Below are 63,922 nucleotides of genomic sequence, written 5' to 3' on the forward strand. Positions count from 1 at the left end.
GCTTAAAAGTAGGGTAGGGAAAGATTGGAATCCTGCTAATGTATATTTTAATAAAAGCAAAGGGAAGATATAACTTCCCTCAAACATTACACCCTCAAAACAGATAGTTGTCATGGTCTTCTTACAATATCACTTACAAAGAACAAAGACAGCAAACTTTGCATTTTACTTAAATATACCTCAGTCTGTAATTTCAACAAGCAGTGATGAGGTGAAAAAAGTATTCAGTTGAGGTCAAAGGAGGCCTTTTCTATTAGGTTCTTCAGGGATAAAAATCTTCAATAAACATGAATCTTCAATAAAAATGAAGTTCATCACGTAACTGGGTCTCTGTGAGTTTACTCTTGATTGCTCAGGGAAGCTATAAGACAAAGATCAAAATTTAAGCCATAATTTGCTCAAATTTTCACCCCAAGGATCTTTCTTCCCCACTCTTTTATTAGCTAACCTGTCTTAAAAATCATCTTTATTACAGGGCTGGTGGCCCACGCCTGTAATCCTTGTTCCTCAGGAGGCTGAGATCTGAGGATCACGGTTCAAAGCCAGTTTAGACAGGAAAGTCCATGAGACTCTTATCTCCAATTAACCACCAAAAAGCCAGAAGTGGAGGTGTGGCTAAAGTCATAGAGTGCCAATCTTGAGCACAAAAGTTCAGGAACAACACCTAGTCTCTGAGGTCATAACCCCACTACTGGCGCCAAAAAGAAAATCACACCACTCTCAAAATAGCAACTACTACTTCTTTTGTGCAGGTACTGGGACTTGAACTCAAGGCCTTACACTCTCACTTGGCTTTTCTCACCAGTGCTCTACCACTTGAGCTACAGCTCTAGTTGTGGCTTTTTGCTGGTATTTGGAAATAAGAAATCTCAAAGACTTTCCTGCCTGGGCTGGCTTTGAACTGTAATCCTCACATCTCAGCCTTGAGTAGCTAGAATAACAGATGTGAACCACAAGTGACCAGTGTGAAATAGACATCAATGCTAAGGGAAACAATGTAAAACTATTATAAGTAGACTGCTTGGTTCTAAAGCTTTTAACATGCATTCCTGTTAACACTGCAATTCCCACCCTCCTCACACAGGCTGGTTTCAAGTCAACTGGTCCAAGCACTCAGGTATACTCACCTGAGATTTTTGCTCAGCATAGTTAGATGGGGATGTAGGCAGAAAATGAGGTGTCCATTTTTGCTGGCAGAGCACAGCAGAGGTGGTGTGCTTCTGGAGCTGGCTGTTGTTTAGCACTTCCTCATCCAGCCAGCAGCTTCATTGTTGATTGCTGCAAAAGCAGTTCTTCTGGCAGCCAACTCTTGTAAAGGAGTTCCTGGAAGGTCAGCCTACATTGGTTTCTTCAGAAGAACTCTAAAACAAAATCTAGCAAAGATTCTTTGAGCTCTCAATATTCTTTATTCAATCTATTTTCTGCTTAAAGAAACAGAAGAGCCCTCTTAAAGAAGATCCCTCTACCTCCAATCAAGAATCTTGACCTACACAGAACTTGATAGCAAAGAGGAAGAACAGGGGCTGGGAAGGTGGCTCAGTGGTGGAGCGCTTGCCTTGTATGCATGAGGCCCTGGGGTCAATTCCTTAGCACCACATAAGTAGAAAAGGCTGGAAGTGGCACTGTGGATCCAGTGGTGAAGTGCTAGCCTTGAGCTGAAGTGCTGAGGGACAGCGCCCAGGCCCAGAGTTCAGGCCCCACGACCAACAACAACAAAAAAAAAAACAAAAGGAAGGACATTGGGAATGCACGTCAGTAGTAGACTGCATGCTTAGCAGGGGGGAAGTTCTGGGTTCAAATCCTAGTACCAGAAAAAGAAAAGTGGTAGGAGGAGAAATGAAGAAAGAGGGCTTTTGACAATGATATCTCCAACTAACTGAATATCAGAGAAAGTAGCGGTAGAACATCAGATTGCTAGCCTATGCTGGCTGTTCCTTGCCTTGTATAGTGAGTCATATAAAATAAATGTGACTTGGGCTGAGATTAACAAATCCACAGAGTTGCGAAAGAATACAACTGTGCTGTGTGGGAACTGCTGTCTGTCTACAGTAGCAATTGAGAAAGACCCAAACCTGAAGACCTGAAGAACTAAATGCACTCCAAACAAACCACTGCAAGTAAAGGCTCTAAGTAAAGGCTCTATAAGCAAAGGCTCTTCCTCAACTGAGGAAGCTTTTTTGATTTTCAAGAACCCTGCCTTAAGAATTTTCTGCTAATAGGAACCATAATAAGGGAAAAGATCAGATTTAGACCACTGCTGTCCTACCAAAGCTTACAGTCAAAAAGGCTGTCCAGTAGGTAAGACCCAAGGGAATAAAGAAGACAAAGACATCAGCAAGTACAAGATGAAATTCTTTCTTTAAAAGATGTTTTTTAGCTATATAAAAACCATCTTCAACTGTGATTGCACAAGGAAATGGGTAAAGAAGTTTTTAAAATCAGAAACTTAGTAAGATTTTAGAAACTCATTTGTTGTCCCCCACCAAAAATAACCCTAAACAATAACAACCTGAATCTAGCATGCAGCAGTTTGTAGCTGGCAGCTAGCTAAGACAATCTGTAATAATAGGAAGTAAACTCCTAAGATTGTTCCGCATCCAAGAACAGTATCCTCTCCAATGTTGATTCAATATGACCCTGAAAATTCATGGATAATAAAAACTCTTTTAGGATAAGGCCAAAGGCCCCTGAGTACATTCTATAAGGGAATGCCTCTCAAAATGGTGAATCAAGAGTTATGTGATGAGCAAACCAAACAATATTTTCATAGAGTGTATCAGAGAAACTATTTTTAGAAAGCAATACTTTCTATTTGGGAAGGATCAGCCATTGCTATGTTTCTAATTCTCTTTTCTAAAATGTCTATTTTATAGCTGTTTTCTTGAATCTACATATTATGCTCTTTGGGCAGAAAATTTGCCCTTTACTTTGTAGTGGTCAGACACAAGAAATCATGTCATAACCTGACAGAGGTCTTGGCGCTAATATGTAATAATACATTGGATTTCAGGCAGCTTCTCTGTCTTAGAAGTGGAATGTACACAGAGACTCAGGTAGCCAATAAGGTGATTAAGACTGAAAAGTGCCTACCAAATGCTCCTTCCTTCCTCTTTAGTAAACACATTCTAACTTTATGTTGGTCCCACTACATTATTTGTCAGGTGAATTTATCATTTCCACTGCAGCTAGTTGTTAGCCACAGGACTCAGATCTGGCCAAAGGAATGTAAATCCATGTGATGCCAGTTAGGGAAAATTAACTTGAGAAAGTTAACTTTGCCCTTTCCCTTCCTCCAGCAGCAAGGCTGAACCCTCCTGGCTAAAGTTCTTGAAGATCAAAATCCACCTACTCTAGACTTCTTTCCTGGAAGAAGGACACATTTCTATTTAGTTGGAACCACTATAATCTTTGGTTTTTCTGTGACATGTAGTAGAACCTAATCTTAAATGACAAAGCATCCAGTGAAAATATGAGTTAAAAATGGTCTGAATAATGAAGACTGTTCAGCTGAGGAATTTCTATAGGATAAGGTGCTAAAAATGGGCAAAAGTTACTAGGAAACATTGGGGAACACAACAACCTTTTCAGAATAACTGTGAATATCAAAGAGAGAAACACTGAAGAAGAAGATGGTAAGCACCCATAAAAGAGTATCTATCTTTACAAGTGAGAGCAATTTAATTTAAAACCCAAGGCAGGGCTTTCTCACTTAGTTAATGATAGTCTCATTAAATGAAGGCAGAAGGCCAGTTAAATGACTAAAGAAGAAAGAAGGGAGGTATGAGTGTGCTTGTTTTCTTCTTAGTCTAGTAGATTCCAATTCTCAAATATATGCATCCAAAAAATTGTGCTTTCATTTTAGAGGTATCTCTCTTTAGTCCAAATATGCTTTAAAATATTTATTGAGCAGAGAGAAGGGAAAAGGTAAAAAGACCAAACAGATGTTAACAATTTTCTTCCAAGTTCTTGTGGACTTCGAAATTTAAACATCTGTTAAAAAGAAATATGATATCATTTTAAACATATCATTCTTTATTCTAAATGTTCTTTTATTTACAGATATATGGAGTGTTTATTTGAAAAATATGATTAGCTAATCAGTACAATTAAAACCATGTTTGCTGATAAGATCAATAGAATTGATGAGAAAGAACTATGAATGATATTGAAATAAACTATGGCACCATAAATCTAATTATTAAATCATATAGCATTTGAAAAATGCTGATACAAAAAAATTGGAAGACTTTTCATTTTTCTATAATGAAAATTTCTTTATTTCTAAAAATGTATAGGAAAGAACAAATCCTAATGATCCAAAATTACACTAAATTTAAAATAAATATGGATATCAATATATAACTCTTTAATTTCCTAAACAAATAATACATACGTGGCTCGAACTTCAGTTCTCCATTTGGTCCTGATGGAGCAATTCCTTGTTGGAATTTTTTCTGTTCAAACTGCTGTACTGCCTGATGAATGAGAAAGGAAAACTTTAAATAGTATTTGATATCCTATGACATATGTCACCTTTGACAAAACACAATAAACTGAACATAACTTTCCAAATACTTAAGTGCTAAAATTTAGATTCATATTCTACAAACTGAGTACTGAGTACTGAGCCTGAGTACTGCCATAGCTGAAGTTTTACTCCTTCCTAACCTCTCTTAATTTTGAGGACAGGATGTCTGTAGATCACAAATTACTTCTTCAGTTGAGCTGCTAACTGAAACTGATTAGATCTAAGATATCTGCCAGATCATTATAACTTCACTATAATCTCATCTGCATGCTACATGACACACCCTCCAGCGCCAAGGTAGGTGACAGTTGCCAAGGCAAGAACTAGAAAGAACCTTACTAGGAAAGAGCTGGTAAATTCCTGGAATATCTCTGCCCATTCTCAGAAATACATGAATATTCACCATCCTTATTAGCCTATCCCACCTCTTCATTTCTTTTACTCTTGTTTCTACAGTGCTCCAAACACCCAAGGGTTGAGAAGTTCACATGAGTGTCTATCTCCCACTTCTAAAATTGGCCAAGTTGGTGCTAGGTCTGGTTATTGGTTCTACAACTCTGAGAGGGAAAAAGGACCCAGCCTGGGAGCAAATACTGTAACAACATTTTTAAAGTAATAAACTTTAAAATAAGATAGCTACTAAACACATTCAAACATTATATTATAAAACACAGGTTTCAACAGAGTACTGAACATCTGAGTTTTGCTCTTGTTTTTCTAATGTGTTAAAGAGGTCAAACACAGGGCCTCTCTGAGGTAAAGAATGTGCTGCTACAGAGCTACATTCCCAGCTCCTAACTTTTTTTTTTTGTTCTTGTAACTTTCTTTTTTCTTTCTTTTTTCTTCTGTGTGTGCATGGCCAGGTGGGAGAGGGGAGGGTGTGTATGCATGTATACACACCAGTAAGACTAGAATTCGGGGCCTAAACACTCTTAGTTTTTTCACTCAAGACTTATATTCTACCACTTCCAGCTTCTTGCTGACTAATTGGAGATAAGAGTCTAACAGACTTTTCTGCCTGGGCTGGCTTCAGACTGATCCTCAGATCTCAGCCTTCTGAGTAGCTAGGACTACAGACATGAGCCATAAGTGCTTGCCTGCCTTCTTTCTTTTTCTTCCTCTTCCTCTTCCTCTTCTTCCCTCCTCCTCCTCCTCTTTCTTCTCCCTCTTCTTTTTCTTCTTTCCTACCCCTTTTCTTCCTCTCCCCACTCCTCCTCCTACTTCAACCTGGTCTTGCTCCATTGTGCAAATTGGTCTCATGCTCCTGGTCACAAAGCAATCCTCTTACCTCAGCTTTCCTGGTATCTGGCAGTAAAAATACCCACCATCTCAGCAAACCCCTAACATTCGTTTTAATGCCACAATCTTTTTACAGTATACTACCTGGTGATATTCCTGCTTCTGAGCCTCAAGCTGGTCATGCTGACGTTGTAGCTCTTCTCTTTGTTTCTGAAGATCATCTGCCTTCTTCTTAAGTTCATTTTCTTGCAAAGCAATAATATTTTCATATTCTTTCAGTTCTTCTTCTGTGAAGAGCTGTTGCTGATCCAATGTCTAAAAGAAAATGAAAACGAAGAAAGAATAGTCTTAGGAATATGACAATAAGGTCTTACTCAACTTTAACATTCTGATTAAATTTTAAAATACTTGATTAGTCAAGTGCAAGAATGTATTTGTAATATACTTTTTTGGTAAGAAAGAGAGGAATAAGAAAACGAACATTTATATACTCACTTGAGCAAAAGGAGAAAATAAGATGGAAAACCCAGAAACTAATATAATTAGATACTAAAGACCAAGGCTGAGAACTGTGTGGAAAGGACAAAGTGTGGTTAGAGAAATAAGACTTCTTTTAAAAAATTTAAATATGTTAATGTTAACATACAAAAAAAAATCCTAGGGCTGAATGCATAGCTCAAGTGTTAAAAGGTTTGCCTAAACTCCTTTACCACATACAAAAAATTCATAACGACAGAGAAGTCTCCAAATTTGAATACAAAACCAAAAACAAATAAATAGTACTTTTATTTTAAATGAATAAGGTACTCCACGCAAGGGGTTGGAGACTAAAAAAAGAAAACTAATCCAAGAAACCTTTGATCACAGTATTTGGACTCTATGTCCTCAGGTTAAAAACATCAAAATCTAGGCTGGGAAGGTGGCTCAAGGTGCCTTGCATGTATGAGGCCCTGGGTTCAATTCCTCAGCACCACATACACAGGAAAACCCAGAGGTGGCACTGTGGCTCAAGTGGTAGAGCACTAGCCTTGAGCTGAAGAGCTGAGGTACAGCGCCCAGGCCCAGAGTTCAGGTGCCATGACCAACAAAAAGGAGATCTAAATCTAAACAAATATTGAATCATTTTGTAGAAGCATGGATCAGCAATTCTGAACCTTTTCAAAGATTGAGGAAACAAGTTTAATATATTTGTGGAAAAATGAGAGTTTGATTTCACATAAAATATAGAAAAAGCAAATGATAGAATGCAATGTCAAAGTTGAAGATATCAATATGAATTCATGAATTTTAACACATGCTTCATAGATCTACAAAACTGAACATAAAGTATATAAGTGGGTTTATGTAGACAAATCATATATACATGTATATAAGTAAGCCTGGTTATTTGCTCAATTATTCCATGCCATCTTGTTTTGTTTGCACTGGTACCAGAGCTTGAACTCAAGACCTTGTGCTCTAACTTAGCTTTTTTTTTTTTTTTTTTTGCTCAGTGCTGGTACTCAGCCACTTGAAAATACCTCTACTTCTAGCATTTTGCTGGTTAATTGGAAATTAGTTTTTTGGGTTTGTCTGTCCAAGCTGGTTTTGAATGGTGAACCTCAGATCTCAGCCTCATGAATAGCTAGGATCACAGGCATGAGCCAGCAGTGCTCAGTTTTCATGTAGGTTTGACCAAGTGTAGTTTTTAAAATATATGTTCTCAGCTGTGGTTTAAACTCTATGTATTCTGAGCACTTCTGGTTTCTCCCCAAGGGCAATATTCTTTTTTTTTTTTGGGGGGGGGTCCGGTTGTGGGGTCTGAACTCTGGGCCTGGGCGCTGTTCCTCAGCTCTTCAGCTCAAGGCTCGCGCTCTACTACTTGAGCCACAGTGCCACTTCCGGCTTTTTTCTTTTTGCTTATGTGGTGCTGAGGAATCGAACCCAGGGCCTCAGGCATGCAAAGCAAGCGCTCTACCACTGAGCCACCTTCCCAGCCCATGAGTACATTTCTTATCAAGCATTGTAGCCTCCTCCTTTGTTTCCCATTCCCATCCTTTCCCATCCTCCTCCCAAGTCCCACCCAATCCTCCCCGCTCCCCCCCCCCCAAAGTTGTAAAGTTCTTTTTCTACATAACGACTTGTACATCTCATTGTTGCAATGGGTCCACCTGTACCAAGGGCAATATTCTTGAAGCCATATACCTACAGATACCTAAGATCTACTGCATACATATATACTGTATGTGTGCGTGTATATGTGTGCATGCACTCATGCACGCACGCACTTAGGTTTTTATTTTTTAAACCAAATTATTGTCACCTCACAAGAACCTTGAAAGCAGTGAAGTAAGGAGCACATCATTGCCCCAATCTTTGTCTATATCAGTTCCCACCAAAAGGAAATGGGCTTCTCAGAAAAAATGATTTGTTTCAGGAGTCAGACAGGAAAAGGACAAGATGAGCCTACTAAGGACAAATTTGTAGGACAGAATTGTCCCACTGAAGGTTAAGTCTTAACAGATTTACCAGAATATGGCAGAAAAACATTAAGTTAAACTCTCTGTGGCCAAGCTTAGGACCATCTAAACATGGAAATAATCATAGGATTATAGCTAAATGAAATGAATAAGCCATGAATCTATATTGATATAAAGAGAGAGAAAGAGAGAATATGAGGGAAGGATAATTTTCTCTTATTGTAGAAAGCCAAGTAATGAATGTAGAAGCAATAACAGTAGAAAATCACAACTTGTCAACCATCATAGTAAAATCATCAGTGGACTCAGGGCTCGGCATTTGCTAGCCAAATGCTGTACCTCTTAAGCCACACCACTAGCCACCACTCCCCTTTTATTCATTAGGCTATTTTTCAGATATATTTCTCTTTGTGTCCACTGGCCTTACACAGAAATTTTCCTACATATTTCTTCCACATAGCTGATGCCACTGTGCCAGTTTATTTGTTGAGAGGAGGGTTTTGCTAACTTGTTTCCTAGGTTTGCCTCCAAGAGAGATCCTTCTAATCTCTGACTCCAGAGCAGCTTGGAATACAGGTATGAACCATTCTTTCCTGGCTACATGTATGAAAAGAGAATACTAGGGGAAGAAAAAAAGGAGGTAAAGAAGATTGAAGTATAATGTGTATATATTAATATATGAATTATACATTATATATATATATGAAGACAGCATAATAAAACCAACCAAACACTATTAGAAAAAGGCCAGTGGAGGAAGGGAAAGTTAAAAGACTAAAATAGAGGAGAGAGAACTTGTTCAAAGTACACTGAGTACATCTATGGAATTATCACAATAAAACTCCTTTATAGTATTATGTATTCTATTTTACATTATGTATATATATATATATGAAAAAAAGAGTCTGTGCTATATCTAAGCCTGTGGTCCCAGCTCCTGGGAGACAGAGACAGGATGGCTAAGTGCACATGTTTGAGCTTTGGTAACACACTATGACTCTGTCTTAAGAGCAAAACAAAAGAGTCTAGCCCAGAGTTCAAGCCCCATGACCGACCAAAAAAAAAAAAATCCTGAATTTTGCTGGGTGCTGCTGGCTCACACCTGTAACCCTAGGTATTCAGGAGTCTGAAATCTGAGGATCAGTTCAAAGCCAGCCCAGGCAGGAAAGCCTGTGAGATTCTTATTTCCAATTAACTACCAAAAACAAACAAACAAACAACTGGGGCTACATTGTGGCTCAAGGAGCTAGTCTTTAGCGAACAAAGCTCAGGACAGAGTCAAAGCCCCAGGACCAGCACCCCCAAAATATCCTAAATTTACATAAAAATGTACTTACAGGGTACAGAAAGGGATAGAGGAAAGAAGAACACACAAATGTAAACATGCTATTCAGTGTACATGTATCTGTGGGCAAGGTTGGGAGGGAAAATGGGGGGAGGGGCAGTTAAATAAAGGGGTGACTGTCAAAAAAATGTACTCATTACCTGACTTAAGAAATGGTAGTGTCTCTGTACAATTTTAATAACAACAATAAAATTATTTTTTAATACACTTATAGCTGGGTGCAGGTGGCTCATGTCAGTAATCCTAGCTACTCAGAAGGCTGAGATCTGAGGATCACGGTTCAAAGCCAACCCAGGCAGGAAAGTCTGTGAGACTCCTATCTAATTAACTACCAGAAAAACTGGAAGTGATGCTGTGGCTCAAGAGGTAGAGCACTAGCCTTGAGCTGAAGAGCTCAGGGACAGAGCCCAGGTCCAGAGTTCAAGCCCCATAACCAACAAAAAGAAAGAAAGAAAGATATAGCCAGTCACAGTATTTGTTTGAGGCTAGCTTAAACTTCATAGTAAGACCTTGGTCTCAAAAGAAAACAAAAAGTATCATGTCAGTGTTTCCTTTTACAAATAACAATAAAGAACTAGAAGTAATCAAAATGTCTAGCCCTGAGAAAATAACAACGTTCATAAAAATTATGAGAATATATTTTTGGTGCCATGTTGAGTGAATTTTAAAACAGCTATTCTTTTATTTGGGCAGTAGAGTAAATTAGAGGATGTTTTTAAAATTATAAAAGGTAAAATAAAGCCAGGCATGGTAGTACATGCCTATACCTAAGGAAGTAGAGGCAGGAAGATCATAACTTTTAGGTCAGTGAGACCCTAGATCAACAATGAAATAAATTAATATTTAAAATAATAATACAAAATAAAAACAAAAACTCTGTGAATATAGCTCAAATGGCATAGTGCTTGTCTAACAAGGCCCTAACAGGGGAAAGGGAAGCAAAATAATAACATTAAGCAAATGATCAAAGCTAGTATTGCCAATTAATGGGAATCATAAACAGCATTTATTTGGTTAGCTGGTTTTGGTACACTTTTGTGTTGTTGTTGGTTGTTGTTTTTGGTACACTTTTGTGTTGTTGTTGTTGCTGCTGCTGCTGCAGCTGTTTTGGTTTTAGCCATGGGGCTTGAACCTCGGGCTGGGGCACTGTCCTTTAGCTTTTCCACTCAAGGCTAGTACTTGAGCCACAGCTCTATTTCTGGCTTTTTGTTTTTGTTGTTGTTAGATAACTGGAGCTAAGAGTCTCACAGGCTTTCCTGCCCAGGCTGGCTTCAAATGGTGATCCTCAGATCTCACCCTCCCGAGCAGCTAGGATTACAGGTATGCGCCACCAATACCTGGTCATTTTGATGGTTTCAAGACAATGTCTCACAGTTCATCCCAAGTTGGCCCTCAAACTTATGATTCTCTTGCCTCAGCCTCCTGAATGCTGAGGTTACAGGTATACATGCACCACCACACACAGCTCTCTTTTGTTTTTTTTTGTTTTTTTGTTTTGTTTTGTTTTGTTTTGTTTTGGTCCAGTCATGGGGCCTGAACTCTGGGCTTGGGTGCTGTCCCTCAGCTCTTCAGCTCAAGGCTAGTGCTCTACCACTTGAGCCACAGCGCCACTTCCAGCTTTTTTTCTTTTTGTTTATGTGGTGCTGAGGAATCGAACCCAGGGCCTCAGGCATGTAAGGCAAACGCTCTACCACTGAGCCACCTTCCCAGCCCCTGGTTTTTTCTTAATATATATGTGTGTGTGTATATATATATACATATTTTTTTTGTAAAGATACTGTACAGAGGGGTTACAGTTACATGAGCAAGGTAATGAATCCATTTCCTATTGAGCATTGTTATACCTTCTTTGCTTTTCCCCTATCATCCCTTCCCTCCCCATCTTTTATTTGTTATAGATATATAGGAAAAGACAATCTTCTTCCTTGAATTTGCTTTAGTTGGGTGTTACCTCTCAATAAGTCTTTTGAAGCTGTGAATGCATTCATTTATACACAGTTGGCTGTGGTATAAACTGGTATACTTTTTCTGGAGCAATTTGGCTAGAAACTAAAAACAGTTCAAAAACTGAAAATATTCTATTGCTGGGAAGTCAAGGAAAATCATCACAGATTGCCTATGAATGTATGAATAAATGAATAACCATCACAGCATTACTTATTATATAGTAAAATACTAGAACTTAGTCAAAATATTTAAATCTGTAGAAATAGTTATGTAAGTCATGCTAAAACCAAACAACTGCATGTAATGTAGTCATTTCTTAAATCATGTTTTGAAAATTAGACTCTAAAGCCGGGCGCTGGTGGCTCATGCCTGTAATCCTAGCTACTCAGGAGGCTGAAATCTGAGGATCACGGTTCAAAGCCAGCCCGGGCAGGAGAGACGGTGAGACTCCTATCTCCAATAAACCACCAGAAAACCAGAAGTGGCACTGTAGCTCAAGTGGTAGAGCGCTCGCCTTGAGCTGAAGAGCTGAGGGACAGTGCCCAGGCCCAGAGTTCAAGCCCCACGACCGACAAAAAAAAAGAAAATTAGACTCTAAGGTATTTTAAAATATTATTTAAAAAAACAACAACAATAGCAATTCATGAATGTACAAAAGCATGTATACAGCTGGGTACCAGTGACTCACAATTTTAATTCTAGCAGGAAAGTCTTTAAGACTCTTATCTCCAATTAACCATCAAAAAATCAAAAGTGAAATTGTGGCTCAAGTGATAGTGCACCAATCTTGAGCAAAAATGGTAGGAGACAGAGCCAATGCACTGAGTTCAAGCCCTAATACTTGCACACAATCATTTATACAGTATAAATCCATTTTCTTTTTGGCTGTTCCAGGGGCTTGAACTCAGGGCCTGAATGCTGTCCCTAAGCTTCTTCTGCTCAAGGCTAGTGCTCTACCATTTGAGCCACAGTACCACTTCCAACCTTTCTGAGTACTTCATTGGGGATGAGAATCTCATAGATTTTCCTTCGTGGGCTGGCTTCAAACAGTGATCCTCAGATCTCAGTCTCCTGAGTAGCCACCAGCATAGGATTATGGGCATAAGCCACTGGCACCTGGCTTACAATCCATTTTTAAAATACAAAAATATGAATATATGTATCTACAAATTAATAGCAGGATAACATACTACATATATACTATATGCTACATAGGATTTACATTATATATAAGCAAGACACTATTTCAAATTGTCATAATATATAACTTACCTGTGTACATCTAAGGTGGTAGAATTACAAATGATTTCTGTTTTTTTTTTTGGGTGTATCTATATTTTTAATTTTTAATAATGAATATAAAACAATACCTTAAATATTTCTAACTGATTGTAATGGCTTAAAATGAGAAATTAATTGCTTAATCAACTCATCTTTCAATAAGGCTGGGCACTGGGGGCTCATACCTATAATCCTCACTACTTAAAAGGCTGAGATTTGAGGATCATAGTTCGAAGCCAGCCCTGGCAGGAAAGTCTATGAGACTCTTATCTCCAATTAATCACCAAAAAATGAAGTGTAGGTTTGGTCAAGTAGTAGAATACTAGCCTTGAGTAAAAAAGAGTTCAGGGCAGCCCTGAGTTCAAGCCCCAGGACCAGCACACACACAAAAAAATGTTAAAACAGAATGTTTATACATAAACATATTGGGGAATACAAACTAAAGGTGGAATAAGCTGATAGAATTTCTCAAACCATAGGCACCTTTTGAAGTAGTTTATTACCTCCCAGCTATCTGGCTCCAAGAATTCTTTTTTTTCTGTAGCTTTCAAAAATTCTTCCATAGTCACCAACCGGTCTTTGTTACTATCAACCTGTTGAAAAGAAAATAGAAGTACAATATAAAATAAATATTTTTTATTTTATTAAATACTACTGTTTTCTAGTAGATGCTACTTCATGAACATACAGCAATTAGCCCTAATGTCCATTGAAACCAGGGAGTGAAGGGACAGAAAATACTGTACATGATACAAGAATCAGAAAATCCATATTTTCTTCTATATAATTAAAAATTATAAATATGAGGTATCTATATACTTGATATCCAAAAACTTGACATAGGACAGTTGGCCAATCTAATTGGTTAGGTGACTCTTATTTACTTTCCTCACCTTAATAAAAACCAACTGCTTAGACAAGAAAAATCACCATTCCAGAATGGTTTTGGTGTTTACTACTGTTTTGGTCAACCATAGATGTGTTTAAATTAAAATATTCAACATTTTTTCTTAAAAAGAAACAACTAACTCAAAACTAAAGTTGACAAACTCTCAAATCCTCTTCAGGGGTTTGTGTAGTGTGTGGCAAATTCAGTTACAATGGTGAACTATACAGTGGCCAAGTGCTGCACGTCTTTTTGAAACATCCTGTGAGACAGAGATATCTTCTCCTCAATCAGGGCTTAACAGAGACATGCTTTAGTCAATAGAATGTAAGCAGATGTGAGTATTGCCACATCTGAACATAAATCTCACATACTATTGCATTGTTTGGTTGGGGTTTCTTAGGTCCTGATATAATCTAGATAGAGAATGTTTCTTGCAGCCTTGGAATAAGAGGCATACAGCAAGGGTCAAGCCTGGGCATGACAGCCTAACTGGAAAGCTGATATATGATGAACAGGAAATAAACATTTGTTGCTACAAGTATTAAAATACTAGGACTTGGAGGATTTCCTTGGTACAGGTTGAATATCCCTTATCAGAAATGTTTAGAAGCAGAGTGCTTTCAATGTTGGATTTTTCTGAAATTTAGATATTTGGATACCCATAGTGAGATTTTTTTTGAGAACAAGAGCCAAATCCAAACATGAAATTTCAAATATGTTTTACATATATACCTTACACACCTAGCCTGAAGGCAATTTTGTACTTTCTTGTAAATAATTTGGTGCATGTAACACAATTTGATGGTGTGGAATTTCCCACTTGGGCATTTTGTTGGTGCTCAAAAATTGTGGATTTTAGTGCATTTCAGATTTAGGATTAGAGATGGTCAATCTATAAAATCTGATGCAAGTTTTTAAAATATCAAATATTTGACTTCTACAATTAAAAATAGATTTTATTGCTGTTATGTAATAGCATCATTATCTTTAAAAATAATTTAAAGCAATTACAACACATTTTATTTACATAAAGGGAAGCTAGTAGTATGTTCATAGCATTGTTATCTTTGAAAATAAAGTAGTTACAACACATTTTATTTACATAAAGGGAAGCAAGTAGTCTGTTGATAGCATTGTTATCTTTGAAAATAATTTAAAGTAGTTACAACACATTTTATTTACATAAAGAGAAGCTAGTAGAATATTCGGAGTCAAAACTGCAAAGTTTTGAATATATGTTTATTTTTCCATCTCATGGTCAAATTCATTACAAGAATTTTGAATAATGAAAAGAAGGAACATATCATCTTAAGCTTTTTAAATAAACATGCAATACCTCATTCATTACATGTTCTCTCATTCTAAGTCTTTCTTCTTCCATTTCTACCATGTCATCCTCTTCATTTCTGGGATCATACACTTTCTCCAACTTAAAAAAAAGTTAAAACCAATGTGAAACTAAAAAAGAGATTGAAGGGGAAAATAAGAGATAAAACAAGAACACTGAATATTACCTCTTTGGTAAATAGGGCTTCTAATTCTTGTTCATCCAGAAATCCATCACCATTGACATCTAAAGTTAAAAAGTTACAAATGGAAGAATGGATTTTAATCCCTTAGAAAACGAGTAATTGAAATATAACTACTCACAAATGGTTTGCAAAAGTAGTACTGACATGGTGACAATACTGTAAAAAAAAAAAAAAAAGGATTTCTTCTTTTCCATGAAACTTCAGATTATCCCAAGTGATAGCAATTCTACAATTCTTTACAAAAGCATACATGTACTGCTGTTGAAAAGTAAGGTACAGCATATGATATAAGAGTAAAAGTAAATTTTAAATATTATAATATAGAGTCTGTTAGATATAAACTAAGCAGACACAGAATTGCCTTCAATTAACAGTCATATAAGGACTCAACAGTCAAAGCAGGTGAAAGTCACAGCTACTCATCTATAATATTTAATACTGCAGATCTGCAATAAAATCTACTAATATTACCCAAGAGAAATACTCCAAAAAATTTCTACATATAGGACTCAACAGCAAATCTTGGCAGAAATAATTTAAGAGTTAAACATAGACAGCTTTTTTCAAACAGTAGATAAATAGCAATATTTGTATCAAATCTGTTACCATGTAATTTGAAAAATGTCTTGGGGTCAAAGTCATTAGGATCCAATCCATCAGTCTCTTCCCATACCTCTTTTAGTTGATCTTTGCTTCCCTGTGAACCAATTTTAAGAAACTGCTCAAAACAAAATATAATCTATGTTTATAGATGCAATAATACATGTCTGAGGAGTTTTTCAGAATTAAGAATCCTGACTTAAGTACCAGTAACTTATTAAAATTGTACTATCTGATGCAGAGAATTATCTTCATCTAAATGTGGTTTCAGAAAGATCCAATTCTTACTGGATGATTCACTTTCGGATGGTCTTCATGCTTTTTCTTCATTTCTTCAAATTTAGATTCTTCTTCTTTTCTCTTTTCCTCATTCAGTGTTTTCAGATACTCTCTCCTTTCATGTTCTTTCATCATTTCATATTTTTTAAATTCCTCATGTCGAGTCTTGTCAAAGTGTTCCAGATCACTTGTTGCCTAGAATACGATAATTTATTAAAATGACATAGATGTGTTTGAGAGATATAAAATAAAGCTATTATTTAATATAGCATACTCTCTGCTAGGAGGAAATATGGAAAAGAAGAAAAAAACTGAGTACTTTTAAAATTTTTAACTTAATTTAATTTTTTAAATTTAATTTTTATTTTAGCTTTTATATGTGAATGTGTGCATGAATGTGTCCCCATACCTTCTAGAACTTTCTAAAAAGCATGACCACATGGGCCTGCTGATACCTTTATATTAGTCTCTGGCTTCTAGAACTGTCAGAAAGTACATTATTGTCATTTTAAGCCACCCAAGAAAAAAAAGAAATTTCCAAGTTTCAGACAGAAAATATAATGCTATGTGACATTCCTGCAGGGTCTATAATCAAACTGATTAGTTTTATTTTTTTAACAATAACTATAAATATACTATATAGGCTAAATAAAAACTACAAATAGTAATTGACTAGTTCTGGCCAGTTTTTACAGAATATGCCTATATATACATATATGTATTGCTATATTGATATTTTTTATATTTCGAGATATTTGAGATATAGGTACACATAGGCATATGTATATTTTATCTGTATATTAATATCTAAACTAACTATATCTGATAAAGGTTAACCTATCTCCCTTGGAAGATACATATTCTAAAGACTATATAAAAGTTCTTTATCTGGACAGGTACTCATGGCTCATCCCTGTAATCCTAGCTACTCGGGAGGATGAGATCTGAGGAATGCAGTTGAAAGCCAGCCTGGGAAGGAAAGTTTTTGTAAGCCACTTAGAAAAAGCCAGAAATGGTGTTGTGGCTCAAGTGGTAGAACCTTGAGCAAAAGAAGCTCAGGGACAGCATCCAGGCCCCAAGTCCAAGCCCTAAGACTAGGGAAAAAAAGTTCTATTTCTAGCTAATTGAGTTTAATTGTCACATTACAAAACCTCCCAGGCATAATAAAAGCAACACTTTCTAGAATTATTCTTACCGCTTTGATTAGCATATCTAAATCTGTGGATTCAAACTTGTCAGGATTCATGTGATTTAGATGATCAAATTGTTTTAGAAGAGCTTGGTGGTCAATACCTACATCTGAGAGAGAATAAGAAAGTTGTAAGTGATCAATTACTAGATGTTATAATCACTAATATAAATGACACATAAGAGACAGTATTTGGAAATGAAGATGTACAGAGTGGTACAGAGCCAGAACTGACTGAAACACCAAAGTACCAGGTTCTTAGTTCCAAGACTCAGTACTACCACAAAAAATAAACTAAAAAGCATTCATACTTATTCCTATAGGATTTTATAAGAAAATTCAAAGTTTTAGAATAAGACTTATAGTTATTTATAGAATATTACACATACTGTTGTTCAAGGCAAAGGTAGAATCTAGAATAATAGAATACATTTTAATATGTTTCATTTACTTATCTATTTAGACTGTACTGGAGTTTGAAGTCAAGGCCTTGCTTTTGCTAGACAGGCATTCTACCACTTTTGCTTTTACTTATTTTTCAGATACAGTCTCCAGTTTTTGTCTGGGGCAGGTCTCAGGTGATTATCCTACTTATGGCCTCCAGAGTAGCTGGTGGCAAAGACAAGCACCACCAAACCCAGACTATTGATTGAGATAGGTCTCCCTAACTTTTATCTGGGCCTGGTCATGAACCATGATTCTCCCTCCTAAGTAGCTGGGAATACAGGCCTGAGCCACCACACTGGACCTAATATGCATATTTTAATGTTTTATCTAGAAAGGTTAACTATCGGAGTTCTTAATAGCAAAAACTTGCTGCTTATTTCAACCAAATAGCCTGGCACCTGTGGCTCATCCCTGTAATCTTAGCTACTCAGGAGGCTAAGATCTGAGGATTACAGTTAGAAGCCAGCATAGACAGGAAAGTCCATGAGACTCTTATCTCCAATTAATCACTAGCAAACTGGAAGTGGTGCTGCGGCTCAAAGTAGTAGAGAGTTAGCCTTGATTAAAAAAAAAAAATCCAGGTCTGGGAATGTAGGTTAGTGGTAGAGTGCTTGCCTAGCATAGATTAAGTCCTGGGTTCAATTCTTCAGTACCACATAAACAGAAAAAGCTGGAAGTGGCACTATGGCTCAAATGGTAGCACTCTAGCTTTGAGCTAGAGCCCAGGCCCTAAGTTCAAGTCCCAGGACCACACACCCCCCCCAAAAAAAATCTCAGGAACAGTACTCAGGCCATGAATTCAAACCCCATCACTGACAAGGAAAACACACACACACACACACACACACACACACACACACACACACACACACACACACAAAACTACATAAACTCTAAAGAGTGACTTTACTTTTTAGAAGTTCTTTTTCTTTTCTTCCTTTCCTTCCTTCTTTCTGTTTCTTTTCCTTTCTTTCCTTTTTCTTTCTTTCTCTCTCTTTCCTTCCTTCCCTCCCTCCCTCTCTCTTTCCTTCTTTTCTTTCTTTCCTTCTTTTCTTTCTTTCTTTCTTTCTTTCTTTCTTTCTTTCTTTCTTTCTTTCTTTCTTTCTTTCTTTCTTTCTCTCTCTCTTTCTTGTCTGTGTGTGTCTATCTGAAGAGAGTACCAAGATGAAAATCACTCTAGTACCATGAGTAATATCTACTGGTAGTCTGGGGTCTATGGTATTATTTACCATTAAAAAGAACCAGTGCTACAAAAGGAAAGAAATGTAAATATTACCTGATGTGGAAGAAATAGTTGTATCGTGAAAGCTCATAAAATTTACAAACTTTATAGACCATGGTAATGACAATTTGCTTTGTGAAGGTTAAAATGTGTTTGTGACTAAGTATCATGATTCCACAATACTGTGAAATATGTGAAATTTATGTAATCACCTAATCTCAATTAAAAAAAGTTTAGAAAAGAAAAGAAAAAAAAAAAAAAAGAACCAAAGCTGCCAAGTGTCAGCAGCTCATGCCCATAATCCTAGCTACTTAGGAAGCTGAGATCTAGGATTATGATTCAAAGTCAGCCTAAGCAAGAAATCCAAGAGACTCTTACCTCCAATTAACTACCAACCCCCCCCCAAAAAAAGATAGAAGTGGATCTGTGGCTCAAGTGGTAAAGTCCTAGTCTTGAGTAAAAAAGACAGTGCCAGGCTTTTAGTTTAAGCTCTAGAACCAGCACTAAAACAAGAACAACAACAACACACACACAGACACACAGACACACACACACACACAACAGCCTACTCAGAGAAATGGTTGTTTCTAGGGTTAGGAGCAGGGTAGTTACTAGATAAGTTGAGAACACATTGTTGTATCAGAAATACAAAAAATGAGCCAGGCGCCAGTGACTCATGCCTATAATACTACCTACTTAGGAGATCTGAGATCTGAGATCTGGGATTGCAATTCAAAGGCAGGAAAGTCCATGTGACAATTATCTCCAATTAACTGCCCCCCCACACACACACAAAGCCAGAAATGATGCTGTACCTCAGTACCTCAACGTGCTAGAGCATTAGCCTTAAGCACAAAAATTCGAGACAGCATACCCAGGTCATGAGTGCCCTGAATCCAAGCCCAGGACTGGCAAAGGAAGGAAGGAAAGAAAGGAAGGAAGGAAAGAAAGGGAGGGAGGGAGGGAGGGAAAGAAGGAAGGAAGGAAGGAAGGAAGGAAGGAAGGAAGGAAGGAAGGAAGGAAGGAAGGAAGGAAGGAAGGAAGGATGTTAAATCTATATCATCCAAGCCTTTATTGAATTCTTATCATGGCATTAATGGTTTTACTTCTGAAGAAAAGATTTGTTAGGAGGCAACTGTAAAGAGTATAATTAAACAATGCAAAATATGAAAAGATGCTCAACTTCACTCAAAATAAGAGAAATATATGTTAAAAACAGCACTACTGCCAGGCGCTGGTGGCTCACGCCTGTAATCCTAGCTACTCAGGAGGCTGAGATCTGAGGATCGTGGTTCAAAGCCAGCCCGGGCAGGAGAGACCGTGAGACTCCTATCTCCAATAAACCACCAGAAAACTGGAAGTGGCGCTGTAGCTCAAGTGGTAGAGCGCTTGCCTTGAGCTGAAGAGCTGAGGGACAGCGCCCAGGCCCAGAGTTCAAGCCCCATGACCGACAAAAAAAAAAAAACAAAAAAAAAACAGCACTACTAGCCAGGTTTTTGGTGACTGATGCTTATTAATGCTAGTTACTAGGAAAGCAGATATTGGGAAGATCAAGGTTCAAGGTTAGATCAAGTAAAAAGTTTGTGAGACTCCCATTTCAAAAAAAGACAGCTCAGTGTGGTGGCATGTGCCTGTCAATCTCTACAGTGGGAAGCAAATATAGGAGGATCGAATTCTAGACCAGACTGAACAAAAAGCAAGATTCTATTTTTAAAATAACCAGAACAAAAAGTTCTAGATGTGTGGGTCAGTAGAGCACATGATTAACAAGCTTTAGGCCTTGAGTTTAAACCACAGTGTGTACACACACACACACACACACACACACACACACACACACACACACACACACACACACACACACACACACACACACACACACACACACACACACACACACACACACACACACACACACACACACACACACACACACACACACACACCCTGCACTATTGTACCATAGAACATAATTGTAAAACCTAGAATTATTGCTGGGGAGTATATGGATTGATATAATTTCTTTTTTTTGTTGTTGTTGTTGTTGGCCGTGGGCTTGAAATCTGGGCCTGGGCACTGTCCCTCAGCTCTTCAGCTCAAGGCAAGCGCTCTACCACTTGAGCTACAGTGCCACTTCCGGTTTTCTGGTGGTTTATTGGAGATAGGAGTCTCACGGTCTCTCCTGCCTGGGCTGGCTTTGAACCTCGATCCTCAGATCTCAGCCTCCTGAGTAGCTAGGATTACAGGCGTGAGCCACCAGCGCCCGGCCTGATATAATTTCTATGAAGGCAAAATTTGAAATCTGTGAAAATTAAAACTATAAATAACTTTTTTGTCCTTAAGTAGTTGTTCAAGGAGTTTCAATTCAACATATGAGTTCATGAGTATAATGCATCTGATCAATGGCACATATAACTTTTCATTTCACTGCTGGGAAATTATCTTCAGATAATCTTATGTGGATACATAATAATAGATGTACAAGAATGTTCAGCAGAAATAACCTAAATGTCCATTCACAGGTTCTGGATAAGCGGGGCTGGGAAGGTGGCTCAGTGGTAGAGCATTTGCCTTGCATGCCTGAGGCCCTGGGTTCGATTCCTCAGCACCCCATAAGCAAAAAGAAAAAAGATGGAAGTGGCACTGCGGCTCAAGTGGTAGACTGCTAGCCTTGAGCTGAAGAGCTCAAGGGACAGCTCTGGGACAGCGCACAGGCCCAGAGTTCAGGCCCCACGACCAGACTCAAGAAAAAAAACAAAAAAAAAAAAACAAAAAAACAGGTTCTGGATAAGCAAATTGTGGTATATCTGTACAACAAAGTTCCATCCAGCTTAAAAAAAAAAAGAAAAAGTAGTATGAGGTATGGCTCAAATAGTACAACACTTGACTAGCAAGTGTATAAGAACTTGAGTATAATTTCCCAATACCTTAAAAAGTGTGATGATTCTGTTTTCTTTATCTTATGTATGGTATTCATGTATATATCTTCAGGAGGGTAGGGGAAGATACAGAACTTGAGGGAAAAGTCAGCAGTAGAGTATGTTGGACATTGATAAAAGTGAACCATACAACTCATGGGTGGAGATGGGAGGGAAGGATTGGGAGAACAGAAGACACTGTACAAAAGGAAATTGTACTTTACTGTATCTGATTCCAGTATCCTGAATCTTGCATATACATTTTTATAATTTGGAGAGGGGAAGGGATATAACAAAATGCTTAAATAATGATATAGGTTGACCCATTGTAACAAAGAGATGTACAAGACACTATGTTGAAAATGAACTTTATGGTTTCAGGGAGCGGGGGGAGGAGTTGGGGAGCTGGGGAGGGAAGGGATGGTAGGGGAAAAACAAAGGAGGAGGTAACAATGCTCAGTAGGAAATGTACTCATTACCTTGCTCATGTAACTGTAACCCCTCTGTACAGTATTTTTACAATTAAAAAAATATGGGGGAAAGCCGGGCGCTGGTGGCTCACGCCTGTAATCCTAGCTACTCAGGAGGCTGAGATCTGAGGATCGCGGTTCAAAGCCAGCCCGGGCAGGAGAGACCGTGAGACTCCTATCTCCAATAAAACCACCAGAAAACCGGAAGTGGCGCTGTAGCTCAAGTGGTAGAGTGCTCGCCTTGAGCTGAAGAGCTAAGGGACAACGCCCAGGCCCAGAGTTCAAGCCCCACGACCGACAAAAAAAAAAAAAAAAAAATATGGGGGAAAAAAAGAAAATGTACTCATTACTTGACTCATGTGAACTTAACCACTCTGTATATCACTTCCATATTAACAATAAAGTAAATTTTTTAAAAAAGAAAAGTGTGAGTGATCTTCATGTACTGATAGGGAATCTTTGAAATACAGTATAAAAGGAAGAAAAACATGTGATGGGTAAAATTGATTGGAATATAGTATAAATATGTGGAGATGCAAAAATAAAATCCTTCCCTGTGTAGCCAATATAAGCCAATAAAAATATTATTTTAAAAAGGAAAAACATAATATACAGAATGTGTACTATATGCTCCCTTTTATGTAAGAAGCAATTTTGAATCTTTATATAAGAAAAAAGAAATTTACCAGCTTACACATGTAATCCTAGCTACTGAGGAGGTTGAGATCTGAGAATTATGGCTCAAAACCAGTCCAGGCAGGAAGGTACGTGAGATTTTCATTCCCAATTACCCATCAAAAAGCCAGACATGAAGTTGTGACTAAAGTGGTAGTATTCTAGACTTGAGCACTAAAGCTTAGAAACAGCAAGCAGCCAGTCCCTGAGTTCAAGCCTCAGGACTGGCACAAACATAAAAAAAACTAAACTTGAAGTGGATGGTGATAGACATTGGAGAAAACAGTACAAAAATATCAAGTAAATTTTTGCTCTGTACTTTCTTATAGTTTCTAGTTTTATATTATATTATATTTATATTTTATATTATATTATTTTATATTATATTATTTATATTATTTCTTAAGAAACTACACCAAAAAAATATAAAATCTGATAAGCTCTTCTTCAAATTATCAGAAATTTAACTCTGAATAAATGAGAAAATATGTTTCCTAAGGCATATCACATTGTTTTCCTTAGATAATGGAATACCTGTCCTGAAAGAAAAAAAATTTTAAACATATTAGGCCTGACTTGAAGAATGGTAGGAGGTCAGTTTATTTCTTTTTGAAACCCTTAATTTCAGGATTATAAATTTTGGTAATTGTTTTCTGTGACTATTTACCAGCAGGGTAAAATAAATAAATAAATAAAATAGATATATTAATAGAAATATATTATGTTATATTATACTTATTATTTATAAAGCATATGTAAATGATATAAAAATAAATAAATAAATAAACAAAATGCACTAAACAGAAGCACAGATTTAAAGTATAGATTACTTCTTCCCATAGCCAGAAACTCTGGAATTGAGATCCAGTAATATGAATTTTAAACAGATTTACAAAGTGATTCTTATATAATCTAAAAGTTAAGAACTAGTATTTCACCAAAGATGAATGTTTAGGTGTTTACTAATGACAGTCAACAACCCAACCAACACAAAGGGTTTCCCACTGACAAAATCCCACTGATTTTTACTCAAAATTGAAAAGGCCATTCCAAGATAATAAATTCACCTACATTGTCACCTACTGTTTTTTGTTTGTTTGTTTGTTTGTTTGTGGTGGGGCTTGAACTCTGGGCTTGGGCGCTGTCTTTGTGCTCTTCAGCTCAAGGCGAGTGCTCTACTGCTTGAGCCACAGCACCACTTCCAGTTTTCTAGGGGTGGCGGGGTTATTGGAGATAAGATTCTCACGAACTTTCCTGCCTGGGCTGGCTTTGAACCGCGATCCTCAGATCTCAGCCTCCTGAGTAGCTAGGATTACAGGCGTGAGCCACCAGCGCCCGGCTCACCTACTGGTTTTATGATTTCATTTTCCACAGTTAAGCCTCTGATTCTGACAAATGATAGGAGATATGAAGCCAGCCACATCTTTTTTCCAAGTGGTGAGCCAGTTGCTTCAACACAATCTAAAAATCTACCTTCCACTAATAGTGAGACATTGTAAGTCCACTTTGCATTCTTAAGATAAATCTACTTGCTGTAAAATTAAATTAGTTTGGGAAACATTAATTTAGGTTTTGGCATCAACACAGAACAATAATGAGGAAGCATTCCTTTTTTTCCTCTGCTTTGGAATTGCTTCAATAGCATTGGTAGTCTGTTCTTTAATGGCTTGATAAAATTCTCTTGTGAAACTGTTTGGGCCTGATGTTACAAGTTCTCCAGCAATTTTTCTAACACATTCTAACTCTCTCTGTATTTATTTTTTGTTTGTTTCCTTTGATGTTGTTTTTCCTCTTTTAAATCAGTGGCTTAGTGCTTACTTTTCACCTTTCCCTTCTATTGATTACAATTAATTAAGGCCACTCATTTTTTATATGGAATGATATAAATATATTACTCAAAATTTTAAATTTTAAGCATGAAGAAAAGCCAAACCAATGCATGAAGTTTTTTTGTTTTTTTTTTTTGTCGGTCGTGGGGCTTGAACTCTGGGCTTAGGCGCTGTCCCTCTGCTCTTCAGCTCAAGGCGAGCGCTCTACCACTTGAGCTACAGCGCCACTTCCGGTTTTCTGGTGGTTTATTGGAGATAGGAGTCTCACGGTCTCTCCTGCCCGGGCTGGCTTTGAACCGCGATCCTCAGATCTCAGCCTCCTGAGTAGCTAGGATTACAGGCGTGAGCCACCAGCGCCCGGCTGCATGAAGTTTTGAACTAAAAGAACCTGTCATGTTCATTTAGTGAAAACTGACCTCACCAACCAAATATTGAAATTTACCTTTTTTAGTGCTTACCTTGCAAGGAATCCAGTTTAGCTTTAATTAGCATTCTTAACCTTCCCACCTCTTGCCTTTTCAGCTCATCAAGTTTTGTCCTCACATGGTGACTTACTAAATCCAGCTCTTTGCTTAGTCTCCCACTCTGTCAATAGAATTAATAAATTAGTTCTATCTATAACATTCCATTTTTAGGCCTAATGCAGTTATTAGAAATAGGTACTATATCAAACCAGATGCCAATGGCTCACATGAGTAAGCCTAGCTACTCAGGAAGTTGAGATCCAAAGGATCAAGGTTTGAAGCAAGACTGGGCAGAAAAAAGTAAGGCTGAAAGTAATTTCTCAAGTTGCTTTAGCACCAGCCAAGCAAGCAAGCTGAGCAAGTTTAAGGTCCTGAGTTCAAACCCCAATACTGAAAATAAAAATGGGGGCTGTAGATCTGGGGATGTAGCTCAAGTGGTAGAGTGCCTAGAAAGCACAAGGCCTTGGGCTGGGAGGTGGCTCAGTGGTAGAGTGCTCGTCTAGTGTGCATGAAGTCCTGGGTTCAATTCCTCAGCACCACATATACAGAAAAAGCCGGAAGTAGTGCTGTGGCTCAAGTGGTAGAGTGAGTTTCCTGAGCAAAAGAAGCTCAGGAACAGTGCCCAGGCCCTGAGTTCAAGGCCCACGACCGGGAAAAAAAAAAAAAAGAAAAAAAAAAAAGAGAGAAAGCAGAAGGCCTTTATCATCTATATATTGGCCAGGCAATAATGAAAAGGAAAAAGTCTACAGTGATACAGTATGGATGCAATTTGTGTGTGTGTGTGTGTGCTGAGGCAAACCCAGTAGGGCCTAGGTGCCGCCCCTGAGCTCTTTTGCTCAAACCTAGCACTCTACTACTTGAGCCACAGTTCCACTTCAGCTTTTTGGTGCTTAATTAGAGGTAAGAGTCTCTCAGGCTTTTCCTGCCCAGACTGCTGGCTTGGGCTTTATTGTCTCATTTTATTAATTTCTTTTTTAAGCAAAAAATAGGTTAACTTAATTTTGTTTTTGTGTTTTTATGGTCTGGATTTTATTTTTCTATATACCTCTCATTTTCAATGCCATACAGCTCCTCTCCTCTTCACAGTTACATTTTTAAGTTCTAGTATAATCTCTGCCAGGAAACATAGCTTCTTATCTTTTTCCACTGTTTCATATTGGATTATGTGTTCTTTACATCTTAATAATAACTCAACACATATCCATCCAGATAAAATCTACTTCTAATATGACTTTTTTTCTTAAGAATTAGGTATATGTCTCATCTTTGTGTACCCAGTATTTAGCTCGGTTTCTGACATGCTCAAATGTGTATAAAACAATTATTTAATTATATTTACCTTTATTTCCTCTATGTCTGCTTTCTGAAGCTTCTCTCTGAAATGTTGATCTGTTTCAAGCACATCTATCACTTGTTTGAGGTATTCATCATAATAAAGTCCAGTATCCTTCAAATTAAAAAACAAAATGTAATATTTCTAAAAGTTTTTCATTGTCTGAACATAAAGACCAGAATCCTGAAAGATAATTTTTACTAAGGTGGCATTAAGATAGATCTATAACCAAGACTATAATGCTAGATTTCTTTTTTATAAAGCTGTATTTCTTAAGAGTTTAGTATCAGGACAAACGTTATATTGTAACACAGAGGTATCTTTCCTGTATGGTTTTAAAATGAACATTTAAAGGATAATATTAATCTGGCTTCTCTAGATTATTGCCATCTGTCCCTCCTTTGAATACAACACAGTATCTTCTCAGCTGATTTGTTCTGCACTGGAAATGTATCATGATTAATTATTCCATATATTAATTACAGTAGATAAACACTGACTAATGTTGAATAACATCTGCTCACCCAATATTTTTCACTACTATTTTCAGAGATAGTTGCTAAATGTCAAATTTTATAAGCCATAAATATTGACAATATTTGAGTTATAATCCTTTCCATTTCCTTTTACTTGGTTGTATTACACTTCATTCCATTTCATTTAGCTATATTTATAATGCATTACATTTAGTTATAAGTCCATCTATCTCACTTACTGGTGGTTCTATCCTTGCACTTTCCACAGGCTGAGTATTTTGTACTTTTGTCTTGTCTATATCTATAGGCACAGCTTCAAAAGTAGTAAGTAGACACGAGACCAAGAACAAACAATTCTGCAGTAGGATGGTCCTCCACCTCATCTGAAATAAAGGAATAGTAAAGTCTTAAAGAGATCTGAACACTATACATACAATGTCACAGAAATAATACCTTCAATCTCAAAATGTTTAATTTTTTTAAATCTAGGAGAGCAGTAAAAATAATTATAACTTACCAAAAATGATGATTAAAATAAATCACTAAAGAAAAATCAAGAAAGAAATGGTTTTCAGCCAAAACTCAAAAGACAGATATAAAATTTTTAATTCAAATTGCTTATATAAGAAAACATTTGGGGGGCTGGGAATGTGGCTTAGTGGTAGAGTGCTTGCCTGGCATGCATGAAGCCCTGGGTTCAAGTCCACAGTCCCACATAAATAGAAAAAGCTAGAAGTGGCACTGTAGCTCAAGTGGTAGAGTGCTAGACTTGAGCAAAAGCTCAGGGACAGTGCCCAGGCCCTGAGTTCAAGTCCCAGAACTGGCAAAAAAAAAAAAAAAAAGAAAGAAAAGCAAAGAAAACATTTGGGCTGGGAAAGTGGCTCAATGGTAGAGTGTTTGCCTTGTATACATGAGGCCCTGGGTTTGATTCCTCAGCACCACCTAAGCAATAAAAGCCAGAAGTGGGTCTGTGGCTCAAGTGGTAGAGTGCTAGCCTTGAGCTGAAGAGCTGAGGGACAGCGCCCAGGCCCAGAGTTCAGGTCCACGACCAGCAACAAAAAAAAAAAAAAAAAGAAAGAAAAGAAAAGAAAAAAGAAAACATTTGGTTAATTACAAACAATTCAAATAATGATGGAAAAGGGACCTCAAAATTTTTAAAAATAGTCTAAGATTAGGAAAGATGGAAAGGAAATTACATATATATATGTGTGTGTGTGTGTGTGTGTGTATATATATATATATATATATGCACTTAAAATACTAATGAGCCAAAATAATCACTGCACATTTTTCATTTCAATCTAATTTTAAATATAAACTGTGCTGGGAACATGAGTTGCTAAAAGAAACAAATAACTAGCTATAAACTTTCTCTTAAATCTATTAAATTATTTTATTGTTTCCAATATTACTCATTAAATTTTTTTTAGTTTTCAAATAAATAGGTCAGTAAAATATCAAGCAGGATATAATGATATTGAAACAAAAGAATGACATCTACTGATGCTCTCATATATTGTTCAGATTTCATTCTAGTCCCATTCCACAAAGATCTTCATAGCTAGGTGTTGGTGGGTCACACCTGTAATCCCAGCTACTCAGGAGGCTGAGATCTGATCAAGGTTCAAAGCCAGCCCAAGTAGGAAAGTCCATGAGACTCTTATCTCCAGTAGACTACCACAAAACCGGAAGTGGTGCTGTGGCTTAGGTGATAGAGTATAAGCCTTGAGCTGAAGAGCTGAGGGACAGTGCCCAGGCCCAGAGTTCAAGCCCCATGACTGATGTGGGGGAGGGGGAGAAGCAGAGAGGAAAGATCCTCATAACTCTAGAACGTCTACTACAAGAATTTAAATGTAGAAAAGTCTCACATTTAATTGATTATACATAGAATATATATTATAATATATATAAAGTGTATGTATACATACATACACATACACATATGTATGTGCGCATGCACATGCACACATGTTAAGATTCAAGTCAGGAATAATGCTGCCAGGGGCTGGTGGCTCTTGCCTGTAATCCTACTTACTCAGAGGCTCCTGGGCAGGAAAGTCTGTGAGACTCTTATCTCTAGTAACCACATAAAGCTGAAAGTAGAGTTGAAGCTCAAGTGCCAGAGCACCAGCCTTAAGTGAAAAATCTAAGGGACAGTGCTTAGGCCAAGTTCAAGCACTAGTACAGACACTAAAGCAAACAAAAAAAACCCAGAATGATGCTAAGTATATGCTTGATGCCTGAGATGCAAAGACCTGGATTTAATATCCAATACAAAACAACAACAACAACAAAAATGGAGACAAAAGGTGGAAGGTCTGCATAGGGACACATCCCTACCTCTTGGCTGTTTCCACCCAGTATCTGTTACCTAGATAACTGGCAGACCTGGAAGCAGTCACCTTCCCCTCCTGCTAGGTCACATCCTGGGCCACCTCTGGTCATATGCCTGCCTCCCTTCTAACCTGAGGAGGGTCTCAGACCCTGAGGTCACATCTGGATCCAGTGTGGCCACACCTTTCCTCCACCTGGCCACAACTCTTCCTGTCCCTGGCCCAGATAAGTCCTGGCCCAGAGATGGGTCGCCCCCTTTCTTTTCAGCCACGTCTCTCCACCATGTACAGCAGGGGAGCAGTTCGGTAAATAAACTTTTTCTCCTGCCTGAATTGCATGTGATGTTGTCTTCATCATCTACCTAATGAAACCTACCTATTTAATATACCTTACAAAAGGAAGATGAATAATAGACTAGCCATCAGTCTAGAATATGCATTATTTAACTCTGTCTCTTAAACTTAACAGTTCATGGAATTTTATTTTTAGAGTTTCTTTTTACTCAGTGGTTGCAATTTAGAAAAGAATACATAACCTCATTTTCATCATAATTCTAGGTGGTACACAAGGAAGTGGCTCATTTTACAAAGAAGAAATTACTTTTCTGGGCCAACCAAAGTTTCTCATTCATGCTTCACGGCCCTCCACTCATAGATGTGTGTTTTGGTTTTGGTTTCTTGAGATATAATTCACATGTATAAATGTTATCCTTATGTTACTAGCTAACTGAAAAATATTTCAGCACCCTAAAAGGATAACCTATGTCCATTATCAATCACTTCCTATTTCCTGTTTCCTCTACTCCCTAGTAGTCACAAACATACTTTCTTTCCATCTGCATCAATTTGCCTGTTCTAAAAATATTTCATACAGAATCATTTTGAGTCTAGGTCTTTATTGTTGTTGTTTTCACTTAACAATATGTTTGCATTTGAGTTTTTTTATCTGTTTTGGTTTGTTTGTTTCTTTGTCAGTACTGGAATTTGAACTAAGGTCTTTGTACTTTTTCAGCTTCCTTGTTTGGATGGCTCCCTAGCACTTGAGTCATGCCCCAGCTCAGCTTTGGGTTGATTATTTTGGAGATGGGAGTCTGAAGGACTAGAACCTTGATCCTCTATACTCAGCTTTCTGAGATTTCAGGCCTAAGCTACCAACTGACAATCCTGTCTCAACCTCTAATGCCATATTATACCCATTTAAAGTATAAGATACTGAGACTTTCTGTTTAGAAATGATTGTGATATTACTTATAAATGTCTTCAAATGGTCAGTTAAATATTGTTTATTCAGCAAGCTTAAAATTATTCTCACTAGGAGCTGGCAAGGTGGCTCAGTGGTAGAGTGCTTGCCTTGCATGCATGAGGCCCTGGGTTCGATCCCTCAGCACCACATAAGCAATAAAAGCCAGAAGTGGCATTGTGGCTCAAGTGATAGAGTGCTAACCTTGAGCTAAAGAGCTGAGGGACAGTGCCTAGGCCCAGAGATCAGGCCCCGTGACTGAAAAAAAAATTATTCTCGCTAAAACAAGAAGCAAGTCTAGATGCTGAGATACAAAATTGAACAATCACAACAAAACTCAACCACCAAAGAAACTTTATATCTAGATATAATTAAACAAAGGAACAAACCAGTAAATCCAAGAATGTTACACTCTGGAAACAGATGTGAAACATTATACTCTCTGATCAAACTTAAACTTTGTTATGTGGAACTAGAAACAAAAGTTTAGAAATTATTGGACCCACATTTCATTTAAGCTAAAGTAATTTTAAATTCTTCAGGAAAGAGACAACAAATTCTTAACTGTCATCTGGAAACCAAAAATTAATTATACTTTTAAATAATTTTAAAGGACAAAAGACTAAGACTTCAAAGGAGATACCTATTTGTCCTAAAGTTAAAACAACAAAATTGATTAATTACATATACAGCCAGATGCCATTGCCATCTGTTATATGATTGAATTTATATCAAATGTCCCCAAACAGGCAAGTCTCTTGAGGAAGAACTATTAGTGGTTGCCTAAGACTGTTGGTAGGGGAAGGAGAAATGGAAAAAGAAATACTTATGGGGCTGGGAAGATGGCTCAGTGGTAGAGCACTTGCCTTGCATGCTCGAGGCCCTGGGTTCAATTCCTCAGCACCACATAAACAAAAAGCCAGAAGTGGTGCTGTGGCTCAAGTGGTAGAGTGCTAGCCTTGAGCTGAAGAGCTGAGGGACAGTGCCCAGGCCCAGAGTTCAGGCCCACAACCGGACCCCCCCCCCAAAAAAGAAAGAAATACTTATGGGTACAAGATTTCTTTGGGGCATAATGAAAATGCTAAAAATCACACAATAGAGATGGTTGACAACCTTATGGAAATATTAAAACCCAGTGAATTGCACACTTGTGAATTGTATTCACACAGTGAATTGTATGTTGTGTTTATGGAAATCATCTTTCAATGTATTAAAAAATGAATAAAATATTTTTAAAAGTCCTTAAATGTGAACATAATAAAAGAATAAATAAATGTATGCCAAGTAAGGCAGCACACATCCGTAAACTTAGCAACTGGGAGGCAGAAGCTGGAGGAAGATAAATTTGAAGCAAACCAGGACAATATTAGCAGACCTAGCTCAAAAAAAAAGAAGCACAAAGGGCTGAGGGTGTGGCTGTCCTAGCACAGTCCTGGCCTGGAATCAATTCCTAGGAGTACAAAACAAAAACAGGTGAGACGTGGGAGGCATAGCTCAAGTGGTAGAACAAGTGGTAACAGCCCTATGTTAAACCTCCAGTATCTCTTTATCTCTCTCTCTCTCTTTCTCTCTCTCTCTCTCACACACACACACAACTTTAAACCCACTATTTATAAACCACTATTAAATATCTATACTTGCCATGCATTTATAACTATCCAAATTTTGGTTTTTGGGGGTTTTTTTGTGTGTGTGTGTCAGTCATTGTACTTGACCTCTGGGCCTGGGTGCTGTCTCTCAGTTCTTCAGCTCAAGGCTAGCGCTCTACCACTTGAGCCACAGAGCCACTTCTGGCTTTTTCTGCTTATGTAGTGCTGAGGAATCAAACCCAGGGCTTCATGCATGCAAGGCAAGCACTGTACCACTGAGCCACCTTCCCAGCCCCCAAATTTTTATATCCTTAATAATTTTTGTCTTATTCTATCATTACTAGAAAATTATGTGAAAATTGTACATTGTGATCTCAGATTTTTCTGGGCTTTTTCTTTATATTCTATTTTAATTTAAATAATAAATGTACAGGTACACAAGCATAAGACTTGTAACCTTTTCATAGATTTAATCTTTTAACATATTTGAGTGACTTTTATATTCTAACTTGCCTTATAGTCTATTTTTTTTTTTTGGTGGGTCATGGGGCTTGAACTCTGGGCTTGAGCCCTGTCCCTGTGCTCTTTAGCTCAAGGTGAGCGCTCTACTGCTTGAGCCACAGCACCACTTCTGGTTTTCTAGAAGTTTTTATTGGAGATAAGAGTCTCACGGACTTTCCTGCCTGAGCTGGCTTTGAACCGAGATCCTCAGATCTCAGCCTCCTGAGTACCTAGGATTACAGGTATAAGCCACCAGCGCCTGCTTCTTATAACCTATTAAACTTTCAACTTCCTTTTGGTTAATGTGTGAATATATGTATACATGCACACATACGTATTTATTGGATTTTTTCTTTGCCAGTCCTGAGGCTTAAACTCAAGGCCTGGAGTCTGTCCCTGAAGTGTTTTGCTCAAAGCTAAAGCTTTTTCACTTTAGCCACAGCTCCACTTCCAGCTTTTTGATGGTTACCTGGAGGTAAGAGTCTCACTAACTGTCATGTCCAGGTTGGCTTCGAACCAAATCTTTAGATCTCAATCTCCTGAGTAGCTAGGACTAGAGGCATGAGCCATTGGAACCTAGCTATTGGGGGATTTTTTGTTTGTTTTCTGCTTTGTTTCATTTTTTTCTTAATCTAGCCTGAGAATCTCTATCTTCTGACTAGACTTTGTTTTTTTTTCTTCTATTTACATTTATTTAAATTACTGCTTCTGTTCAAAAACAATTATAAGATGAAGTTTAACATTTTAGAAATCAGGGGGTGTTTGGTTTTTTTTGTTGGTCATGGGGCTTGAACTTGGCTTCAACGCTATTCCCTCAGCTCTGCAGCTCAAGGCCAGCACTCTACCGCTTGAGCCACAGTGCCACTTCTGGTTTTCTAGTGGTTTATTGGAGATAAGAGTTTCATGGACTTTGCTTCCTGAGCTGGCTTTGAATCTCAATACTCAGATCTCAGCCTTCTGAGCAGCTAGGATTATAGGCATGAGCCTGTACTGGGCAGGGGGTGTATTTTTTTGTTTTGGGGTTTTTTTTGTCGGTTGTGGGGCCTGAACTCGGCCTGGGCACTGTCCCTCAGTTCTTCAGCTCAAGGCTAGCACTCCACCACTTGAGCCACAGCGACAATTTTGGCTTTTATTGTATATGTGGTGCTAAGGAATAAATAGAACCCAAGGCCTCATGCATGCAAGGCAAGCACTCTACCACTAAGCCACCTTCCCAGCCCCGGGAGGTGGGGGGGTCTTAATTAGTGGACGTTTGGGTTTTTTTGTATTTTGTGGGGTTTTTTTGTCAGTCATGGAGCTTGAACTCTAGACCTGGGTGCTATTGGAGCTCTTTAGTTCAAGGTGAGCACTCTACCACTTGAGCCACAGCACCACTTCCTAATTAGTGGACTATTAAAGTTGTGATTTCCAAATGGCATCAGTATGATAATCTTTACTATCTTCTCATAAACCTTATTATAATTATTCTTATGTCATAATTTCAAATTTGTTTTTGCACTATTATTACATCTTGTCATTTTTATCTTCAAAAGATTACACTGTACCTTGGCATATAAATGAAATGTTCTTTTGTAAGCAAAGAAATGAAGCAGCTGACATTAATGAAGCAGACACTTGATGTCAGAGGAATAACTACTTCACTTTTTCTTATAAAAGAACTAATTGTGTTACCAGACTTTACACAGGAAAAAAATTCAAAAGGAGGCAAAGCTGTGTTTTCTTTTGTTACTGAGATACAACAGGATTATCTTTTAGCAGCCAAATAATGCAAACAAAAGCAGTCCAAAGTTAACTATACCTCAAAAAAAATTAAAAATATCAAGAACCTGAGGCTGATTTGATCGATTCATACATCTATGCCCCCTAAGTAGCTGGGATTACAGGCATGAGTGACTGGGTCTCATTTTTTTTATTTCTTTTTGATTGATGGAAATTGTTTTAAATATACTTTTTCCCTTCTGCTCATGTAGTTTCTAATTTTCCTGTGTTTATTCTATATATAACTAGGATACCTAACTTACACATCAATTCTATTTCTTAACAGTCTCCATAAATGTCAACAGTTACAACAGTGCCCAAGAATATTAGTAAAAAAAAAGTAATAACAAAAATATCTCTTTAGATATCAACATAATGCCAAAGATGACAGAAACAGGTTTACAGATTTCATAAACCAGAAAAAATATACACACAGCAAAAAGGAGAGAAACGTGATAAGAAATAGCAAAAACTGAGCACCAATGGCTCACACTTATCCTAACTACTGAGGAGGTGGAGTGCTATAGATCTCAGTTCAAAGCCAGCTCAGGCAGGAAAGTCTGTGAAACTCTAACACATATCACACACACACACACACACCAAAAAAAAAAACTGGAATAAGAATAGGACTCTTTTGACTATACCTATCTCATACTGCCTACTTCAAGAATTATTTTTGAAAGAATTTATATCATAATTTTATTTTGGGGGGATTAAGCCCATCAAAACTAAGAAATATATTTCTGCCATCTTTTAAAAAACAATTATTGCAAGACTTTGTAGTTCCAATCACTTGTCTCTAAAAGGCAACAAAATAAGTGGATTAAAGTATTTAACATATCTAAAAAATAAAAATGCTAAAGGTTAAATGTGACTTATAGGTATGCATTTATTATTTCACTTTGTTTTTTCTTTTACATACACCTTATGTTAGGATTGCCAAGATTTCCTAGGTTATATAAATGTATAAAAACATGGTATAATCAAAAACATATAAAGGAATAATAAAACCTAAAAGAAAAACCCCAGCACAGGAAAGTCCATGAGACTCTTATCTCCAATAAACTATGTAGAAAAAGCCAGAAGTGGTTTTGGGGCTCAAATGGTAGTGCATTAGCCTTGAGCACAGAAAGGCTCAGGGACAGAGTCCAACCTCCTCAGTTCAAGCCTCCGGACCAGCAAAGAAAGAGGGGGAGGAGGAAGATTATTTTAAATGAACAAACAAATGTCATATGTTTAAGCCACCATTAATTTTGTTTTCTTTCTGTGTTTTATGTTTTTGTTAATGGTTTTTATTTGCTACAAAAAGCTTTCTTTTTTCCCTTCTATGCTTTGTTATTGTTGATAATTGCTTTGTTTTTTTATTTTATTTTTTTTTTGGGGGGGGGGTCTGGTCATGGGCCTGAACTCTGGGCCTGGGCGCTGTCCCTCAGCTCTTCAGCTCAAGGCTAGCGCTCTACATTTGAGCCACAGCGCCACTTCTGGCTTTTTATCTTTTTGCTTATGTGGTGCTGAGGAATCGAACCCAGGGCCTCATGCATGCAAGCAAGGCAAGCACTCTACCACTGAGCCACCTTCCCAGCCCAAATTACCACTCTCGTGGGGCTTGAACTCTGGGCCTGAGGGCTGTCCCTCAGCTCTGCAGCTCAAGGCTAGCGCTCTACCACTTGAACTACAGGGCCACTTTTGTTTTAATTTTTTAATGTCTTTTATTGTGTAAATACTATACAGAGGGTTACAATCACATGAGATAATTGTTTTTATTTGCCACAAAAGGCTTTCTTCCTTCCTTCCTTCTTTCTTTCTCTTTCTTTTTTTTGTTTTAGCAGTCATGGTGCTTTAAGTCAAGGCCTGGGCACTGTCCCTGAGCTGTTTTGCTCAAAGCTAGTGCTCTATCACTTTGAACCACGTGCCACTTCTGGTTTTCTGGTGGTTAATTAGAAAGAAGAGTCTCAGGGACTATTTTACCCAGGCTGGCTTCAAACTGTGACCCACAGATCTCAGCCTCCTAAGCAGCTAGGGTTACAGGCATGAGCCTCCAGCATCCAGCAGCAGCAGTTGCTGTTGCTGCTTCCTCCTCCTCCGCCTTTTCCTCCTCTTCCTCCTCCTCTTTCTTTCTTTCTTTTTTTTTTTTTTTTTTTTTTGGACAGTATTAAGATTTGAACTGAGGGCCCTGTGCTTGCTAAGCAGGTACTTTACACTTTACCTCTTGAGCCTGGTCCCCAGTCCAAAGCAAATCTTAACTGAACACTTACCTTCAGACAGGTTTTTTTAAAATTATCCAGTTACAGATGAGGCAACTGAGGTCCACAGAGGCAAGATGACTTCTACAATACTAAGTCGGTGAAGAGATGGGTCTTAATTCCTAGCCCAATTTTTTCTTCTTCTTGAAAATTTGATTGTTAGGTTCTCAATATAAAAAACAAAGGGAAGAAAAGAAAGAAAAAGACACATTAAACATTATAAATCTGGCCTTATTAAAGTGGCAGTGGCACAGAACAGTGATGTATTTCACATACAGTGTGAAAAGAAATGCACCTAAATTTATTTTATTTATTTATTTTTGGGGGGGTCAGGTCATGGGGCCTGAACTCTGGGCCTGGGCGCTGTCCCTCAGCTCTTCAGCTCAAGGCTAGCGCTCTACCACTTGAGCCACAGCGCCACTTCTGGCTTTTTTTCTTTTTGCTTATGTGGTGCTGAAGAATTGAACCCAAAGACTCATGCATGCCAGGCAAGCACTCTACCTCTGAGCCACCTTCCCAGCTGACACCTAAATTTTATGGAAGGTATTAAATGGTACAGAATCCCAAAGAAGAAGAGAGATAGATTAATTTTTGTATGTATTTGTGGATACTGGGCTTGAATTTGGGGCCTCCAGTTCTCACCTGGCTTTTTTGCTTGAGCTACACTTCTACTTCCAGCTTTTACTGGTTAATTAGAGATAACAGTCTCACTGACTTTCTATCCTAGCTAGCTTTGAACTACAGTTCTCAGATTTCAGCCTCCTGAATAACTATTAGGATTAGGCATGAGCTAACAGTGACAGTTACCAGCTAGCATGAGCTACTGGCTTAGAGTGATGTATGAAATAAACACATTCCAATAAGCTTCTTAAAAAACTTCATTGCCCCCCTCTTTAAAAATTAAGTGGAATTCAAATTTCAAGTTTATTTTTCTTAGTGGCCAGAACACTTGCCTACCAAGAGTGAGGTCCTGAAGGACTAGAAGGTGGCTTAGTGGTAGAGAGCTTACCTTGCATGAGACCCTGGGTTCAATTCCTCAGCACCACATAACAGAAAAAGCCAGAAGTGATATTGTGGCTTAAGTGGTAGAGTGCTAGCCTTGAGCTGAAGATCTGAAGGACAGTACCCAGACCCAGAGTTCAAGCCCCACAACCAACAAAAACAGGAACAAAAAAAACCAAGAATGAGTTCCTGAGTTCAAAACCAGTATGAACTGTTAAAAAAAAAATCACTTTTTTTCAACAAGTTCTTCTGTTAAATCTTGGATTTGAATTTTTCTTTATTCTTACACTTCTTTAAAAATTTTAACTTGATCAACGTCTGTCACAAATTATCAGTAATAAGACAATACATTTCAAGTACTTTTTAAACATCATACAAAATACAAGGCAATTAGCTCATGTGCAAATTCATTGATGAATTTAAGTAGTCTATAAAGAAAAGCAAAAAAAGTATTTTCAAATTTTACTAACACATTTCTTTTTTTTTTTTCTTTTTTTTTTTTTTTGCCAGTCATGGGGCCTGAACTCTGGGCCTGGGCGCTGTCCCTCAGCTCTTCAGCTCAAGGCTAGTGCTCTACCACTTGAGCCACAGGACCACTTCTGGCTTTTTCTGCTTATGTGGTGCTGAGGAATCGAACTCAGGGCCTCATGCATGCAAGGCAAAGCACTCTACCACTGAGCCACCTTCCCAGCCCACTAACACATTTCTTTTTGTAGTGGTATATTTGTAGATAAGTATTCATACATATGTATTGCATTTTATAAAGGCATATCACTTTTATTAATACAACATGGTAAAAAAGAAATAGCAAATTGAATCCTAACCTATCCCACTTATTTGCTAATTTCTTTTTGCTCTTTTCTTCCTTCTTTTCTCTCTTCCCTCCCTCCCTCCTTCCCTCCTTCCCTCACTCCTTCCCTTTTCCACCCCTCTCTCCTCCCCTCCTTTCCTCCCTTCTACTGGATGTTAAACTCAAGCCTTTTTGCATGCTAAGCAAGTACTGCTTTACATCCTCAACCCTCTACTAGGTTTTTCTGAGTCTTCATAATTTTACCTAATAGTTCTTCATAGAGAAAATAAGAATGAACATAAAGTGGAGTTGGGGTTGTAGCTCAAGTGATAAAACACCTGACTATCAAGCTTGACCCAAGTTCAAATACCAATACTGGCTCCCCAAAATTAAAAAGCAACTAATAGAGCTCTATAAAAAAGAATGAACAGCTGGGTGCTGGTGGCTCATGCCTGTAATCCTAGCTACTCAAGAGGCTGAGATCTGAGGATCATGGTTCAAAGCCAGCCCAGGCAAGAAAGTTCATGAGACTCTTATCTCCAATAAACTACTAGAAAACTGGAAGTGGCACTGTGGCTTAAGTGGTAGAACACTAGCCTTGAGCTGAAGAGCTGAGGAACAGCACCCAGAAATTCATGTGTATATGTGTGTATATATATGTATATATATATATATATAATATATATATATAAACACCAAAAGTTATAGTACTTAAAATTCAAGTTCAATCTGACATACAATCTTTAAATGTCAGTTTTGAAAGGCCAAATAGAGCTTTTCTCTGAGAATAGCTATAACCAAATCCCTGATACAGCTACGGGCCACTGAAAATGACACTTCCAACAAGAAACACCGTCTTCAAGCCATGTGAAGAAGAGGAGAGAATGATCCCTAGACCAACCATAGCCACAGGCCACTGAGTCCTCTCTCTCAGAGCCTCCATCTGGCCACCACCATGCCCAAGAGAAAGGCTGAAGGTGATACTAACAGAGACAGAGCAAAGGTAAAGAATGAGACAGAGGAGATCTCTCAGGTTGTCTCTTCCTCCAAAGCCACAGCCCAAGCCTAAAAAAGCTCCTGCAAAGAAGGGAGAGGGTACGCAAAGGGAAGAAGGGGAAAGCTAATGCTGGCAAGAATGGGAATAACCTTGCAATAAATGGAGATGCCAAAACAGATATCTGAAGGTACTGGAGATGTCGAGTGAAGTGTGTGCATTTTTGATAACTGGTACTTCTGATGACTGCACAGTTTGAAATACTATTTTTATCAAGTTTTATTAAAATACAGAATTTTCTTTTTTAAGCTATATTGTTAGCACGCAGAACACTTGTTTGGTAACAAGGAGCATCTGCCACTAATGAAAAATCTCCAAAGCTGAATAAATATGGGGGAAACACTTTTCCGTGCTAGTTTTGAAAGGCTTCTGATTGGCTCCCAGGAAGAGAATTCCCTACTGTTGTCAACAGTATGTTTCACACCTTGGCACAAACACCTTGTAATGTTGGAAAACTAAAAATAACTTTTGTCCTCCTCCTTTTCCATCACTGGCATAGACTTAACACCCTTAAAACCAGAGGCCAGTTGGGACCTTGACTCTCCCTGCCCCCAAATTGGTTTTTCCAATGTGCCAAACAGGCTGGACTTCACAGAGGTACCATCAAGATGGTGTTCCTTAAGACAGCAGTGTTTTCCTCTTTTAAATTGTAGGTTTTCTGACTGATTTTCGTGCCATTTTCATTTCATTTCCTGAAAGTTAGGGTCAGACTCAAGAAAAGTGGTTAAATAACATGTTTAATGTGAAATGTCAACCCTCACACTAAACTTCCCCTATTCAGAGCTTCAAATGAAAATGTCATTGGGTTTTATAATGGCCTTCTGATTTTGACAGTCCATCCAAGAAGGGAGTTTAAAAATTGTTGTATATTGTTTAAAAGAAAAAGGTTGTCGGGCTGGGAATGTGGCTCAGTGGTAGAGCGCTTGCCTTGCATGCCTGAGGCCCTGGGTTGGATTCCTCAGCACCATATAAGCAAAAAGAAAAAAGCCAGAAGTGACGCTGTGGCTCAAGTGGTAGAGTGCTAGCCTTGAGCTGAAGAGCTGAGGGACAGCGCCCAGGCCCAGAGTTCAGGCCCCACGACCGGACCCAAAAAATAAAAAATAAAAATAAAAAAAATTAGAAATAAAAAAAATAAAAGAAAAAGAAAAAGAAAAAGGTTGTCTGCACATGTCCTGCCTAAAATACCATGATTGTTTATGAAAAGTATCTTTAAAGCTAGATAGAGTTTGAAAAAAGAAAGAGAAAGAAAGAAAAAGAAACAAAGTCACTTCCTTCTAGCCAGTAAACCCAAGTGTAACAAGAAAATCAGTGTTTTTTCTTAAAGACACGGCCTTGAGCCAGAAAACCTGAGTTGCTTCTTCTTACAGTGATGTTGTAATTCTGCTGTGAAAAAGGGATGGGGGTGGGGGAAATGTTAGGGCAGGGATGGTAAGGGGAAACAAAGGAGGAGGCAACAATGCTTGATAAGAAATATACTCATTACCTTGCTCATGTAATTGTAGCCCCTCTGTATGGTATTTTCACAATAAAAATAAACTTATTAATAATAAAAAAAAAAGAAAAGAGATAAGGTAGAGAAAATTAAATGGCTTCTGAGTTCATCAATGACAGCAATGACAAAGACATCAAGCAACCTGGTGCTTACCTCCATTTTTCCCTTTAAAAATGAGGTGGGATGGGAAAATAGGGCTCAAAATAAAGAGGTTCAAAGATCAGGAGTATAGCCAGCTGAGCCATACAATCCTTCCCTGATCAAGGTATCAGTATAGCTCTTAGTGTTGCTCATGTTCAAATCCATAGAAAAGGCAATCAATCAAGAAAAACATTATATCTCTTTTTCTTCCAATTGTTGCAATAAGTTGAAGTAGTCTTAGTAAGGGACTTAAGAAAAATAGAATGTTGCCAAACAGCATGTGCCTCACAGTCTGTAATCCTAGCTATTCTAGAAGTTCAGATCTGAGGCTTGCAGTTTGAAGCCAGCCCAGGCAGGAAAGTCTGAATCTTATCTCCAATTAAGCTCCAAAAATGCTGGAAGTAGAGCTGTGGCTCAAGTGGTATAGAGCTAGCCTCCAGCGAAAGAGATCAGGGACAGTACCCAGGTTCCCTAAACTCAAGCCCCAGGCCAAAACCAAACAAAAAGAAAAGTTAAAAAGAAAGAAAGTTGCCGGCTCACGCCTGTAATCCTAGCTACTCAGGAGGCCGAGATCTGAGGATCGCGGTTCAAAGCCAGCCTGGGCAGGAAAGACCGTGAGACTCCTATCTCCAATAAACCACCAGAAAACAGGAAGTGGCGCTGTAGCTCAGGTGGTAGAGCGCTTGCCTTGAGCTGAGAGACAGCGCCCAGGCCCAGAGTTCAAGCCCCACGACCGACCAAAAAAAAAAGAAAGAAAGAATGTTGCCAATTTGTAACACTCAATAAACACATTTACTAAAACTACAACCTCCTCAATATTTATATACACTCTACTACCAATAACTAGAATATAATGTGTCAAAAAGTTCCCCAGGCAGAGCACTGGTGGCTCAAGCCTGTAATCCTAGCTACTCAGGAGGTTGAGATCTGAGGATCGAGGTTCAAAGCCAGCCTGGGCAGGAAAGTCCATGAGACTCTTATCTCCAATAAACCACAGAAAACCAGAAGTGGTGCTGTGGCTCAAGTGTTAGAGTACTCACCTTGGGCTGAAGAGCTGAGGGACAGTGCTCAAGAACCCCCCCCCAAAAAAAAGTTCCCCAAAGCCAGTGCCTGTGGCTATACCTGTAATCCTAGCTAATTAGAAGGCTGATATCTGAGGATTGAGATCGGAGGCCAAGCTGCAGGAAATTTCATGACACTCTTACCTCCAATTAACTACCCAAAAGCTGAAAGTGAAGCTGTGGTTCAGTGGGATCCTTGAGCAATAAAGCTCAAAGACGGTGCCCAGGCCCTGAGTTCAAGCCCCAAGACACAGCTCATGCGTGCGCACACACACACACACACACACACACACACACACCTGCCAAAATACAGGTTCTACTGAAGAGTGTAGGTACCGGTAGGAGTAGGATGGGCCAACAAGGAAGGTAAATAAGGTTGACTATGATTGAAGTCGTTTGCAGGAAAACAGAATAATGAAATCTACTGAAATGATTTTAAAATGGTGAGATGGATAGAGACAGTGATGGATAGAGGGAGTGTATGGCTGACCAGGATATATGCATTGCGCAAATGTTACAATGGAATCTCTTTTTTACAACTAGTGTAGAAATGCTAATAATAATTTTTATGTTTATTTATTTTGGGGGGGGGGCTCCAGTCGTGGGGCCTGAACTCTGGGTCTGGGCACTGTCCCTCAGCTCTTCAGCTCAAGGCTAGCGCTCTACCACTTGAGCCACAGCGCCGCCACTTACGGCTTTTTTCTTTTTGCTTATATGGTGCTGAGGAATGGAACCCAGGGCCTCATGCATGCAAGGCAAGCGCTCTACCACTGAGCCACCTTCCCAGCCCCTTATATTTATTTTTAAATTTAATTTTATTGTAAAGTTACAGTTACATGAGTAAGATAATGAGTACATTTCTTGTTGAACATTGTTACCTCCTCCTTTGTTTTTCTCCTACTATCCTTTCCCGTCTAATAATAATTTTCTTTAAGTTCTGTCAGAAAATAAAACTTATTTTCTATTAGGTTACATAAGAACTTCAGAATCAAAAAATACGGAATCCAGAAATTATCTTATAGGGTAATCCAGTCTCTACTTTTATAAAAGGTTTTAAAAACACAAAGTTAACTGACCTGGCTGTTATTTGACAGACTCAGGATTGGAATCTGGCCATCAAATTCCAGTTAGGTATACTTTTTACCATCATGTGGTTTTTCAAAGTACTTTTAGATTGGAAATCATTAATGTGATTGAGGTTTTCTCTTGAATAAATAATTTTAAATTATTGAGATTTTTGTTTAAAGTCTATAAACTAATTTCCTGCATTAAACATAAAAAGAGTTGCGCCCAGAAGTACATGCTTATACTTCCTGCTATGTGGAAATCTAAGCCTGAAGAATTGGAAGTTTGAAACAAGATAGTGAGACTCCCACCTGCCCCTGTTCCCTTCCTTCCCCTCTCAGCCCCCAAAGAAACACAGAAGCATCAAAATTCTGCTTTAATTGTATGGAACAGTTAATCATTTATCATGGAAAACATAGTCAATTCTTCAAGATACTTAGAAAAGTATCTACTTTAAATATTATTTTGACATATTTTAAAATCCTATACTTCAGGGTAAAGATATAGCACCAACAGAACAACTGTGCAGCAAGCATGAGGTCCTGAGTTTAAACTCCAGTACCACAAAAATAATTAATTAATTAAAAATATTACCCTTGATATTTGCAGCTACTCAACAGAATATTGTTGTAGACTCAGCCATCAAAAGGATCCTTTAAAAATAAAATTTAGGGAGCCTGGGAAGGTGGCTCAGTGGTAGAGTGCTTGCCTCACATGCATGAGGCCCTGGGTTCGATTCCTCAGCACCACATAAACAGAGAAGGCCAGAAGTAGAACTGTGGCTCAATGTTTGAGCACTAGCCTTGAGCTGAAGAGCTCAGGGGCAGCGCACAGGCCTAGAGTTCAAGCCCTACAACTGACAAATAAAAAATAAAAATAAAGGGGCTGGGAAGGTGGCTCAGTGGTAGAGCGCTTGCCTTGCATACATGAGGCCCTGGGTTCGATTCCCCAGCACCACATAAGCAAAAAGAAAAAAAAGCCAGAAGTGGCACTGTGGCTCAAGTGGTAGAGCGCTAGCCTTGAGCTGAAGAGCTGAGGGACAGCGCCCAGGCCCAGAGTTCAGGCCCCACGACCGGACCCAAAAATAAAAATAAAAATAAAATGTAGGGACTAGGAATGTGGCTTAGGGGCAGAATACTTGCCTAGCATGCATGAAGTACTGGGTTCCAGTCCTCAGGACTACATAAAGAGAAAAAGCCACAAGTGGTAGAGCGCTAGCCTTGAGTACAGAGAGGCTCAGAAACAGAGACCAGACCCTGAGTTCAAGCCCTAAAAATGGCACCAAAAAAAAATTATCTGTAGGCAGGCACAATGGTTCATGCCAAACACAGTAGAAGCAGGAGTACCTCAAGTTCCAGGACAGCCCTAGAAGCTAAGACCAAGACCCTATCTCATCCAGGCATGGGGTACCAGTGGCTCATACCTATAATCCTAGCTACTTGGAAGGCTGAGATCTGAGGATGACAGTTTGAAGTCAGCCCAGGCAGAAAAGTCCAAGAGACTCTTATCTCTAATAAACCTGAAAAAAAAGATCTGGATTAAAGGTGTAGCTCAAATGGTAGACAGTTGCCAAGTAAGTACTAGGTTCTGGGTTTATTCCACAATACCAGAAAAGGAAGAGAAAAAAAGAAAGCAAAAAGAGTTTGGTATGTCTTCCTTTTTATACAGACACTGAAACTGATCAATGTATTAGTGCTCATAATTAATAACCAGTATTTTGCAAAGTACCCTTAATTGCCTTAGGGCAACTGATAGATACCAAGCACAAACTTAACAAAAAAAAATATGCTGAAAGGATATATAAAATATATGATATAAACAATAAATACCTCAGGAAAGCAGAGAAAGTTAAACATAACAGAGGCTCCAAAATTACAGAATAGGTAAAATTAAGATTGTTGAAGCATGAGATAGAAATAAAATTTTGACCAATAGTATAGATCAGAGTATGGGGAGTTTAAATATCAAGATGACAAAAGTTTCCATGTTCATTGTAGTAATAAAAGTAGTATTTTTGAGATTTCACCTCTAAGCCTAAATTGCCATGATTTTACAGGGTTTTTGTTGCAGGATTTTTTTTCTTTAGGCAGGGGTGGTTGTGGGGGAGAATTGTTGGTATTGGGGCTTGAACTTAAAGCCTAGCACTTTCACTTGGCTTTTTAACTCAAGACTGAAGCTCTACTGCTTGAATCACAATTCCACTACCAGCTTTTTGCTGATTAATTTGAGATAAGAGTCTCAAGGAACTTTTCTGCCTGGGCTGACTTCAAACTTAGATCTCAGCCTCCTGAGTATCAAGGATTACAGGCTTGAGCCACTAGTACCCAACTATAATTTTATTGTTATATATTATTTTATTGTTTTATTTATTTTATATACTGGTCCTGGAGCTCAAACCCAGGGCCTGGGCATTGTCCTTGGACTTTTTGCTCAAGGATGGCCCTCTACCAATTTGAGCCACAGATGCATTTCCAGCTTTTTGGTAATTAATTGGAGAAAAGAGTCTCACAGACTTTCCTGCCTCAGATCCTCATATCTCAGCCTCCTGAATAGCTAGGATTACAGGCATGCACCACCAACACCTAGCTATGATTTTAATTTTTGACCCTACTGAGAAACATTTGTCTATTCAATATTTATTGAATTTCTCAAGTTTTATAAAACAAGAACTCTTACATTGGGTGCTGGTGGCTCACACCTGTAATCCTATCTACTCAAAAGGCTAAGATCAGCAGAGGCACAGGGAGAACAGGGTGCTGTGGTCAGAGCTGGAGGGTGAGGCTGGCAGAGCAAGAGGATGGGAGTCTGAATGCCAGAATGGACCACTATTTTGCTACAGCATTTGTAAGCTTGTGTGCTTAGCTTCATTTCTACCATGTACATGGCAGCCTCTACTGGCACAGATTTCTGGTATAAATATTGCATTCCAGTTCAAGAAAATTACAGTGATTTGAATAAACACATCTGGGAAGATTTCATTGTTGATGGTACAGATGAGAAGACTTACAACGATGCGCTTTTCCAGTGTAATGGTACAATGGGATTATGGAGACAGTGTATCACCATACCCCAAAACACACACTGGTAAGCAACACCAGAAGGCACAGAGTCATTTGATGTGGTTACAAAATGCATGAGTTTCACACTAATGGAGCAGTTCATGCTGAAGTACGTAGATCCTGGAAACAATATTAGTGGAATTGATCTACTTTGGACCTATCTTTGGCATTGCTAGTTCCTTTTACCTTTTGTAAGCCTAGGTTTGATGGCTTTGGGGCATTGATCAGACTCTGTGCTTGTATCTGCCAAAGCTTATATCCCACCATTGCTACTGACACTCTTCACCTCCTTGCAGGTCTGTGTACACTGGGCTCAGTAAGTTGTTATGTTGCTGGAATTGAACTACTCCATCATAAATTGCAACTGCCTGGGACAGTAACTGGTGATTTTGGATAGACTTCTGCCTAGCTTGTCTCTCAGCTCCCTTACAGCTCATGGCTTCTGCTTTTTTTTTTTTTTTCCTGTCAGTCGTGGGGCCTGAACTCTGGGCCTGGGCGCTGTCCCTCAGCTCTTCAGCTCAAGGTGAGCGCTCTACCACTTGAGTCACAGCGCCATTTCCAGTCTTCTGATGGTTTATTGGAGATAAGAGTTTCACAGACTTTCCTGCCTGGGCAGGCTTTGAACCAGGATCCTTAGATCTCAGCCTCCTGAGTAGCTAGGATTACAGGCATGAGTCACTGGCACCAGGCATGAGTCACTGGCGCCAGGCGGCTTCTGCTTTTTCATATGGGCTGATCACACCAACCGGAAAGAGTTCACCTTAATGAAAGCATATCATGTGGCATGAAAGAGAAGCCACTTGCTTTATAAATAATTGCCATGATATTTTTTTAATATTGGTATTTTCCCCTTGCTTTCCTCTTCATTTTAATTTTTATTTTCTGTGAACGTACCATTTTATCCTAAAAATCCACTTGTCTATACACCACTAAAGACTTAATACCCCCATGACTGGCCAAAGAAAATTGGGGGCTGGGAAGATGGCTCAGTGGTAGAGTGCTTTGCCTTGTATGCATGAGGACCTGGGTTCAATTCTTCAGCACCACATAAGCAGAAAAAGCCGGAAGTGGCTCTGTGGTTCACATGATAGAGTGCTAGCCTTGAGCTGAAGAGCTGAGGGGCAGTGCCCAGGCCCAGAGTTCAGGCCCCACAACCAACCAAAATAATAATAATAATAATAAGACAATACCACTAAAATTTATCTGATTTACTCTTGAAGTATTCTGTATTTCAGTGAAACTAGGTTCAAAGTCTAGATAGACATTGCTAGAAATGATAAAAATTTCTGAAAGAAAACTATTGGAAATTGACCCAAAACAAGGGCTCATGAGTGTTAAATTTTCCAGTAAGTAGATGACCACATATGTTCAGCTAGGAACACTAATTTTGGGAGACCTCTTATCATTGTCAACATTTCATGTTCACTTTACTGTTATAGTTAGTGAGTCAGTAAGCAGTATTACTACCATTTTCAAAGACTTAAGTTCCATAAAATGGGAAAATTGTTTAAGATCCTTTTTCCTAAACTTTGGCATGTGACTTTATCTGAGATGAAATATGGCATCTGTTACATTGTTATCTGTCCACAAGAAGTGAAAAATATGGTATTTATTAAAAATTAATTTTCTAACTGCAAAAATTCCAACACCTCCAGACAAACAAGTTAATCTGGTTACAGTACATTACTTTCTTCTAAAACTCAGTAAGGATTTTCAATACTACCAAACCATTTTCAATTTTTGCTCTTCCTTCTCTACACACCAGGCTTATTAAAAGTGTGCTATCTCTTAAATATTACATTAGGATCACACAGTAAATCCTCCACCTATTTCTCTTTATTCCAGCTAAGTACCATAAAGAAGGTTCTAACATAATGACACTCCAGAGCTGGGAATACTACCACAAAATCTAAAGCTCTGGTTGTCCATTAGACTTCAACTCTAGTCTTAATTTCTTTCTTGTGGTGAATGACAAAATCTAAAGCTCTGGTTGTCCATTAGACTTCAACTCTAGTCTTAATTTCTTTCTTGTGGTGAATGATGTGCCTTTCCTTGCCTAAGTTCCTTCCTGATGTGTATCGACATTATTTTATCTTTTCTAATTTAGTCATTTTTATAAATATGCCTAATAACATTGAACATTAAAAATCTTATTTATGGCAAGCACAGTGGCTCATGCCTGTAATACTAGCTACTCAGGAGGCTGAGATCTGAGGATCGTGGTTCAGAGCCAGCCTGGGCAGGAAAGTCTATGAGACTTTTATCTTCAATTAACCACCAGAAGACTGGTGGTGCGGTAGCTCAAGTGGTAGAGTGCTCGCATTGAGCTGAAGAACTCAGGGACAGAACCAAAGCCCAGAGTTCAAGCCCCATGCCAGACAAAAAAAAAAAAAAACAACTTATTTAATTATTCCATTACTGTAGCATTTGACAGGTATAAAATATGTAACTTAGTAATTTCTTACCATATCCTAAATCTGTCCTAAAAAAATAAAGTTAAAAATGAGAAGAAAAAAAAGGTTAAGATCTAAGGATCATAGTTCAAAGCCAGCAGAAGCAGGAAAGTCCATGAGACTCTTATCCCCAATTAAGTACCAAAAAGATGGAAATGGAGCTGTGGCTCAAAGTGGTAGATCACTAGCCTTGAACACAAAAGCTCAAAAACAATGCTCAGACCCTTAGCTGGAGCTCCAGGACCAGCTCTCTCTTCTCTCTCATACACACACACACACACACACACACACACACACACACTCCACACACACACACACACACACACACACACTGCTCAGACCAGCTCTCTCTTCTCTCTCATACACACACACACACACACTCTTCACACACACACACACACACACACACTGCTCAGACCAGCTCTCTCTTCTCTCTCATACACACACACACACACACACACACACACTCTTCACACACACACACACACACACACACACACACACACACACACACACTGCTCAGACCCTTAGTTGGAGCTCCAGGACCAGCTCTCTCTTCTCTCTCATACACACACACAGAGAGAGAGAGAGAGAGAGAGAGAGAGAGAGAACTCTTACTCAGCTTAAACCAAGATAAATCCTGAGGCAATTTCTGAGGGACAAGGTGTAAGAATCTAGATACCTCCAGAATCTAATTATTTAAAAGAATTTACCAGGGAAGCCCCTAAGAATCAAATAACTTGGGATGGGAATGTGGCTTAGTGGTAGAATGCTTACCTACCATGCATGAAGCCCTGGGTTCAATTCCTCAGTACTACATAAATAGAAAAGTCGTAAGTGGTGCTATGACTGAAGAAGTAGAGTACTATCCATGAGCAAAAGAAGCTCAGGGACAGTGGCCAGGCCCTGAGCTCATGCCCACATATTTGCACCACAAAAAAAAAAAAAAAAGGAATCAAATAACTTAAATATGTGATGTTGTTCATATAACCTTTCAAAATACTTTGTGCTTCAATAAATACCAGTTAAAATGAAATCACAAGAAAAAAATAAAAGAAGTCACAAGGAATTAGGGCATTTGGCAGAGCACTAGTCATTATTTATGGACAGTAAGATAGTTGCTGAAGCCTCAGGTTATTTGATCCAAATCTTTAACAGTCAAATTGCCTTTAGCCATTTCCTCCAGCCAACTATCTCAAAATCTTCACTGTACTTTCCCTACGGAAAGGACTTCAAGTCCCTTCAAAGATTGACTATCAGAAATATTTGTATATAACTCCCTCCTCCTCCATTCTCTCCCTCCCTCTTCCTCAGGTCTTTCTCACTTTTCTCCTTCCTCTTTTCCACTCCCTGTTTCTGGAATTCCTGAGTTCAAGTGATCCTGCCACCTCAGCTTCCCCTGGTAGCTGGCATTACAGGTTTGCACTCCTAGCCAGCTTCCTGGCTTTTCTGACCAAGATTTAAAAAAAAAAAAAAAAAAAGGTGTAGTGTTTTTATCCATCCATGGATTTAACACAACTTTAACAACGTTTAGATGGCAGCACCTACACTCAAATGTGTAATAAGTACATTGTCTAATGTAGGAGTTCAGTGGTCACTGAAAAACCGAAAGGTTCTATCTCCCATATGTCAGAATAAGGGCTCATGTTCATTTTCTTTCTCCCCTCCTTTTCTCTTTGATACTATAAAAATAATTGCCACCTAAGACAGCTGCCAGACCCAAACACAATAACCACACTTGTTCACTGGCTTACCACTTCGCAGGTGCAGTCATTAAGTACCATCTTTCCCAACCTCAGAAACAGAAAGGACTCGCCTCGTTCGTCTCTTAAGGGAAACCGATACTTCGATTTAGCAAGGAACTTTCTCCTAAGTATCAGGGGATGCTAGCATAACAGATCCGGCAGAAGCGCGGGGTGCACCGGCCTACCTTTGCTAGGGGAGGAGGGCAGCAGCCTGGCACTGGTGGGCACGCCCTTCTCCCGACGGGGCATTTCCCTCGCCCGGCGTGCAGCCTAGACCACGCTGTACCCCGCCCAGATCTCGGTCCAGCACTACCCCTCCGGCTCCTTCCAAGAGTCCATTTCCCCTCGTCTATCCGGAAGAAAGCTTGGGCACCTTGAAGCGAGTGGAAAGGAGGGGACCCCGGGCTCCATATGGACCTGGGAGCGTCCCCCCCCCCTTCCCCTGCTGTATGGCCCCAGTCAAGCTCCCTGCCCTAGCAGGCAAAGACCTTAAGCATTATCACAGGACCCGCGTCGGCACCCCGCCCCCACCCCGCGGTACTAATCCTCATCCACCTCCGGGCCACCGGCCTTACCTTGCAGGGTCTCAGCGCGCGAGGCCCCGACAGCTGAATGCAGAACGCGCACAAACCTGTCTCTCCGGCCTCAGGCCCACGGCTTTGCTTGGTCCCTCAACCCACAGCGCGTGCCCGCCTCTTGGCTGCCATGGCGACAACTCCCGCCCTCCAGGTGCCTCTAATTGGTCAAGTTCCGGATCGCGGAGGGTGCCTATTGGCGGGATGGAGATGAGGCCGAGCCGGCGACCCGGGAGGCGGGAGGTGTGGAACCCATACCCGGAGGAGCTCGCAGGAGGCTGAGCCAAGGGGGACGTGGCGCTCAGCGACGTTGTCGCAAGCAAGCCTCGCCTCTTCCTTCTCTAGCTTTTCTGGAGGAGCCTGTGGAGCCGGACTTGGGCTGGTGAGGTGTGCCCCGGGATATAGACAGAACCCCAGGGATCTCCTTCCTCTTGTTCACGGGCCTGGGCCTGCAGCGCCCACAGGGGTTGGAGAAGAACTGTCAGGCCTTTTTGCATCAACAGGCCTCCCGGGGGTGGAGGGGACCCCAAACCATCGCTGGCGAGAATCTCTCTCTATTGGTGAACCGCACCAGACGCTAGGTATCTGAACCTTGAGTCACTATGGCTGGATTGCATTTCCCCACATCTCACGCTCCATCTGCCGAAAGGTCTTTCTCTTCATTCTCTCCCAAAGCCTCATTTTAAAGACAGGGAAACTGAAGTTCAAAGATGTATGTGGATGGGGAATTAGAAAAGCTTTAGGAGGGCTGGGGATATGGCTTAGTGGTAGAGTGTTTGCCTAGCATGCATGAAGCCCTGGGTTCAATTCCTCAGTACCACATAAACAGAAAAAGCCAGAAGTGGTGCTGTGGCTCAAGTGATAGAGTGCTAGCCTTGAGCAAAAGAGGCTCAGGGACAGTGACCAGGCCCTGAGTTCAAGCCCCAGGACTGGCAAAAAGAAGTTTGTTTAGGCCGGGCGCTGGTGGCTCACGCCTGTAATCCTAGCTACTCAGGAGGCTGAGATCTGAGGATCGCGGTTCAAAGCCAGCCCGGGCAGGAGAGACCGTGAGACTCCTATCTCCAATAAAACCACCAGAAAACCGGAAGTGGCGCTGTAGCTCAAGTGGTAGAGCGCTCGCTTTGAGCTGAAGAGCTGAGGGACAGCGCCCAGGCCCAGAGTTCAAGCCCCACGACCGACAAAAAAAAAAAAAAGAAGTTTGTTTAGAAGCTTGAGTGCCAATTATTAGCAACTTTCTGAGCCTTCATTTTCTCACCTTATATTCATTTTAGGTTGCTAATGATTAGGTAACAACAAAGGAAGTACAGAACTTTTTGCATTGTATGTTCCTGCAGTATACACAGGGGACACAGGACAGACACCCATACACACACCCCGTAACAAAATTCACCAGTGCTCAAGCCCCTTGTATAAAAAGGGACAGTATTTACATATAATCTATCCGTCTGTCCATATATTTAAATACTCTCAAAATTACATATATCGAATATATATATATATATACCTATATATGGGCATATATATACCTATGTATACACCTATACACACACACACACACACACACACATTCTAGAAAAACATTCCACAAAAAAAGTATGTTTGTGTTCAGTACAGTTTGTCCTTAACATCTTCCATCTGTAGTGGCTGAATCTTCAAATGTGGAACCTACATATACAGAACAAGGCTAACTGTAATGGAGGCTTCTGTTAACCAAGATGCAATGCACAGGTGGAGCCAGATTGTCCCCAACACCATAACTTGGGGCAAGTTATTTAATCTCTTTGTGCTTCTGTTTGTTTCCTTATCAGTAAAATTAGGATAATAATAGAACCCTTCTACTTGTAGCTTAGCAAGTTAATAGAAAAATGACTGGCATGTGTAAGCATTCAAACACATTATCCTTTCTCAGATTGGTGGCTGAACTAAGACCTGTTCTCTGTATCTACATACTTAGACTAGTACCTCAAAATTTATATTCTTTTTGTTTCAGAAGAAGACCTTGTCCCTTTTTCTAAAAAAGAAGAAGAAAAAGAAGAGGAGGAGGAGAAAGAAGAGGAAGAGGAAGAAAAAAGAAGAAGGAGAGGAGGAAGAGGAAGAAAAAGAGAAGGAGGAGGAGGAGGAGGAGGAAGTAGTTTACATCCCATCTACCTTATTATTATGTAACTTGGAGAGTTGCATGGCTGTGCTACTGAAAGGTTGAAAGGGGCTTTTTTGTTTTATTGTGTTTTGTTTGTCAGTCCTGGGGCTTGACCTCTGGGCCTGGGCACTGTCCCTGTGCTCTTCAGCTCAAGGTGAGTGCTCTACCACTTGATCCACAGTACTACTTCCAGTTTTCTAGTGGTTTATTAGAGAGTTTCACGGACTTTCCTGCCTGAGCTGGCTTTGATCCAAGATCTTCAGATCTCAGCCTCCTGAGTAGCTAGGATTACAGGCAAGAGCCATCAGCATCGGGTTTTACTGAAGGGTTAAAAGAAACAAAAACAAATCATATTCTACTCTAGTAGTCAGATTGATGACTAATTGCACTTGAGAAAGGATATGGGATAGGGGCACTCAATTTCAGCATGCAAACCATGGGAAATTTTATCTAGGTTAATTTTATGTATCATTAGTAACTGAGGAGAACAGAAAAGGAATAGGCCAGACTCTATCCTCAACAGGCAAGGAATGTTTATTAGGAAACAGCTAGAGGCACAGACTTTCCCGCAGGATTGGAGGTTGTGCAAGGGACTGTATCTTGGGGTGGGCTTATATAGGGCTTAATAAGGAAGCAGAGAATTTAAAAAATGGGCTGTGGTCTCCTTGGGATCAAGGGCTATGTCCTTGGCCAGGACTACAGTGGAATGCTGGGTATTGGGGCTATTGTCTCCTGGGGGCCAAAGTGGTAATGACCTGCCTGTGGACAAGCATGTGAGCACATACCTGGTGCTTTGTTTGACCCTGGGGAATAAGACAGGACTCATTCCTTCAATAACTGTGTTAGTTTTAGACCAGGAGACAAAAACCACATCTCAACACCAAAGAAATGCTAGATTGTAAACACACTGAAGATAAAAACTGTCTTGAACTTTATTTCTATCATTAATTAATTAATTAATATGGGCCAGTCCTGAAGCTTGAACTCAGGGCCTGAGTACTAACCCTGAACTTTTTTTTGCTCAAGGTTAGTGCTCTACCACTTGAGTCATAGTTCCACTTCTGACATTTTGGAAGTTCTTTGAAGATAACAGTCTCATGGGACTTTCCTGCCTGAACTGACTTTGCAACCACTCAAACCTCAGCCTCCTGAGTAGCTAGGATTACAGGTCTGATCCACCGGTACCTGGCTTGTACATTTTTATTACCTATTCTCTAACACAGAGACAAGTACAGAGTTCCTGAGTCAGGTATTAAAGCTTTAGATGGACCCTTTAAAGATAGACCTTGAAAAACCTGGTTGTAATCTATCTGGATTATATATAGTAATCCAATGGAAATTAATAAAACCCCAAAATAGAGAAGATTGTATTCATCCAAGGATATAATGACAGGAAAGGAATAATGAACATAAATTTGGTGAGTAGGATAATGGGTTGTTTTTTTTTTTTCTCAGTGATATCCTGGACTAATAGGAAAAGAGAAGACAAGGAAAACAGTGTAAACAATACTTAAACAGAAAGATGCAGGATTAGGGGAAAGCTGAGGAAACCATTTTAGAATGTCATGTGCATATAAATTGGAGAATGGCAATTCTTATACCAGTGAAGACTGTTCGTGGAAAAGCAAAATGGGAATGATAATAGCCCTAAAAGCACCTGAATATCTGAGGGATTTAAGAAGAAATGGTGCTTTGCTTAAGAGGCAAAACCCAAATTTGATGGTTTAGTGTTGAAGGAGAATCAATCTTATGTTGAGGAGGACTAAAAAAACACAAGTCACAGCAAGGCACTTAGTGGCTCATGCCTATAACCCTAGCTATTCAGGAAGCTGAGATCTGAGGATCATAGTTCAAAGTCAGCCAGGGCAGGAAAGTCTCACAGGCTCTTATCTCCAATTAATCACCAACAAAAAGCCAAAAGTAGAGCTATGGTTCAAGTAGTAGAGTGTTAGCCTTGAGCAAAAAGCCCAGGCCCTAAGTTTAAGCCCCAGGACTGCTGTGCATATGCACCCCCCACCCAGACACACATACACATGGGTTTTGGAGACATGTCCTCCCATATATTTAAATCATCTCTACATTACTTATAATATCACATCACTTATAATATCTAATATATGTATATGCAAATTGTCCTGGGAAAAGTGTTGAGAAAAATAAAAGTCTGTATATGTTTGTACAGATTGTGCCCAACCTTGGCTCTGCTGCTGAAAACATGTCTTTCATTAGTTACCTAACTATAGACCTGGCACATATTCTGGTGAAGTAGTTGCTCAACAAGTATCAAATAAGTGAATATTTGACCGGAGAAGTAACATGAAAAAATAAACCAGTGTGACTGTATTAATAATCCCACTCTGGGGGCTGGGAAGGTGGCTCAGTGGTAGAGGGCTTACCTTGCATGCATGAGGCCTTGGGTTCAATTCCTCAGCACCACATAAGCCAAAAAAGCTGGAAGTGGTACTGTGGCTCAAGTGGTAGAGTGTTCGCCTTGAGCTGAAAAGCTGAGAGACAGTGCCCAGGCCCAGAGTTCAGGCCCCACTACCGACCAAAAAAAAAAAAATTCCCACTCTGTTCTTTACCCCAACTCTTACTATGGAAACCCTGATTATTGTTGCCATTGCCTTAAAGGAATATTAATCAACCTGGTGTAAGCAAGTGAGTGATCTCTCTTTCCCTCTCTCTCTCTCTCTCTCTCTCTCTCTCTCTCTCTTTCTCTCTCTCTCTCTCTCCCCCCCCCTCTCTCTTTGGTGCAATTGCTGGGATTTGAAGTAAAGGCCTGGGTACTGTTCCTCAGCTCTTCAGCTCAAGGCCAGCTTTTATGCTTGAGGTTGGCATTCTGCCATACCTTCACATCCACATTTTATTTTATTTTTTCTTCCCTTTTTTTTTTAAGTTGGCTAATTAGAGATAAGAGTCTCTGGAATTGGTTTGCCAGGGCTGGCTTCCAACCTTGACCTTCAGATCTCAGGCTCCTGAGTGACTAGAACTATAGGTATGAGCGAGCCACTTTGGTTTCCTTCAGCTCACCTGAGAAACTCAAAATGAGTTTGCTGGAGAAAATAAAGGTGAAATATCCCCAAAGCCAACATATGTGAACCCTATCCCATATTACATAGTTTATAATTCCAGGGGAAGAAATAGGTGATTCTAGCTTTTTAATTCTTTTTTTATTTTTTGGGTCAGTCATGGGGCTTGAACTCTGGGCCTGGGCGCTGTCCCTCAGCTGTTCAGCTCAAGGCTAGTGCTCTACCACTTGAGCCACAGCACCACTTCTGGCTTTTTTCTTTTTGCTTATGTGGTGCTGAGGAATCGAACCCCGGGCCTCATGCACGTGAGGCAAGCACTCGACCACTGAGCCATATTCCCAGCCCAAGCTTTTTAATTCTTCACTTTGTCTTCCTCTCAATTTCTCTTCTAGGATTTTACAGAGCATCAACTGGTCAGTTCATTACAAAGACAAGTTCCTCATGCTCAGAACAGGGAAGGAGACAGAATACTTGTTTTTTGTTTTTTGTTTTTTTTGCTTTTTGCTTATGTGGTGCTAAGGAATTGAACCCAGGGCCTATGGCATGCAAGGCAAGCACTTTACCTCTGAGCCACCTTCCCAGCCCAGAATACTTGTTACTAAGAAACAGTAAGTAGTTAGAAATTGTCAAGTATATTAATTAAGTAGGTTTCATTGGGTAGCCAATGAAGAGAATAACATGCAGCATTCAGGCAGGAAGAGAAGCAAACTGCTGCTCTTTATGTGCATGTTAGAGAGAAGTGGGTAAGGGGAGACCCACCCTCAGGCCAGGTCTTATATAGGCCAGGGACAGTGGCCAAGTGTGGGAAAGTTGTGGCCACATTGGATCTGGATATGACCTCAGGACCTCGGACCCTCCTATAGTCAGATGGGAGGCGTGACCAGAGGCAGCCCAGGATATAACCTAGCAGGAGGGGGAGGTGACTGCTTCCAGGTATGCCAGTTACCTAGGTAACATAGACACTAGGCAGAAACTTAGCCAAGAGGTAGGGAGATGTCTACATAGCACCTTCATGGCCCAGGGCAGATTTTACAGAAACTAGAAACTTGAGCCAGAAATTGTGGTGAAGGTGTGTAATCTCAGCTATAGGGAAGCAAAAGTTCAAGACCCTGTATGAAAATAAACTAAAGTTAAAACAGCTGGATACTTGGCTCAAATGGTGCAATGCTTTCCTAGCAAGCCCTAGGTCCTGAGTTCAAAAGCCAGTACCACCAAAAACAAAAAAAAGAAGAAAAGAGGGGCTGGGAAGGTGGCTCAGTGGTAGAGCGCATGCCTTGCATGCCAGAGGCCCTGGGTTCATATTCCTCAGCACCACATAAGCAAAAAGAAAAAAAAAAAGCCAGAAGTGGCGCTGTGGCTCAAGTGGTAGAGCGCTAGCCTTGAGCTGAAGAGCTGAGGGACAGTGCCCAGGCCCAGAGTTCAGGCCCCACGACCAGACCCAAAAAAATTAATTAATTAATTAAAAAATAAAATGAAATAAAAAATAAAAAAAGAAGAAAAGAAATAAGAAACTGGTTAATTCGTGTGTGTGTGTGTGTGTGTGTGTGTGTGTGTGTGTGTGTGTGTGTGTGTGTGTGTGTGTGTGTGTGTGTGTGTGTGTGTGTGTGTGTGTGTGTGTGTGTGTGTGTGTGTGTGTGTGTGTGTGTGTGTGTGTGTGTGTGTGTGTGTGTGTGCTGGTCCTGGGGCTTACACTCAGGGCCTGGGCACTGTCCTTGAGTTTCTTTTTGCTCAATGTTAGTGCTCTACCACTGAGCCAGAGCTCTACTTCCAGCTTTTTCTAGGTAGTTATTAGAAATAATAGTCCCATGGACTTTGCTGCCCAACCTAGCTTTGAACCACAATCCTCAGATCTCAGCCTCCTGAGTAGCTAGGATTGCAGACATGGCCACCAGTGCTCGGCTAAAACTGCTAAATTCTATGCTAGACAAGACTTAGAGGTTTCTTTGAGTCCTATACCTGAGCTTGGAAACCTATGGCTCACTCCATTCTCCATCCTCTAGCTGTGTGTTTGCTGAGGGTCTCTACTCACTGTGACTGCTCAGGACTGAGTCATAGCACCATTGTAAGGCCTGCCTATATGTGTCATAACCTCCTGCAATGCCCTTCCCATCACCTCCCCTCCCCCATCCTATACATACTCACCTTTACACCAGTCCTGTGCCCAGGCTCAGTGGATAGAAAAGCCAGACTTGCTAACCTCACAGATGATCTAGGCATGTCCTCTGCTCTCAAGTCACATATCACACACACACACACACACACACACACACACACACACACACAAACACATACAACCTAAAGACAGGATGTGTATGATCTTGACTCCAGTCATTTCTGCTGTGTTTGAACACTTGAACTGCTTTCATGTATTTCTCTAACACCCATATATCCATACCTCTGACCACAATAAGTTGTTATGACTTTCTTTTTTTTTTTTTTTTAGTTGTTATGACTTTCATCAGGCTACAGAGAAGACATTTGTTTTCTTAAGGAAATGAATGTTAGCCTAATGTCTTAGGTGTTTTCTCCTGTTACATCTTCAAATTTATAGCAGAGACATTATCTATGGAAAGAATTTTAAACTGCATGACATTGTGCAAAGTGTATCTAGTTAGAAGCCAGACATATTCAAGTTTAATCCCAGCTTTTATGAAAGCGAAGTTGAGTTATTTCACCTCTCTGGATCCTGCTTCACTTTCTGAGTTTCTTTTTTTATTGGTAAATACATTTTGCTGCACTCTTAATCAAAAGCAGCTTGTATTGAATCAATGGAATGTCAGGACTGGATACCAGATAGTCTAATTCCTCATTTTGTAGAGGTGAAAACTGAGCTAAGTAAGTAGTGATAAAGTGGTTTACCTAAGACAGACATCTAGCTGAGATCAAAGTCAAGACTGTGTGTTGGAGGATTATGTTTTGTTGTTTGCTAGACTCCAGACTATTGTGTGCCTTTGGTTATTATGTAGCAGCAAACAATAATGTGCTTAGCTGAATAATACTTTCTTCATTTCCTTTTTTAAGAAAATACAGTTCTTGAATTAATTGTGATTTACTTTGAGGGATTAGGAGCTTTCATTTTATGTTATTGGTTATCCAATTAAAATTATAAACAGCTTTTACTATAATTTGTAGAATAGAAAAAATTGAGAAAAACTTTCTGATAGATGAAAGTTTTATAATTTTCTAATTCAACAAGATGCTTAGCATGAAGAAAAAAGTGATATTAAAACACCTTTGTTTAAGATATAAGGATTATGATAGGATTTTCCCGGTAAGGAAAAAAAAACAAAATAGAATACTGGGGTGCATATTTCAGGGTTTGGAAGTTTTTTGATAAGTGATAATTTATTAACACAGTGGTAAGCAAATTTCCTCTGACACATTGCACTTTATTTATTCTTATGACACACCAACTCTTTAAGATTAAGTTAAATTTTAAATTTTATCTGTAATTTTTGGATAACTCATTTATTTTTTTCTCTCATTTTTCAGAAAGCAAATATAAAATGTTGGGTCTAAGATACCTTCAAAATCTCTGGGGTGCACTATCTAACTCAGTGGTAAAATATACTCAAGGCCCTGAGTTCAAACCCAAACGCACGTGCAGAGTTCTTTATTTTTTATTCTTTTAAAATTCTTTTTAAATCAGCAATCAAGTCACAGCCACCTGCCTTCCTCTCAGCTCTCTTATCACTCCTCTAGCTCCTGACTCGTTAGTTCTCCAACCAGTTTCCACCTAGCTGAACCGTCCTGCCTTCCAGCTTCTCCCAGAATCTGGATTCAACCATTCCCTTCTCTCAGCCCTTTCTCTGAGCCTGCTCATCTCTTATCTCTCTGTATGACCTGATTTGTATATGTTAATTGTGTGTGCGCGTGTGTGTATGTGTGTGTGTGTGTGTGTGTGTGTGTGTGTGTGTGTGTGTGTGTGTGCACCAGTACTAAGACTTGAATTTAGGGCCTCCACTCTTGCTAAAAAGTTTTTTCAGTTGGTCTGGCACTCTACCTCTTGAGCCATGCCTCTAGTCCTGCATTTTTCTGGTTAATTGGAGATGGAATCTCGAACACTGTTCTGCCTCACCTGGCTGCAAACCAGTTTTCTTCCTGAGCAAGTAATATAATAGATGTAACCCTAGCACTAGACTAATCACTTCTTATAAAAGCACCAGGCAGGTTGAATTAAGGCTCCTAATAGCCTCATATTAACTTCACTACCTCTATAAATGCCCTTTCTCCAAACACAGTCATATTCTAGAGTACTGAGGACTAGTGCTTCAATATATGAATTTTGAGCAGAGGACATAGTCCTAACCTTAACACAAAGGCAAGTGTGGCTTGGTCTGTATTTTCCTTTAAAAGACAGTAACCAAGGTCTGAGAGACAAACTTGAGCTGCCCAAAATGAATGGGAACCAAATACTAAATGCTAATCTAGTCCTCAGTCACAAGATTTATATACTTGTAAACTAGATGCTCTTATTTCTCTCTATTGATTTACTTAGGAGGTTAGATCCTCATCAGATTACCAAGTGTACCTGGAATGTTTACTCCTCTCCCAAACAACCCAGTATTTCCCTAGTAATCTCAATGAAATCTGTGATGTCAGAGTATTGTCACCTTCTCAAGTTCCTTCCTCTGCTTCTCTCCCATTTTTTCCTGCTAATTCCCAAATGATGTGTTACCATAGGCTAGCCACATGATTTTATTTAATCCTCATAACAATGTTATGCAATAAATACTGGTATCCCATTTTACAAATGAGAAAAACAAGGTAGAGAAATGTTATGTAACTTATATAAACTCACATATTTGATAGTAGAAGATTGAAATTTTAGCAGGCTCCAAAATGAGTGGCTTTTGGTCCAGCAATACATATATCATCTCTTTTGGCTTTTCCTCAGGAATGCTTTAAATTTGTCTTTGCTATCCATCATTTGCAGACATGGGACCAACTTGTTTTCCTACTCTTGTATGTCGTTCATAGATCCTATATCAACCTCATCATGATTACTATCATTTTTATCATCATCAATTAGCAATTGTTGAAAGCTCACAGTGCTGCTTGATTTAATTTTCCACATTGTAGTTTCTGCCCTCAGAAACTACAATGCGAGGTGGGAAAAGTTTTCTCTGCCAAGGACCATTTGGATATTCACAACATCACTTGAGGGCAGTACAACATTATCAATATAAGCAGATGGCTGAGGGCAGGCGAAGAAAAGCATACATGCCTGTCCCAACATGTACCAAATGATTTTGAGGGTCTTTTCTTTTTGCCCGTCCTGGGGCTTGAACTCAGGGCCTAGGCTCTGTCCCTGAGCCTCTCTGTGGTCAAAGATAGCACTCTACCACTTGAACCACATCCCCACTTCCAGCTCTTTTTGTTTATATGGTACTGAGGAATTGAACCCAGGGCTTCAAGCATGCAAGGCAAGAACTCTACCACTAAGCCACATTTCCAGCCCTTGAGGGTCTTATATGGCTTGCCAGCCAGATGTTTCACACCCCTGCTAATCATCAAGAATATAGTATCTCTTTCAAAAGTATGACTAGTAGTAAGCAGATGCAGAGGCAGTTGTTTTAGTGCTAAAAGCTGGGGGATAAAAGCATGTTTTTCTCACTTTTTCATCATGCACAAAATCTGCACAACTGATACCCTGCTTTCACATTTCAAGGATTAAATAAATCCTTTGAGCCAAAAAAAAAAATAAGTCCAAAAGAACTTAATCTGTGGGTATACTACTGATGCATGTTGAATGCCTATTTTTTTTATTGTATTCTGACTTAAATTTTTTTAAATACTAAGACTTGTTATTGGAATTTAGAGTTTGCTGCCTAAATTTCAAATATTGGATATTTATTTCAGGATTTATACCAGTAAATGGCAACATTATGAAAGACAGCTGTTAAGTCTTCTATTTAAATGGTGGCAAATATACTTACCATCTCCTTCTGTTTGAGAATCTTGCTTAACTCCCCTTTTGACCTTTTAATATTCCTATTAAAAACGGAATAATAAATTCTGAAAAGAATGTTATCTTTCAGGCTGCATACTGAATAAAATATGATGACCAGGATTGGCTTCAAAATAGACTAAGTGTAGGAGAAGGTGGGTGGGTATATAGTTGAAAAGTGATTATGTGTTGATGATTGTTGAAACTGGTTTTAGACACCTAGGATTCATTATATTAGTCTCTCTACTTTTCTTTTTTTATGTTGAAAAAATCCATTGAAAGGATGAACAAAATAGGACATTGTATTAAAAATATATGTAAGAATGCTTTAATCTGGAATAAATACCTTAAAGTATTTTTATGTCTGTGCCAGAGCTTCTTCATGACATGGCAGTTGGCTTTTCTCAGAAGTGAATGATCCAAGAAAAACAGCAAACTAGATGAAAGCCACAGTCTTTTTGCATGTAATATCAGCTGTGACACCATTGTTTCTATCATACTGGATTCTTTGTAAAGGATATCACAACATAAAAATTATTGTGAGCTGAAGACACTGGAGAATTAACAGATGCAGGAGTCTCCTTACTCTTCTCCAACTGGCCCTTATCCACCTAACAGCAGAGCCTCCCAAAAGAACCCAACCCTAGTAAATCCCCTCTTAGAAAGTTTGATAGTAGCTAGGATTGATTGACTCATCCCTGGAGACAGGAAGTGGGCACAAAGTTAGAGATCACATTGTTATAAACATAATTTCTGTCATGGCACTCATCTATTTTCTTAAAGGAACATTCATCTTTCATAACAGTTATCTGTCTCCTATAGGTGCTTTTTTCTGTTTTCCATACCTTTATTTATTTTTTATTCTTAGTTTTTTTTGTTGGTCATGGGGCCTGCACTCTGGGCCTAGGTGCTGTCCCTTAGCTCTTCAGCTCAAGGCTAGCACTCTACCACTTGAGCCACAGCGCCACTTCTGGCTTTTTTCTGCTTATGTGGTCCTGAGGAATTGAACCCAGGGCCTCATGCATGCAAGGCAAGTGCTCTACCACTGAGCCACCTTCCCAGCCCCTCAGCCCCAAATTTTAACTGCCTCTCTGACATTTTTCTGTGTACCCCTAGATGTCCATATGAGTTAAAACAAAGCTATCTTTTCTCGTGTTGATCTTTCTTTTGTCAGTTTAGTTCACAGGTTCCTGAGTATGAAACCTAAGAAAGACTTTCATCTTGAATCTTAGAAGACAGTCAATAGTGCAGAGATGCTCATGAGGAAAGGATCATATGGAAAGGCATGAATAGGAGTCAGGAATCACTGAGGCCACTAAAAAGCTGCCAACTATACTTTTTATATTTGTAGAAACTGGATTTTTAAGTCTGAAAATTATAAGCAAAAGACTTCCTGTTTGGAGCTACATAAAAGTAAAAGATTATGATAGCTGGACATAGTGGTACATACCTGTAATTCTAGCACTTGGAAGGTTAATGAAGAATCACAAGTTTTTCAAGCCAAACCTGAGCTACACAGCAAGATCCTTCTCAAAAAACACACAACAGGAAGTGGAGCTGTAGCTCAAGAGGTAGAGTGCTCA

General features: G+C 39.2%; 1 protein-coding gene and 1 pseudogene across 1 annotated transcript; one reads left to right on the forward strand and one right to left on the reverse strand.

Moving 5' to 3' along the window:
* Positions 1–3,884: 3,884 nt before the first annotated feature.
* Nucb2 (nucleobindin 2) lies at positions 3,885–51,330 on the reverse strand. Its single transcript, XM_070032797.1, has 14 exons — positions 51,224–51,330; positions 36,799–36,952; positions 27,362–27,505; positions 26,653–26,760; positions 25,308–25,434; positions 17,295–17,398; positions 16,109–16,294; positions 15,827–15,917; positions 15,203–15,261; positions 15,025–15,117; positions 13,303–13,392; positions 5,912–6,082; positions 4,394–4,475; positions 3,885–3,990 (listed from the first exon to the last, which is right to left on the reverse strand). Exons 3-14 carry the CDS (start codon positions 27,503–27,505, stop codon positions 3,983–3,985), a joined length of 1,263 nt encoding a protein of 420 aa, XP_069888898.1. The 5' UTR covers positions 36,799–36,952; positions 51,224–51,330; the 3' UTR covers positions 3,885–3,982.
* Positions 46,200–47,238, forward strand: LOC138833768 (claudin domain-containing protein 1-like; annotated as a pseudogene).
* Positions 51,331–63,922: the final 12,592 nt, after the last annotated feature.

This window comes from Dipodomys merriami, unplaced genomic scaffold (genome assembly GCF_024711535.1).
Source record: "Dipodomys merriami isolate MVZ:Mamm:240054 unplaced genomic scaffold, mDipMer1.0.p SCAF_21, whole genome shotgun sequence".
NCBI classification, from domain to species: Eukaryota; Metazoa; Chordata; class Mammalia; order Rodentia; family Heteromyidae; genus Dipodomys; species Dipodomys merriami.

Bases quoted from the DNA above. Each gene is read 5' to 3' on its own strand.
- Nucb2 (XM_070032797.1), bottom strand. From the start codon at position 27,505: ATGAGGTGGAGGACCATCCTACTGCAGAATTGTTTGTTCTTGGTCTCG. The intron at 15,262-15,826 runs GTAACAGATTTG...TTTTAACTTTAG, and splicing joins GACATTTTTCAAATTACATG to ATGTCAATGGTGATGGATTT. The intron at 6,083-13,302 runs GTAATAAACTAC...ATTTTCTTTTAG, and splicing joins TGGAGCCAGATAGCTGGGAG to ACATTGGATCAGCAACAGCT.